Below are 72,089 nucleotides of genomic sequence, written 5' to 3'. Positions count from 1 at the left end.
ACACTACGGCATCATCGGTGCTCAGTGCTGATCAGAGCTCAGTGATTGAAGTCAGGGGTGTCTTGGTTTTGGCTTGGAGTCAGCTGAGGTTAAACAGCTTATATCCATTCAGTAGTTTAACTCCACTCCACAGCTTACTATCCATTCAGTAGTTTAACTCCACTCTGGCTGGAAGGTTTTTGGTGGCCAGATGTAGCATCATGGTGAGGAATTTTAAGAATAATGTTGGAGCAATGACACAGCCTTGCTTAACTCCCATTTTAACCTCAAAGGGATCTGTAATAGATCCATTACTGAGAAACACCACTTGCAAAGCATCATGAAGCAGGCAGAGAATGGTGACAAATTTCGGTGGGCATCCATACTTGGAAGGAGATGGTTTAGGAGGGTGCCCACAATGATCTTTCCTGTGGTGGAGAGCAATACAATCCCTCTGTAGTTTCCACAGTCAGATTTGTCTCCTTTCTTGAAGAGTTTCACAATCACGGCAAATTTGAGGTCATCCAGGATTTCTTCATCATTCCAGATCCTTAAGATGAGGGCATGGAGCTGTGATATGAGCTCCTCTCTCCCCTACTTGAAGATTTCTGCAGGAATTCCATTCACTCCAGATGCCTTGTCATTCTTCATCTGCTTGATGGCTTTCCTTACCTCATCAAGGGCTGGAAGCCTTCCAAGATCATCCCTGACTGGGTGTTGTGGGATGGAGTTGTGAACACTCATCAACAACAGAGTCTCTACTGAGAAGGTCTTCAAAATTCTCTTTCCAACAGACATTGAGGCTCCCTTTTCCTTCATCAGGCCTCCAACATCCTTAGGTCTCAAGGGAGTGGGTCCCTGAGCGCTCAGACCATAGATGGCTTTGATGGCACTGAAGAATCTGCACATATCATGGATGTCAGTGAGATGTTGAATCTCCTTAGCCTTTTCTTCTCATCATTTATTCTTCATATTGTGAGTCCTCCTTTGGGCCTCTGCTTTGACTTGTTGGAAATTCAATTTCTCTTGCTAGGAGTTGGTGTCATTTTGCCAAGCACAAAAGGCCTTGTATCAATCAACTTGTGATCAATCAACTCTTGGATTTCCCAGTCATTCTCATCAAACCAGTCTTGATATTTCCTGGTAGAGCATGCAAGTGATTCTTCAGGCAATAGCCAACTGGAGAATCCCCAGTCACTACTTCAAGCTCTCACCTGCAACTACAAGGATCTGTGTCCAAAACACCAAGAACATCCTATAAAACATATCACAGCTAACAGCAGGCCAATGCCCAGCCACTATGGCAATGAAGTAGTTGGTTAATAACTGCTTAGAATATCCTAGGGAAAGGACTATGCCTCACACTACAGAGACAGGCAAACTCTTATAGTCCATGCCAGTTTGACTAAGGGAAAAGTTCCTTCTTGATTCCAAATTTGGCATGGGTATGACACTGAGTAGAAGAGCAAGACCATCTAGCCATGAATTTCTGGGTTTCTATCTCCAGGAGGTTCACCAGTGCACTTCAGTCAAAAAAACTCCTGACACGAAGAATGATGAATAGATCCTTCGCTCTCTACCCTCCTCAGGATCTTTTTCTTTTCAGGTCCTTATTTCATATCCTGGATTATAGGAGCCCACCCAGCCTTTTGTTCTCTGGATTGGGCTAGTGAAAGATCTGTCAATTCTTTTTAATGTGGAGGCCTCAGCCTCACAGACCTGCATATCCCTGTGTGAAGAGGCTCCCTGCACCTCTTCAGAGAAGAAGAGGGAATCTGGGGAAAACTTACTGGCACGCGCCGAGGTGATGCTGTTGTGGGGAATGCCATAATGGCTGGAACCATCCTTTTCTAGCTGCCACATCTTCCATATTGGTGCCCTGAGCTGCTCCTTCTCTACTTCTGGGAAGGAATCTACCCCTGCAAATGGCCTGCCAGAGAGGAGGGAGGCAGAGCATGCCAGAGCCTCTCTCCAGAACCTTAGCAACCTAACCCTGGGAACAGGGTGAAGTCCAGATACTGTTCCAAGAGCTCAGAGGAGCTCTGACACTGTAGAAGAGTTTTGCAGAGTATGGCAACCTGAGAGCCTGAGACCAGGAAGCAAAGGAACATCAACTGAAGGATGCCGAATAGGCAGGAAAGTTTTTATTTGTTTTCATCCTTTTGGGGGACCTCAGCTTTATTTATTTGGGAATAGAAAAGTTTAAGGATAGGGTGAAAAGGGTGGGCTGGGCTTCTGAAGAAAATGGAGATAGACCCTGAGTAAAAGAACTGACTAAAAGTAGTGGCATGGACTACGCTGATTGACTCAGGTGTTGTTGTTGTTGTTTGATTGGAATCCCATGAAACATGGCAGGTAAATTAGGAAAACCAAGCAAAAGACTGGGGAAATAAAGAAATATACAAGGAAGTAAACTTCTGGGAAACAAATACAACTGAAAAACCCTAAAGGATAAATACTTACCTGACACTAGCCTCTTGAGGTGACTCAGCAGCCTATTTTTCAGTGAGGTGGATGGCTTCCTTACAGAAGTGGTGATGGGCAGGGTGGACTGAAGGTAACCTGTGGAAAATCCAGATACAGAAGCTGATTTTTGAGGAAGGAGAAATTAATTTGGCAGAAATATTAGACAAGTATCAATTGTGTGGTAACAACTGGTTGGTGTGTGGCTGGGGTGTAAGGGGAGGTTGGAGCCCCAGTAGGAGCAAGACAGATGTTCTAATAATTAACCTTAAGCAGAGCAACACCTCCTGAGTTATAAATTACATCAAAACATGATGGGAGAGAACTGAGCTGTGATTAGTTGTTGATTATTTAGGGCATTAGAGGCTTAGCATACCCACAAGAGTCCAGGATGTCAAGAGCCATGTCCATACATCATTCCTCTCTGACACCCTGATATTGGTATGGTTCTCTGATCATCTCCCTTCTTTTCTTCTTTCTGTCTAAAGATCATCCTTTCTTCCATTCCCTCTCTCTTTCCTCTGTAGGACTAATTGCTCTTCTCTTCTTCCTTACCACTTTGTCTTCTTTTTTTGCCAAATACTCTTCCTTGCTCTCCAGTGAGGTAAACTCATTCCTTAATGCTGTTCCTTTTCAATTAGCCAGTTTCCCTCATCCTTCTGATCATAGGTTTGGCCACAAATTCACAGATTCACAGAAGTTTAGGGCTGGAAGGGATCTTGTGAGATAATCAGTCCAGCCCCCCTGCTTTGGGCAGGAAAGACTGTGGGGTGAAATAACTCCAGGAAAGTGAGATTCCAGGGTCCTTTTGAAGATCTCCAGGGTAGGTGCCTGTGCCATCCCCGCTGGGAGTCTATTCCAGAGTCTGGTTGCATGAATAGTGAAGAAGTTTTTCCTTATAACCAGTCTGAAACCTCCTTCTAGGAGTTTATGACCGTTACTCCTGGTTTTTCCCAGGGGCGCTTCCAAGAATAGTTGTTCACCAAGCCCCTAATGCCCATCCCTGATACATTTGTATTCTGCCACCAAATCCCCCCGAAGCCTTCTCTTTTCTAGGCTGAACAGTCCCATATCTGTCAGCCTTTCTTCATATGGCTTGCACTTCAGACCTCTAATCATATGAGTGGCTCTTCTCTGGACTCTCTTAAGCTTTTCTACATCCTTCTTGAGTGTGGCACCCAGAACTGGATGCAGTCCTCCAGCTGCAGTCTCACCAATGCCAAGTAGAGCAGGAGAATAACTTCCTTAGTTTTGCTTGAGATGCATTGGTTGATGCATGCCAACATATTGTTTGCTATGTTAACTGTAGCATCACACTGGTGGCTCATATTCATTTTATGGTTTTATGACCCCCAGGTTCCTTTTGGATATGGTGCTAGCTAGCATAGCACCACTGATCCTGTAAATTTGTTGTGGATTTTTCCTCCCCAAATTGAGCACTTTACACTTCTCAGTGTTGAACAGCATCTGGACCGCCTATCTGACTAATCTGTTTAGGTCTGCCTGAATTGTCAGCCTACCCTGATGTGTGGCCTCAGTTTTCCATAGCTTGGTGTCATCAGTGAACTTTTCCAGTGTGCTTTTCACCCCCACATTCAGATCATTGATGAAGATGTTGAAAAGCACTGGTTCAAGTACCAAACCCTGGGAGACCCCATTGGCTACTTTCCGCCACGTCGACACAGGTCCATCTATTAGTACTCTCTGGATTCAACCCCACAGCTAGTTTCCCACCCATCTGACCTTGAATTCTTGAGCCCACAGTCCCCTAGTTTTACCTTGAGAGCTCATGGGACACCAAGTCAAAGGCCTTCCTAAAGTCCAAGTAAATGACATCAACCTCATCTCCCTTATCCAGGTAGCGAGTAACCTGGTCATAGAAGATGAGGTTAGTCAGACATGACCTACCCATAACAAAACTGTGCTGGCTGTCATTCAGAATTTTGCCTTCTAGCTTATCGCATATCAAGTCCTTGAGAATTTTTTTGAGGATTTTTCCTGGGATTGAGGTCCGGCTGATAGGCCTATAGTTCCCTGGGTCCTTTCTCCTCCCCTTCTTGAAGATGGGCACAACATTGGCCCTCTTCCAGTCTTCTGGGACCCTCCTGAGCACCATGAATTCTCAGAGAGATTCACCAGAGGTGCTGTGATGACTTTGGCTAGTTTGTTCAGCACTCTCAGATGGAATTCATCCAGTGCTGCTGACTTATAGATATCCAGCCTCTCTAGCTGTTCTTTCACCAGCTCTACATTGACTGTTGGTAGGTGATCATCCCTGCTGTGACTATTCGTTCATATTTGCATTCGGCATGCTATCACTCTTAGACTGGTGGAAAACAGATGCGAAGTACTTGCTCAGAAGTTCAGTTTTCTCCTTGGTGTCAGTGATCAGATGTCCAGATGCATTGAGCAGTGGTCCCACATTTCCACTGGCTTTCCTTCTGTTACCTACGTTCCTATAGAAGGACTTTTTATTGTCCTTGATTTTGGTTGCTAAACTGAATTCAGTCACCGCCTTTGCTTTTCTAATCTGCCCCCTACAGGTGTGGGCCAATCTTATGTAGTTCTCTTTGGGGCCTATTCCTAGCTTCCATTGTTGGTAAGCCTGCCTTTTCTTTTTCAGAAGATCTGCAACTTCCCTACTGAACCAAGATGGCCTCCCAGCCCCTGTGCCTCCTATTTTGCATACAGGTATGGACAACTTCTGTGCACTGATTGTGTCCTTGAGGAATGACCACTCTTCATCCACACTCTTTCCTTGCACTCCATGATCCTGTAGGGCATTACTCACTAAAGTCCTTAGCTTATTGAAGTCAACTTTTTTAAAGTCAACAATTTGTACCTTACTGACAGATTTCCCAGCCCTGTGACAGATAGTGAAAGTGATAGTGCCATGGTCACTGTCACCTAGGTTACCCTGTAACATCAGATCACTCACCAGGTCATCCCCCTTGGCCTAAATTAAATCTAGGAGCGCATTTCCTGTGGTTGGCGTGTATACTTCCTGAGACAGGTAGAGCTCATCAATACATGTCAGGAATCTATGAGACCGGTCAGATCTGGCCAAGTGTTCTTCTAAGGAGATGTCTGGGTAGTTAAAGTTGCCCATGATGACAATATCCCATGCTCTCACAGCCTCTTCCAGTTGTTTGGAGAATTTCAGACACCACTTAGGGCACACCTACATCTTGCCCTATGACAGCATTGTTACTGTGCCATGCTTTAGTACTTCCTTTAAGTACTGAAGCATGGCATAGTAACAACAACACTGTAGGGCAACGTGTAGATGCGCCCTAAGTGGTGTCTGATAAAACTCACGGAAGAGAAGATCCAAGGTCTAAAGATGAACCTGGAAACAAGGGTAGATGGGGAATTGAAGACAAGATAGAAATACTTTTGGAAGTACTAAAAGAGCGCAATAACCACCCATACTTCCCCGTACATGCAGCACACGGTTATTTTTAGCAGCTACTTTGCCATAGTGGCACACTATAACGGGAGCGCTCCACTACAGCAAAGTAGCTGCTGGTTATGTGTAGACACCCGTGGATGCTACATCACCATAGCACATTGCTACAGCGACATAGTGTCATGTATAGACACACCCTTAATGTATTTGCACTTCTGTCAGATTCCCAACTAAGAAAAATGCATTGTTTTCATTTTGCTGCCACCCCGTTGCCATCCTTTTTTTTCATGGTTACTGGCCTGTTTGCTGGCTCCTCTGATCACAGGCTGCTTGGCTTTTTAAGCCCTTTGCCTAGATCAGCCATGTCTCCTTGTTTGGGTTCAGCAGGTACCTGCCCATTGGCGGTGATCCAAAGCAGAGAGCCTTTCTTCCTCCCTCAGCTGCAAAGTCTCTTTCCTATTCCCAAACAGATTCTGCTAGGTACAATTTCCAACCAAGCCAACCACCAAAAAACCAGAGAAACAAATTCACCTCTCCCAGCAAAAAAGGACTTGCTCCCTTGTTAAAGTATTATGATTTCTGTCAGAGATACTGATAAGAAGGCATTATCAAGGCAGTTTAGATGTTAAGTCCCACTTCACGACCTTGGTCTGTACTAAGTTCAGAGCACTTTCAGTGCTGCTTGTCTGCATCCTTCTAATGGGAGTGGATTCACAATGGCAAGTGAGGGGTGGCAAAGACCTATCGATTGTAAACAAGCTTCTGCATCTGAGATTAGTGTCTTATTTCTTTTCACCCAAGATTTAGCCCACTCTGGGATTATGATGATAGAGAGCTTTTCATGGAAGAGAAACTCAAGGTCTGTGAGGTGCCAGGGTAGGACAAACTTTCCACAGTCTTCCTGTAGCGCAATAGACCTCTCCAGTTATTAATTGCTCTATGCAACGCCCATACCTGGGCTTGGCTAACCCACGGAAACTCTCCAGTGATTACATCCCCTGGGGGATCCAGTGTGTCAGCAAGCAAAGCCCAGTTGCTAAAAGCAGCTAGGAAATGTGTTGACAATCAATGCCTTTGCATGCAGAACTGTCAGTTTTCTTTCTAAAGTGGTCTGTCATTTGTTTATGATGATGATTAATGAGTTCTATTTGCAAATATTTAAGAGTGTTTAAAAAATATCCAAGCACCAATTATGTCTTAATGATTTCTTCATTTTGCTTTGGAAAGAAGCTGTTTATTTTTATTTGTAGATAAGAAGGGAAAAAAGTCTGTAAAACCACCAGTTATTTTTGGTTCTGTGCAATCCAGTGAATCACTAAGATTTTTTTAACTACTTTGTATGCAATTTTCAGCCTAAAGTCAATTCTCGTATATAGAATTCTGACACTTCTTAAAGGGGGTTCATAATGGAAACACTGATCCATCCTTAAATGACGCTAAAGGCACAGTGAAAAGGGAAAACTTTAAAGCACAGCTTCATTTAACTATCATACCAACCATTTGTTTGTTGCGTGGAAATTTTTTTGAAGATTTCTTAAAGGTTTATCTGGTTTCTGTGGCTAAATAAAGTCATCATTCTCTGACTACATATTTACTGCCATGTAGCCAGAGGCTCAGGAATGGGCATTAGTATAATCATTATACAAGTCAGTGCTTGTTGAATAAACAGGGATACTGGAAAGGTAAGTGCTGTGTTGCCATCTCCATATCTACCCATTAGCTGGCTCACCTGTTGCTTAGACCTGTTGGTTCTGTGGGATGTAATAGTCAAAGATGAGATAGCTATAATTGCAATCCTCCTGCAAGCTATTATTTAATTTACATTTTAATTAAGTTTTCTAAATCTTGCATTTACAGAATTTTGAAGCAATTATAAAAGGAGATGAGGGAAAGAACGTGTCAGTGACAATTAGCGATAACTAGGAGTAGGGGAGTGTTTGATTCAAGAAAGAGCTTATGTAAACAATAATGCTTCATTTCTAAATGTAAAGCTCTAAGTGCTTTGAAAACATGAATGAAGTCAGCTCTGCCACCCCTCCTGGAAGACACTGAAAGCTCTAGTTTTCAGAGGAAGAAACTGAGGTCCAGAGTGGTAAAGCAGGAATTGAACCCAAATCTCCTGCTCCCCTCAATTTAGTGCTGTAATCATAAAACCAGTCTTCGTCTGCAATGCTGACATGCAAATAGTCCATGCTGGAGATGTCTTGAAGTCAGTGGAGTTATTCCTTATTTACACTGGAGGAACTGAAATCAGAATCTGGCCCTTTGACTGACCAACTCTTTGTGGCATCTGTAAGCACTGCAGATTTGTAAGAACAGACTTGCCAGCTCTCAAGGTGTTACCCTCAGTCTTGTGATATTTACTGGTTTTTTCTTCAAGCCCTGGGCCCTGGAGCTGAAAATCTCAGCTTTCTTTTTTTTTTTTTCTCAAAGCAAATTTCTGTCCCTCATGGTTACAGAGAATATATGGTACTAAAACATGCATCCAATGTACCTTAATGCTCAGACATAAAAATAATGTCAATTTGTTTTTATAAATATCATGATATTTAGGCCAATCTCATGATTTTGAGTGGCTGGCTCATGATTTTGAAATGCTGGGCATTGGTAGTACAGTATGAGGTGCTGCACAGGAGCACAGATCTGCAAAGGAGCAGAGAGTAGCAACAGATGTTAAGTTGTCACCAACCAGCGTAATACTACCAAAGGGTCAGAAATTGAAAAAGGGTCCAGTGGTGAAGGCACAGATTGAAGCCAAATGGGGAAGCGGGGGGAGGGCGGGGGCACGGCAGCAGTAGTGGAAAGGTTGTCTACTTGGCATTCATTTTGCTATAGGTCATATTTAGGGCAAATTAAAATGAAAGGTCAAAGACAGATTCTTATTTAGAGAGCGAAGCCTTTGATCTCATAAAGTTCAAGAAGGGAAGTGGTTTGGACTGAGGAAAGGGTCCAGTGACAAGAAGGTATCAGGCTAGACCATCCCATGTGCAAAGACAAGTCTGGGCTGGAGGTGAATGACCTGGAGTCTCCCCGCAGGGTGGCCAGTGAGTACTCTCTGTGCGGCAGAGCAGTGGAGAGATACTTGACTTGGCTCTGAAAGCTAGCTTGGATACCTGTGGCAGTCTGGCTGGGGTTTCTTTACACTGCGTGCATGGAGACATATCTCCGAAGAGCTTCTCCTGGCAGAATTTCACCACAGGAGGTTTGCTGCCTGCTCCTTGTCCCCAACTGATAGCCCTTAATGTTGGTTGCTTCTCTTTCTGGGCTGGCAGCGGACCTTGAGGCTTCCTGCCCACTCTTAAGCATGCTCTAGCCAGGGTGCTGGCAACTAGCCATACTTTATGGCTCCGGCTGTTCCTTGCCCTTTCCTCCCTTGTGACGGGGGGTGTCGGTACTGCTGTTATTCGCAGGCGAGAGTCTAACTCAGCTCTAGCTGTAACTCCAAGGCTATGGCCAAACGTGAGCTTAGGGGCTCATGCCTTAGCCTGAATCTCTGTTGTGAGATGCAGCCTCAGGATTTTCCTCAGCTCCATGATGGTGCAGAGAGCTGATAACAGTAGAAGCCTCTTGGCTCCTCATAGATGGGAGACAGCACAGATGTTTCAATTTTCTCCCCAAAGTTGGACCATGCTCTGAAAACAGAGGCGGTTACTGTGAATGAAGGGTAGAGGCCCACAGGAATTAGCACATGGCAACAGGGGCCAGAGGCAGAGTGGGAAGAAGGGTAAAAAAAAGGGAGTGAAACAATTGGAGAGAAACTTATCTTGATCCTTAAGGGAGGAGACCAAGCAAAAGAAATAAGAGAGAGCCTGAAAATCATCCCCAAGAGAGCAAGTATCTCAGGCCAAATGCACCTTCTCTGACACCTCCTGGGTTGCCAGTGTAATCAATTTATAGGCAGTGCAGTGTAGGTGGATCCATCCTTTCTAAACACCGAGAAGTACATTGGATGCTCTCCCAGAACCATGAACTGAAACCCACCCAGACTATTTCAAACAGGGGTGAAATGAAATTTATTCTGTTGTCGGATGTTTGAAAAATCAGCAAGAGAAGACGTCGTCTTAGCATTCACTCCATGAAAAGGAGAAAAGGGAAATGGAAATGGGTGGCAACTTCGCTACACTGTGTGCTGAAGAAAAGGTTTGTGATGCTTCACTCGCTCCTAGTTACTCTACAACTTCTTACTTTTCAACTTTGGTCTTGTCTACACACAGCCTTACCTAGTTAGGACTGGAATAGAAATAACCACTATCGTACTTAATTTCTCTGCTTGGTTCAGTGAAGGCCCATGTGTGGATAGTCTTAGTTTGCAAGAGTGCTCTATTCACTATAAACTGAGGAACATTTTCATTTTTCATATAGACAGGCCTATAGTTTGCCCAGTAGCAAAGACAGACTCAACCGCTATAAGTCAGTTTTAAACCTGTCTGTGTACATAGTAGACCTGTGCCACATGAAGCCTTTAGTTAAACTGGTGAAACTCTGTTTTGCCCATGCAGTAAAGTACAGTAGATCCTTCCCAGCCCTTGTGCCTCCAAGGAGATACCTCTTCAGCTGCTTTCACATCACCTTACTTTCTAGTTTCCTCACCCCAAGTAAACCTACCTGCTTCCTCTGATCTCCAGACACAGCATAGATAATGATTGTTGCATTCTAATGCTAAAGATAATTCAAATGTGAACTGCTGTCTAGTGAGGGGGAAAGGAAGCTAATGAACATTCTTTTCATATTTAAATGATATTTCAATTGCACAGGGCAGGACATGAAAGAGAACAGCTGTGTCAATAGTCTATAAAGGCAAAAGGGTTGTTTACAGCCACGCTGGCTGGTAACAAAGGTTTGACGGGTTGTTTGAAGCCAGCAGGGCTCTAAGATTAAAGTGTGCCTCTTTTCCTGTAGCATGTGTATCAATGTGAGCTTCCCAAACCATTTGAGGCACCTGTAAAACTCAAAACTGCAAAAGTCTCCAGAGGAGACACAAAAAGTTTTGTACAAAGCGATGCTACGCCGTGGCTGAGTGCTACCTCAGGAACTAATGGGGTCACCAAGTCTGGGGCTGGTTACAGAATACTAGCCTCATTCATTCACTCCACTGATAAAAATCTGCCTTCAGTGGGGGAAAGGCAGATAAGTACCATTGCTCCTGCCAAGGAGAGAAGAAATCCAGATGGGGCCAAAGCCAGGTGGCTTTTCTTGCAGTAGCCAAGAACTAGTGGGGCATTGCAAGGGCAGAAGTATAGAAAAGTGGCACGGTGTATGCTTACCTGGCATCCAGAACTGAGAATGCAGCTTAGACGGGCATAACTGAGCAAGCTGTAGTCTCATCAGCTCAGGAAACAATAGACCTGAAGAAGTGGCGGCAGGGGATTGATTCTGCGTAAACTGTACAGATGCTCTGGGAGCCTGGACACTGATTTGGGTGGTCAGCCCATAATGAAGTTCAGACTGCTACCGCACGTTCTCTGCTCTCTGTACCTGAGCTGGCTGGATTAAAGCTTATTCAGGCAGGCCTATCCATGCTGCAATCCCACCTCTGATCGCAGGGCAGACCTTTCTGTTGAGGAATGGACTGTACGACAGGATACATCATGGTGGGATGAGAACGGTCCCAGCCACCGACACCTCTGAAACAGCTTCTTGCCATGCTTGATTTGGACCCGTGTAATGACCTGAGGTGGTTTCCAAGGAGAGTCAAGTCCTACTCCCACCTCCCTCAGCTTCATCCATGCCCTGTTTATCTGCGGTCCCTGAGAACGTAGTCGGCCACTAATAGTGCCTCGGTTTATTCACTCATCCAGGCATCCTCTGGTAATATGAGATTTGCTTACTCTAGCATGGAGGCTGTTGATTCACTAAGTTATTCAGGAGGGAAAGCTTTAAGAAAACACTTTGCTCTCTGAATTTTCCACGGCTGGCTTGGCTTATGCAGGCAGATAACACACAGCAATATTTTGAAATTTAAAAGGCTACTGATGACTTAAAAATTGCATTCCTCTGACATTTTTTTCACTTACTGTTGCTACAAGTAATGCCTAAGATGCCTACACCAGAGAGCTTAGAGAGCAGATATTTCTCCGCTGTTTCCGTTGTTTTGCTTTATGGATTTTGACAGCACTTTGTTTGCAGGCAGTTGTTCTGTTTATCCTGGATAGACAATTTCCCTTGTTGTTTGTGTGGATTTTTCACTTAGCAGCAGTAGATGAGATGGCTTAATAGGAAAGCGCAGTGTGTAGTACCACAAACATTGTCAGGAGGACTCGTTTTTCAAACTTGGCTGCTTAGTCAAACTCCCAGCTCTCACTTTAGGCACATAACTGAGGCACGTAACTACAGACATTGTTGTGCTGCAGTCACTACTCCATTTAAAGCTAGTTTGGGGTACAGATACGTAATACAGTACCAGTAGGGCTGCGGCAGAGAGCAGACGTACCCAAGATAGCTTTAAAGTAGTAGCTGGCCTGGGTACTGCTGGCAATCTAGCCATGGGGCTCAGTGTGAGCCGGCGTGAGAAACCAAGTACATATTCGAGTTGCTCCAAGTAGTGACACGGCAGTTCTGATTTCCAGATTTACTGAGACCTTGCAAACCACTCAGCTCATTGAAGATGGAGACACTCAGCAGCTCCTAAGACTGGGCCCTTTCGCGTTGCCTAACTACAAGGTCTACACCTGTTAATCTCCCCAAGTCACTTCCTCTCCCTCAGGGGCTGGCTTTGCAGCACTGAATGCTGGCAGATAGCTAGAACCACTTGAGCTAATCTCTCATACAAGGACCCTTTAAAAATGGTGACCTTTTTATAAGCAAGCTCCTTTTGGAGCCTTGAGGCATTCCCAAATGACTTGACCTGAGTGAGCTCCTCCTTGATTAGACTGCACACTCCTGGGGTAGGGGCTGGCTGCCTTTCTGGGGAAAGCACCCCATTTGGAAGCTGCTGCAAACCTGTAAGACCCCAGGCCTTGAGCAAACTATTTGTCTGCCCTTAATGCTTGCTAAAGCCCAATTTCAGTCTACTTGGTTCTTTTAAGCTTTTCATACGTGATGAATCATTCCCAGAGCAGAACATCCAGCAATACTCTCTCACCTGCCTGTGGTTTTGTGCAGCTCAGTCACTGCTGAGTACTAGTGGTTACAGATTACCTGCCGCCCTCCAGAACGCAGTGTACTGCCAAGCCTGTAACCCGAGTTTGATCCTCTTCTCCCAGGCTCGGATGAACTATATGCTCTATGGAAGTAAAGTTTTCAGAGGAAACATCCAGACTGCAGTTGTGTTTTTGTCCTGTTTGGCACAACTTTTATAACTCCTTTGTGGGACTGCAATACTTTTCTGGTCCTTCCTTCTCCACATAATTTTACATTGAGTCTCACTAAACTTAAGGAAAAGGCAAAAATCTCAGAGCAGAATGGCAGAGAAGAAGATTGGGACAGATGCCTCTTGATTAGCTATTTATTTCTTGCCATATCCCCTGCATTTGACACTGGCAATCACAAGAAGTTGTTGCCAAGGTTACAAGATCTTGTCAGTCTAGATTCCAGTTCCTCTGTGGCTTCCCTCTTCTCTCTCTAATTGTGCCTGGACTTTCTATTTAAATACCATCTGCTTCAGCTGCAGTTTGCACAAGCGTCCCAAAAGGCTTAGCTCTTGATTCGCCATAATCTGCCCTTTGTATGCTAACTCTCTGCAAGATTGTCCTGTTACACACAGAATGAAATTATTTTTAAATACACTCATGCTAAAATTGGGGCCCAAACGAACAAAAGTCAAGGCATTCCAATCTGAATGTGGTGCTGTTGGGGCCAACTTGTATTATAGGTAGCATCCAGGCGACCCTACTCAACTGGGATGTAAATCAAGACAGAAATAGTAAGGGTGTGCGAAGTGGGCCCTATTCGATTCTGATTTGGCCCAAATCAGGGACAGTGATTCGATTTGTTGATTCAGATCACTGTCCCTGATTCATTTTGGCCAAAACTGAAGATTCAGTGCTGATTCGGAAAATCAGTGATTTGGACACTGCTTTAAATGTTTTTTCTACATACCTCGAGTTACCAGCACAGCTCACGAATACTGCAATGCTGGGCACATGGAGTGTCCCATAGGAATGCGGAGGGGCCCTTCAACGAGGGACATGCTCAGCTGGGATGGGCTTCACCTGTCCCCCAAAGGTAAGCGTGTGTTTTCTTACAGGTTGGCGGATCTCCTCCGGCGGGCTTTAAACTAGGCTCGTCGGGGGGAGGGGAAGATGAGGGTGGGGGAAGCTGTGGACCACCAAACCAGGTGGCACCAACAAGGACAGCCCAGCCTGAAGAAAGAGAGCTTTGGGAACATGACAGACAGGGGGTGGACAGCAATACGACACAGGTAAGGAACGAGAAGGTAAGAGACAAGGAGCCCTTTGGGACTTGGAGCGGGGGGGCAGCAAAGGCACCAGTCGCAGGGCTCAAGTGCCTATATACTAATGCTAGGAGCATGGGGAACAAGCAGGATGAACTAGCGCTCCTGGTTGCACTAAACGACTACGACTTAGTGGGGCTGACGGAAACCTGGTGGGATTCATCCCACGACTGGGCGGTACATATTGAGGGCTATAGATTGTACAGAAAGGACAGGGTGGGGAAAAGGGGGGGAGGGGTTGCGCTCTATGTTAAGGAGCAATATACATCAACCCTCATCAAGACAGAATCAAAGGATGAGGAAGTAGAAGGACTGTGGGTTAGGCTACATGGGGGGCAAGGAGAAAAGGATTTGGTGGTAGGGGTCTGCTACAGACCCCCACATCAAGGGGAAGAAATAGATTTGGGGCTCCTGAGGCAACTCTCGGAGACCATAAAAGCTAAAGAGGCGGTGGTCATTGGGGACCTAAACTACCCGGACATCTGTTGGGAGACACAGACAGCAAAGTCCCACCGCTCACGCAGGTTTCTAACCTGTGTACAGGACCTCCACCTGACGCAGGAGGTACATGGTCCCACTAGGGGGAATGCCTTACTGGATCTGGTATTGGCAACGGGGGATGACATAGTAGGGGACCTACAGATCGGTAGCCATCTGGGGGACAGTGATCACCTAAAAATACAATTCAACATAAGGCATCGAGTGGGTAAGGTAACTAGTAGGGTGAACGTGCTGGACTTTAGGAAAGCTGATTTCAGTGAACTCAGGCGATTAGTGAAGGACACACTACAGAGTAGTAGTTTTGAAATGATGGGAGCCCAAGAAGGGTGGCTGTGCCTTAAGGAAACTATCCTTCGAGCACAAAGCGAGACGATCCCCGTGCGAGGTAAAAGAGGGAAAGGGGCCAGGAGGCTTCCCTGGCTGACCAGAGAAATCCAGGGCAGACTAAGGGCCAAAAGGGGAGCACATAAAAAGTGGAAACAGGGAGAGATCACCAAAGAGGAATATACCTCTTCTGCTCGTGCTTGTAGGGAGGCAGTTAGACAGGCCAAAGCTACCATGGAGCTGAGGATGGCAACCCAAGTAAAAGACAATAAGAAATTGTTTTTTAGATATATAGGGAGTAAAAGGAAGGCCCAGGGAGGAATAGGACCCCTGCTAAATGGGCAGAAACAACTGGTGACGGACAGAGGGGACAAGGCTGAACTCCTCAACGAGTTCTTCGCCTCAGTGTTCCTAAGCGAGAGGCACGACAAGTCTCTCCCTGGGAGTGTAGGGAGGCAGCAGCAAGGCACCAGACTTCAATGCGTGGACCCTGAGGTGGTGCAGGGTCACTTGAAAGAACTGGATGCCTTTAAGTCGGCAGGCCCGGATGAGCTCCATCCGAGGGTACTGAAGGCACTGGCTGACATCACTGCAGAGCCACTGGCGGGAATATTTGAACGCTCGTGGCGCACGGGTCAAGTCCCGGAGGACTGGAAAAGGGCCAATGTGGTTCCCATTTTCAAGAAGGGGAGGAAGGAGGACCCGGGCAACTATAGGCCAGTTAGTCTCACCTCCATCCTCGGCAAAGTCTTTGAAAAAATTATCAAGGCTCACATTTGTGAGAGCCCGGCAGGGCAAGTTATGCTGAGGGGAAACCAGCACGGGTTCGTGGCAGGCAGATCGTGCCTGACCAATCTAGTCTCTTTTTATGACCAGGTCACAAAACACCTCGACGCAGGAGGAGGGGTGGATGTCATATACTTGGACTTCAGGAAGGCCTTTGATACGGTATCCCACCCCATACTGGTGAACAAGTTAAGGGGCTGTGACTTGGATGACTGCACAGGCCGGTGGGTGGAGAATTGGCTGGAGGGTCACACCCAGAGAGTCGTGGTGGATGGGTCGGTTTCGACCTGGAAGGGTGTGGGCAGTGGGGTCCCACAGGGCTCGGTCCTTGGACCGATACTCTTTAATGTCTTCATCAGCGACTTGGACGAGGGGGTGAAATGTACTCTGTCCAAGTTTGCAGATGACACTAAGCTATGGGGCGAAGTGGACACGCCGGAGGGCAGGGAGCAGCTGCAAGCAGACCTGGACAGGTTACAAGTGGGCAGAAAACAACAGAATGCAGTTCAACAAGGAGAAATGCAAAGTGCTGCATCTAGGGAGGAAAAATGTCCAGCACACCTACAGCCACCATCTCCGGCCGAATCTCCACCGAATCCAATCAGGGGCCAAAGCTTTGCACAGCTCTAAGAAATAGGCCCTAATTGCTGAAAGGGTTAATGGAGAGCATGGGGAGACTTCATCTCTCCCATCTATAATGCACCAGTTCGTACATAATAATCTTGCTCAAGTTCTGCCAGCAGAATGCCCCTTGATATCCATCGGGTTTCCACACAGACAGTGAAGACTGAGCAACTGATAGACAGTACTGATCTCCGTCACTGGTGACTCAGACAAAATTCAGAACCAGCTGGATCTACTGAGATTACATACAATGAAAGAAAGCTGAGATGGGTTTGGGGCAGGTTGGCTGCTAGTAAGGGGCCTTATTGAAACAGTCTGTCCAATCCTGACGGTTGTGTTAGGTTCTAATTTGATTTCATGATTAGGCACTTCCTTGAGCAGTGGGCTGAGAGCGGGCAATTGTGCCTAGTATCTGATTGATATGCACACTTACAGAAACACAGTTGCAGCAGTAAGTGTAATCAAAGGTAGCTGAAGAACCTTATTGGATTTAATCAGTTTTGCACTTTTGGTTGCTACCCTTGGACCTTTTCAAATTTAGCAGTGTTCCTGTAGATAACATCTCTTTTGGAAAGCCCCATCACTGTTCTATTACAGGCAGCACTGCTAGCACTATCTATTATTAAGGTTGTTTTTGTCTGACACTTCTTGTAATGTGTTATAAGACCCTGTTTTTAGTTGCTTGTAACTTTGCAAAACTTAAACTGTCTAAACCAAAATTTTCCATGCTGGGGTCTTCCAAAGGGTTTCACTCTCTTGCTCTTTCTCTTTCTTTTAATCTCCTGAGTAAAGGCTAGGGAAAGTATAGTGTATTGGAGCAGGGAGTTGAACTTTGGCAGAGGTGATTGGTTTGTGTCAGGTCACCTGTTTTTGTTCTGTCCTTCTGAAAAGCCACTCCAAATAAGCTAAGTTAGAAACCTTTGAAAAAAAACAGTTTGCAGAATAGAGACTTCCAGGAGCTTTGCAGATTTCCTTAGAGAGTCCATCCTCACTAAGCATGCTCTAGGTCTTGAGGAGGAAACTGCATAATTCAATGTTCAGTTGGTTTTTACATGTAAAACCATCGCTGTGTGTTAGGACACCCCACAGGAACAAGGGGCAGTCAAATTGAGGGCTGGCTTGAGAGCTTTTCTATATTCTGGTGAAATTGCTGCCCTGATGCTCCATGAATCAATCATGTTGGGTCTACTGTTACAAATACTCAGCAGCTAGATGGTCCCAATCAGCCTCTGAGCCACTTACCTTCTGCCTCAGCCATGAGTAGTCACAGTAAACCTTTTTGGCTTGTCTCAGAAGTGAGTCATCATGCCCTGTGGCTGTTTGAGCATTGTTATAGCTGCAGGTCAAATTTGAAATGGCTGTAGTTTAAGTCTGGCAAAATAAGAGCTTCTTTCTCTGAATCTTCATTGGTTGATTAACTCACCCTCTGACTTGAAGTATTTCTTATATGATGGAAGGTAAGCTGAAATATTTACCTTCATAACTGCATTGGAAGGGTAGGTTGTGCATGTCTGGAATTATGAAAGAATCACCCTCGTACAAGTCTTAACACAAGCTTCACACCTGGGATGTGCTGGACATGCAGGGACAAAGTTCTGGGTTTAGTTGTTGTAAGATTCAAGAAAGAGAAGAGACATGGGGTCTGACCCCAGGTTGCTTCTTCTTAATAGAGAGGAATTGGTGACAAACCTGAAGGTGGAAGGCAACTTGGGAGAGAGTGATCATAAAATTAGGGAATGATCTTAAGGAAATGAAGGAAGGAGACAAACAGAAAAAAAAATTTTGGATTTAGGGAACCAGAATTTAACAAATACAGAGAATTAAGCAGGATCCCGTTATAGACAAGTCTACGAGGAGTGCAGACTTGGCTGTTCCTGAAAGAGACAAGATTAAAGGTAGAAGATCACATTGCCTGATGTGAAGAAAGATAGGAAGAGCAGCAAGAGACCAGCCTGGCTAAACCATGAACTCTTCAGTGACTTGAAACTTAAAAAAGGAATCGTACAGAAAATGGAAATTTGGCCAGATTACTAAGGATGAGTATAGTTTCCCTTCTGGCCCTACAGTTTATGAATCTGTACTCCACCTGTCTTTGCCTGACACAGGGGACTGGACCAAATGATCTTCCAAGGTCCCTTCCAACCTTACAATCTATGAATCCATAGGGTAGATACACAGGGCACTTTTCCACATACGCTGACACGTTCTGATTGAAATGCATCGGAGCAGATCGAGTCTGACTAGAACGCTCCAGCGTGCTGCAGCGTCTTGTGTAGTCAGCGTCCCTGCATTTTAAAATGGCGGTGAGGCACTTTAACTAAAACTTGTTGAATGAGCTTTAGTGAAAGTGCTGCTGCCGCCATTTTGAAACATGGGACACTGAATACACGAGACACTGAGGGTATTTTAATTAGAGTGCTCCCGAGAGCCACTCTAATTTAAATGCCCACCCCATCCCACCCCAGAATATGGTTATAGGTGGCTGGGACACAAGCAGAAAGGCCAAGACAACTGAAATACAGCTAGCAGTGCATGTAAAAGCAACAAAAATATGTTATAAATAAAAGGAAGGTCAAGGAAAGTGTAGGTCCATAACTGAATGGGGAAGGAAAGCTTATAATGGACAATGAAGAGAAGGCTGAAATGTTTAATGCCTTTTTCAATTCAGCCTTCACATAAAGATACACTGTCAGATGATGAGTACAGTGAGCAGCAAGAATGGGAAGCTTTATAATAATCAGCCTAGAGTAGAAAAAGAAGAAATTAGAGATCACTTTGATAACATGGGTATTTTCAAATCACCGGGGCTTGATGAGCTTCATCCTAGAGTACTCAAGGAACTGATTGAAGTAATTGCAGGACCATTGGCTATTATATTTGAGAACTCATGGAGTTTGGATGAGGTACTAGACAATTGGGAAAGGGCAATATAGTAGCCATCTTTAAAAAAAGGGAACAAGGAGGGCCCAAGGAATTACAGACCAGTCAGTCTAACTGTAATACTAGGAAAGATCCTGAGGCAAATCAAACAAACAATTTGTAAGCACTGAGATAATACAAAGTGATAAGGAATAATAGCCAGCATGGATTTACCAAGAGCTAATCATGTCTTAACAACCCAATTTCCCTCTGTGACAGGGTAATTGGCCTTGTGGATGGCGGGGCCATCAGCTTCAGCAAGTCTTTTGATGGGATTAGGATTCCAACTCACTTTAATCAATTGGAGAAATGGTGTGAAGTCAATAGGATGAAGGTCAATAGGAAGAAGTGCAAACTACTATACATAGGAAGGAACAGTCAAAGGTACTAGTACAAAACGGGAAATGAGTGGCTATGCTGCCGTATTGCAGAAAAGGACCTGAGGGTTACAGTGGACCCAAAGCTGAACATCAGTCAACAGTGCAGTGCAAAGAACAAATATTATTAAAGGTCTTGAAAACATGACTTTTGAGGAAAAGTTGGAAGAATTGGAATTATTTAGTCTAGAGAAGTGAAAACTCAGGGAGAATTTGATAGCAGTCTTCAAATACATAAAGGATGTAGTTAAAGATGGAAATCTATTGTTCTGGATAACCTCAGGGCAAGAAGTTAACATGTTTAAATTGCAAAGAAAGATTTAGATTATTAGGTAGAAGAAAGAGAATTATGTAACTGTGAGGGTGGTTAAGCCATCGAACAAGTTACATTGAGGGGTTTTGGAATCTCTACCACTGGCAGTTTTTAAATGTAGGTTAGACAAACATTCGTCTGGGGTTGCCTAGCCAGAGATGTCCCTTCCATGAACGTGGGGCTGGACAAGCTGACTTCCTGAACTCCCCTCCAGTACTATTTGTTTATGATTCTCCAGCTGAGGAAGAGGCTATACATGCTCACCTCATGAAAAGGAGCTGCTGAAAGTAGCAGAGCAAGCCTAAGGATTTGCTACTGGACAGAGGAAGTCTTTCTCCAAGAAGCTATACACTGCTGCCTGCAACAAGGCAGAAAGCTCCTGTGGCTCTTCCAAAAGAGGAGATAGTAGTTGAAGGTCCTGGAAAGGTCCAGCTATGGGAAGAGGGTTTTAGAACTGAGTTGGTTCGGTGATAGTAACTTACAGCAAAGTGTGACAAAGCAGCTGGGGTAAGGGGAAAAGAATCGCCGCGCCCCCCCCCCCCCCCCCCCCCACTTACGGGGCATCAGAATTCTTACCCAACCATTGCTTCTGCCGGGAGTGGAGCGTGTCAGGTGAAGTCACCCCCACATTTCCAGCCATGCAGATGGAGTCAGTCAGGCCGGCTGCAGAGGGCCCCAGGAGGGAAGCTGCTATCAGAGGAAGTAAATTTCCATGCTTGGGAGTGGGGTCTGAGAAAGACCCTGGCCCTGTGTCATAGGACACTAAGGTGTGTCTGCTCCTTTACAGGCAGAAGCAGCCTCGCTGGAGAGCCCTGCAGGCTAGGCAGAGCTCCACATCTGAAGGTTGCCTGAGCAGCAGGCTAATGAGGGAATTAGCGGGCACATGCATGTGGTCAGCTGAGCAAAGGGGGCAAGGCCCTGGGCACATATAAGCTCCAGGCCTGGGGCTGGCAGGGATTAGTTCTCTGGCACTTGCCAAGGGGAGGAGCTCCAGCACAAAAGAGCCACCCTGAGATGTCTGGTTTTCTGGTCTGTTGCCTGCAAGACTTCTATGGTTCACGGAGCTTAAAAGGTACTTTGGGCTGAGTGGCACCCTAGACTGGGGAAGAGGTCTGACTTCTTAAAGGGGCAGAGTGTGACTCCATCATTATTGTTATGTTATAGCCCAGGAGCTGATGTTTGTGTTGTCATTTGCACCGGTGGTTTGGGATGAGGCTAGAAGGGGAGGTGGAGACCTCATTAGTGCCCAGAGTGGGGCACATGATTGTGTAGTGCTAGTGCCTCAAAGCTGGACCCAACACAGTGGGCCTAGGCTTAAAGGCCTAGCTATATTAAAGGGGCAGAGGCCAAGTAGGCAGAGACCCCAAAAGACAGACCAATATTCAGGTAATGCTCACAGGGCATGGGGCATAGTAAAGGAGAGGTTTAGAGCCATGCAGTTAGCCCATAAGACTTAGGTGTCCCATGAGGCACCAACTTGGAAAGAGACCTGGCAAGGGTTCCAAGGACCCGTAGGGTCTAGTGAAGTTCAACAGGACTGCAGCCACACAGAAATTCATAGGCAGCCTCCCTACTTATTACCTGTACCAACAAGATGTGGCAGGTGAGAGTGGAAGGCTTTCTTGAGGTGGAGCTGGCACGGTCATGGAGCCCTAGAGACATTACAGCCATCCCTGAGGACCCCGCACCATGACACCCTGATTGAAAACAGCCAGCCGGTGATTCATGACCCAGCAACTTCTCCAGCGGGGATGACGCACTCCATCAGTTTAACAGACGCAAACACTGATTGGACCAGAGAGCCAGCCAGGAAATACAAGGAGACCCCGGTACTGAGGGACAGCGGGGAATGTAAGGTGGAGAGACTTGACCTTCCAACCGGTGAGAAGCAGCAGAGATGCTCCCCATTTCTTATACTTATACCAAATGGACTGTTAGGGATCCCGGGGCAAAGCCCAGTGCCTTCGGCTAGAACCCCAGTCATGGACAATACTGTGCACCCTGACAGCGTATGGATGAATACCCTTGCTGAGGTTTTACACTTTAGGTTTTAGACGGAGGTTTGAGGCAGGAGTGTAGCGGTTGGAAGAGCTCCCATTCCAGGCCCTTAAGGCCCAATATCCAAACCAGATTGCTGCACCCAAAAGAAGGGGTTGGCAGTATTAGCTGTGCTCCAACCCAAGGGTTCAGACTGTTCCCAGACTAAACAACTCCTCCTGTTATTTTCCAACTAAGTTGTGGTGGGCAAGATATAGCGAGAAGAGGAATACTCTAATCTTGGGGAAGAGCACACAGGGACCCATCCCTATTTGGGTTGCTGTTGGCACATGTCACCAAGATGTTCACACCCTTCCAGAAATGAGGCAGTAACTCAGTAACCTGAAGCTTTGGGAAAATATTGACCCCAGTGGTGCTTGTTACATGCAGTATCTGACAAGTTATCTCATTCCAGACCTCATCCATTAAGACTGAATTTATTTAGTAGTGCAGATTCTTGCCCAACTGTCCTCAGCCCTGACAAGCCCTCGAGGGATGTGCTGCATGATATCGTTTCTGTAGTGTGTTTTCTCTTTTTCTGCCAGCTACCTACTCTCCCCGTTTTTCCCAAGCTCTCCTTATGACCTTCTGGGTTCCTTAATTCTTCAGGAGCCAGGTGGCTTTCAGGCTTCCTCCCTGTACATGTCCAGTTGTCTCTCACCACCAGTTGACAGATAGGAAACTGGACATGTCCTTTTCCCTGTACATGTACCCCTCAATGCTAACTGCCCACTGGGATTGCAGCCACAGATTAGCTAAAATCCTCCGTAAGGAGATGGTAGGTGGCCATTTTATATTCCAGCTCTGTGGTCAATCCTGTATTTCTCCCGGGAAAAGCCTTCCCAGGTTCAGCTAATGTGACCCTTTTCCTCAGCACATTAGCTAATGTGACTAAAACTGACTTCAACTGAATGAAAAGATTAACAAGAGGTTTAGAGCTGAGCATTATTCATACTCCCTCTGGGCGACTGGGGAATACAGTGCGCACAGCACAACCTGCGTGAAAGGATTTCTGTGCTGGCAGTTTCCACTGGTGTAATTGAAAGGTCAGCACCACTTGAAGCCAGCCATCCCAGCGCTATTTCTGGCTCTTATTTTACAAATACCACATTCGAAACAAAGAACTATTTTTGTACCATCAGGACTTCTCTAGTAACTTCACTCAGCACAATATATAATCATCTACGCCCTGCATGAGAAACGAAGCTGCTGCTAAACCTCATGTATGTGGGGGGAACATGAAAAGTCTTTTAAGAAATGCAAAGGGATATTTATAAATGTTATTCCAAAAGGCCAAGATTGGTAAATTGCTGTAATCTGGTATGTTGGGTATGGGTTGGGAATGCTTAAGAATAAGGAAATCTTCCCTTAGAAGTCAGACAGGGTTATAGTAGGTTGTTCTGGGCATAAGTTTAAATGGCAGTTCTGCACACTGGGCAGCAGTTGCACGCGGGGTAATGCCAGCTACTGTGCTGCTGATGGTGACAGCAGCTTGGCCAGCTGCCAACTGCAGCAGTGACTGTTTTTGTGTCAGTCCCCCCAGAAGATGGCTCCTGGGGCTGATGCCTCAGTTGCCCAGCCTTCCTCCCCAGTTAAATTACTGGTTTTGTGAATCCTTAATGGAATTGCAGGAACAGTGGTTCTCAACCTTTATAGATTAAAGGCACCCCTGATTACACTCACGACCCCCCTCAAAAAATGTCAGCTCTTAGTTTTCACTGACATTTTGACTACAGAAAATATCTGAATAATTCTTCTGCTACAAATTGCTAAGAAAGACCACTGCAGGGCAGAATGGCTCTGACACTCTGGATTCCTACTTGGAAACTGATTTATTTTGTGAATCATGTGTAGGAGTTTGCAAACCCAGCAGTTGTAACATTGCACTGCACCCTGCAGCACCCTCACTGAGAACCACTATACTATAGCAATGACTGGGGAGGCAAATTCGATTCTTTTGTGATTTATATTCCATGGGCCCCAAGCAAGACCGGGGCTTCTTTGTGCTAAGCACTGCATAGACACATAGTAAAAGACAGGACGAATCCCAAAGAGCATATACTATAAATAGACAAGGCGGAAAAGAATAACCAAATGGCAATTGTATACCTATTTTATGGATGGACTGACAAATTAAGGAACAGGCCTTCGCAAGAGCTCAGCATCTAGCTGCAGGGCCAAATTGTCAAGAACATTCAGTTCCCATTTATGCTCCAAGGCAAGCGATCAGATCTTCCAAGGAATTTGGCATGGTGCATGCTGAGCTGTTGGAATATATGGCCACAGATATCATGGCAGCAGGCACTGGGAGCTGAGCTCTTTGGTGACAGACGCAGTCACCAAGCCCAGGTCTCCTAAATCTCTCACCTGTGTCTCATGCACAAGATGTGTTTCCTGTTTATTAGCCTGTGTTTTGTTTTTTCTGAATTGAGCATCATTTTTGGGCTGGTTTTTCTCCTGGCATTTCTCAGCCCAACAGGCAAGTGTCTTTATACAGGTTAGCCCTGACCAGTGTTCTGGGGTTGGGCTTGCTCTCAGCCACCTTTTTTTGAATCTTTCCACTCAGTGTACACACCCAAGTATCTACTGGGCCAGGGAAAGAGGGAGGGAGGGGAAGAAGAGAGTGGTTTTAGCATAGTGGTTTGAACATTTCTAGGGTCAAGGAGCTACCTGACTTTCAGCCCAAGTTCCAGAGAATATTTGTGCCAAAGTACACGGGCACCAAGACGGCGCCTTCATGAGAGTCCTTACTACAGGGCAGAAAGCTGCTTGTTTCTCTCTCTCTCAGCCTAGAAACCATGCATCCTTTAGACAACATGAATGAGTACTGACTGAGAGAGACCCAGCCCCAGAATAGCCCATCAGTTGCTGGTTGGGCCTTCTCCTCCTTGCTCTGTGAGAAAGGGCTAGCTTAGGAACCTGGCTAGCCCTTCATGGCTGTGAATCCTGAGCAGGGATAATTGTTTCTCTGTAGGGTAACTTAGTTTGCACTGAGCTGCTTGCATGCAAGCTGGCAAGTTACAGCTAGCTGAAGCACGTCTACCCTGCACTTATGTCATATAGATGCAGAGTCAGGCTTAGGGAAAATGGTGTCCTGGGTAAATTTGTATTTTGGTGTCCCCTGAGTCAACGGTGCTGCTGCTGGCAGAGGCATGTGGGCAGGGGCTTGGGGCACAGTCCGGCAGGGAGTGGCATGGTGCTCCGAGCAGGTGGGTGGGCAAGCATTGTTACTGCAAGGGCAGACTGGAGCAAGTGCCACCTCACCCACATATACTTGGCTTGGTTCCTCCTGAGCAGTGGCTGGAGGTGGTGGTTGGGCTGGGCTGGGCTGGGCACCACTTCTCCTGCCCGGGGCAGAGATCGGCTGGGGTCGGGGGAGAGTGCTGCTGTGAGCACAGGCTGCTCTCGTGTGTGTGTGTGTGTGTGTGCGCGTGTGTGTTTGGTGCCCTGTGACCACGGCACCCTGGGTGGTTGCCCATGTTGGCCACCCCTCAGGCTGGCACTGTATAGACTACCTTAGGTTCCTCTGGGGCTGGGACCTATGTCACACTCCTCCACTCAGCTTTTTCTGTTAGCTAGTTTAGGTGGCTTCCCAGTCCCCATGCTGGCTTTTCTGCATTTCATTATTAGGCACCTTACTGCCCCGATGCACTGTATAGGGCGCCCCGTTACCTAATTCCATTAAAAATTAGCCATCATGATGCCTAGGTCCTTTTGCAGCTGTCACCCAACAAGTGCAGAAGCTCATGGAGGATCATCTAGCAGGCCATAAGTGAAGCTGAGAAGAGCACTCCAGTCTGCCAAGATCCAAGTCCAACCTCAGCAACTTGCAATTTCACCTCATGACTTGAGATCCTTGGTGTTTTTAACTCTGCAGCACCCAGGTTCATGAAGCTCTAAGAGATTCTCAGCTTTTGATTTAAAAACAAAAAACAAAACAGTAAGGCTTTCGCCCTCTGGGCTTCAGGAAAAAAAGCTTGAAATTATTGACACTAACCCTCCCCCAGCCATCAGGGATTCAAAGCCAGAAGGCGAGTCAGGAGCTCAAATAATTTTTAAAAATCTTGTGAATTTTTTAAAGCCAGTCTCACGATTTTGGGGGAACTTGACTCATGATTTTTGGACACATGGACAAGACTTCAATCCATGATCCTCTCTGTTGGCTCACGCTGCCCCCAGCATCTGAATCTATACATCTATTAGCGAATGGCATTGAATTTAGCAAAACTTGACAACTTCTTTAAATAGGCATTTCATGCCTGGAACATGACTTGCATTTCTATGCATCTGCCTTCTTTTGGGTGATGTGTGTGTGTGATGCCACTTATGCAGAGAAAAAGTCATAACTGTAGTTACAAAAGCGAATCGCTTATCTGCTGGAAGGATGAGTACATCTCCTAAGGGATGCCTGCTATACATTTCCAAAGATTAGTGCTTTCAAATCTACTATCCCAACTGGGCCCGGATTTTCTGGCTCAGAAGAACTTGGGATATAGCAAGAGAGATTAATCAAAGAGTGGAATATAGACAACGCTCTACAAGCATAGTCAGAGTTATGTGGAATGACATGCATACTTAAAAACTCCTGGTAAGATGAGAAAACTGATGCCACTATTAAGTTTATTTAGTGATTTTCCCTCTTGTGAGATATGGAGTAGAAATAGGTCTAAATTAGTGCAATGCCTGATAAAGATCCTTCCTTTTAGACTCGATGATCTATATTTTAGTGTTAGCCTGAGCTGTTACTCCAGTGCTGACTCATCTCCATTCCCGTATACACCCAAAAACATCTCACTTGATTTTGATGATGCTTTCAGGGCAAGCTAGCTGGCATGCTGGGACTATGAGTTACAACTGAGGTGCCGCTAATACTCACCTGAGTGCTTTGTGGTCAGGATGAAAATTAAATCATTCAAGCACCTTTAGTCCCCCAGTGCCTCCCCATAACTTCTTGCAGAAAGACAGACAAGTCCTGCCACAATTCACTAGGAGAGGGTCCTAGAGCAGCTCAGCTTACTACAGCACAACGAACCTCCGGAAGTCCTAATAATAAACACCAAAAAGAGCAGCACTGAAGACGCAACAAATCAGATACGGCTTTGCAGCATGGCTACTCTACTCACATCTGTGGGCAGCTAACCCTAGTGCTTGCATTTGTGTGCTGATCCATCAGCATAACTCTGCAGGAGTGATGCACCAAACAAGGGATGAAATCAGATCTTTCTGCACCTTCCCAGCAGACCCGAGGAGATTATCACACAAGAGGATCAAAATATTAAACTAATGTTTAACCCCCACACTAACTGTGGTGCAATAAAGCATCATTATGGACAGTTTTCTTCTGTAAAGGCAAAATATCAACAGGTCCCTTATCCTGTAAGTGAGTGCACATGGATTGAGTCCTGTGGGCTTAACACAGATCAGCCTACACAAAACAAATTCCAGAATTAGGGTCAGACAGATCTTTTGCTAGCATAGCTGGTCCTGCCACAACAAGGAGGCTTTATGGCAATATAGTCAGCATTAGAGCTATTTTGGTTTCCAGTGTATAGGGTAGTATAGGGTGGCAGGACTAGGTATTTTTATTCCTGTGTTGTAGTGTGTTACTTGGAGAAAGATGGGGCCTCCTTGTAGCTCCTCCAAACAGTTTGGGGTAGATTGTTCTTGCAGCTCTTAACATTTTGAATGTTTTACAGCACAAAGCATTTGACTAACACTAAAGGACATGGCTTCAGTTGCCTTGCTAAGGGATTGTTCAGCACGATACAAGCTTCATTTCCAGAGAACCAGAGGGGTGGGCAGGTGGAGAGCTAAGGGTGAGTGTCCTAAATTAGTTTGCATCACAGCTTAACTGGGAACACTTTGTTTGCAAGTGAAATTTCACAAAGCAAACATCCTGTGAGACAAAGCTGGCATCATTACATAACACGATGAAGCTGTTCTCATGTTCAGCGTGACAGGAAGCAAACCTAGCGACTACAGCCAAGGACAGGGAGTTGAGATGTAGATTTCATTCCCAGCTATCACAAGTTTGCCATCTGTTTTTTGTGTCTTCTTTCATGATCTGGTAAAACAAGGGGAATGCCTACCTCACAGAGGTGCTATGAGGCTCAGTTCCCTGAGGTCAGCAAAGCACAGGGAGCACCTCAGCTGGATTGCGGTACAGAAAAGCAAACGACTGGTACTATGCAAGTACTGGTATCTGCCTGATGGACCACTGGGGAGGTCATGTAGAAGGAAAGGCAATAGGTTTAGGGGGTCCATTGTGAAGGGGACAAATGTAGACCTGAATGCAGCTCAACCCCTTTGTGGAGGTAGGAGTACAGCGCTATGGGCTCTTCTGCAGCCCAAATTGGCCCGTGCCAATGTTCTGGGTCCTGAGGTTGGGGAGCAGAGAATCAGAATCTGTGCAGAATTATTGTCTGGGTGGCTGTCCACAAGAGCTGGTGCGATTGCAAACCTGCCTCCCGTAAAGGCATCTGTGCATGGGGTTGAGGTAAGTGCGTTGCAGCACAACGCCTCTGCTCACACTGATTTGAGTTTGGAACGTTTCAAATGCTTCGGTATCAATGTTCAAATTGCCGCTCGGGCACCTCAAATGCAACACAAAAGCAAACATCAGATGAAGAGAAAAATCAATGCCTGCAAATCACTGCTTCTCCAAGCTGGGAAACTGTGCACAAGCCTGCATCCATTAATATGGAAATGCAAATCTTAAATCATCCCAGCCTCTCTAGTATGTTTTATTCAAACCTTTACTGTCTCCAGGAATCTCAGGTAATAATACTGTCATTATATCCATATTCTTACCTCACCTTTAATGCCTCTTGTCTAATTTGCTAAGTAGCAATGTTCCATGTCACATTATGTAGGCAATACATGGATTACTTTGTAGTCTTTTAATTTTGAACATTTATGAAATGCCAGGCATATAAATTGCTGCTTTTAAGCTGTGGGTAAAAAGGAGGAAAATGAAAGGACTGCCACTGCTATTAAAGGATAGAACATCTCAGATAGTAGCTTTCTAGTGGCAAACACTTAACAAGCACTTGTATAATTCCTTGCACCAGATAAGCAAGAACCAGACCAAGCCTCCTTGTGAAAGAAAGGAAGGGTTTGCCGCCGAGTCCCCACCTACATCTGTACAAAGCAGGAAACCATTCTAGGCCTGGCATGGCATGTGAATGAACAGGAATAGGAAGTGGTCTGTAGTTGTGTCGGTGCCGCAGCACTGGGGTAAAGGAAGTCCTGGAGTAATTGTCAGGAACAGGGCATTTGAAGTTTGTTACGTGAAGTTTTTAGGCTCATAAATAATACTCAGTGAGCAGAGATCAGAGCGATTCTTTTCTCAAGCCTCACCCGCTGTAACTGGAGAGCTGGTAATCTATCTTTTGATTATATCACTATGCGTTTACCTATATTAGCCCCACTGCTCCCTCTAAAGCAGTCGGAAGCCACAGCTAAAAGCATATAATCATCAAAAGTACCCAAAGCAGCTAAAAGGTGTCTGGAGAATGGACTTCAGGGAGTTGGGGTAGGAAGCATGGAGAACAGCAGTGGTGACTGATGCCTCCTGAGTCTGGGGGGCACAATTTGTGGGCAGACCCAGGGGCAGGCCAAAAGCCCCATATCTACTCCTATACTTCTGTGCCGCAGCTTAGCGCCACCCCTGCCCCCACATGCCCCCGACCCACATGGCAAAAAAACAGCCCCATTCTGAGTGGTGCCGAGTCAGGGGCCAATCTCAAGGGGGCACATGCCCCCCCACCACCCATGCCCCTCCTACCAGTTGCCTGTGGAGAACAGAGTAAAGTATCTGGTTCTTAACAACCACAGTGACCAAGTATGAAACTTTCAAAACACATCAAAGGCAAGGAGGTGCTTTGGCCAAGCCAGGCTCCCCTCAGAAGAGAACCTAAGGGGGAAGGAAAACCAGAGGCGTTGTATGACATATTTATGACCCTCACTCCCAGAGCTAGTTTGGCACAAGCTAAAGCAGCCTGGGGTTGCTCTAAATTGCATCCATAGACAAGTGGAGATTCCTGGAGCAGAAATACACTTTGGACACAATAGCTAGCCTATCACTTTCCTGCTGAAGCTGTTCTCTTCTGTATGGAATAGTTAAATATTCACTGGATCCAAGGGGTGGAATGGCTGGTAAGAATGACTCTCCCATGAGAGGGAGAGATCTGCGTTCTAGTGTCTTCTCCTGTGAACATATTCTGTTATATAAGGTGGTATAGCTTCAACAGGAAAGAACAGAAGAGCCCCATACCAGAATAGTCTCTACCTGGGTCTCCCACAGACTATGTGAGCTCTAAATCTGGGGCTGTTGGGTAAGAGAGAGAGGCACTACCATTGCCATCTCCTTCTGCTGGCTGAGCTTTGTGGAGAAGAAGTGTCCAAAGTATGTCCCATAGACAAAGTAGGTAGAGAAGTGCTGAGTATGTGAATCCTGATGGCTTAGATATGGACTAAGTCTGAAGTTATTCATTGCTGTCAAGACCTATGCCATTCAGCAGCTGCCCTATGGGAGAAGTTAATGGGACTTTGGTGGCAGAAATGTGGATGCTGTTGGGCCTACATGGGGTTTTAAGAAGTTTGGATATAGGTGACTAAGTCCCCTTTGTGAATCAAGCCCACAGAGGTTAAGTGCCTTGGTTGAGTCTGCACAACAAGTTTGTGCCAGAATCAAGAATAGCACGTGTGTGTATAGATGCTCAGACCTGTGGTGGAGCCATGAGGGTGCTTCTTCCCAGTGGTTAACAAGGCTTCTCTTGAAACATTGATGGACATTGTGCAATTGTTTACAAAGTTCACAGGAATTAGACAATGGAAATGCCAAAGGAAGTTGTGTTTGCAATTTGGTTCCCAGTGGCTTCTGTCTGCTCTCCTGTGCTAATGAAGCAGCATGAAGCATGCTGTGCAGTGCATTTCAGGAGGCCCATTGTTTAGGGCCTTGAGCATTAAACTTTAATGTGCCCTTTGTAGGCTTCTGTGAATTCATTGATTGAAAATGAGCTGTGCAGCAAGATGGTGCAAACTGGCTGATTTTTACTTCTGACTTCAGGACCAGCCCCCCAGGCGCTACTGAGCAAGTGGTGGGTAAGGCCAATGTACCCACAGGCAACAATCCCCTCTAGGAGAGCAGCCTCTGCTTGCCAAGAGGGCAAGTTACATTAGTATGTTATATCTCAGCTCTGCTCACAGATTAAACCCTGTCTCTCTAAGAGAAAGTCCTAATATGCAATGGGGTGCAAAGGGTTATTTCAATGGCTTTTGCAACTTTGAGATTCAAGGCTTAGATCCTAGGTACTCTCTAACTTGCAAGTGGTGCTGATCTCACTAATGTCTGGAAGTTTTGTTCTAGCAAAGTTCTAGGGGGGTTCTCAGAAATGAATGTCCCTGTTTTGTACTAAAACCCAAGAGTTTCAAACCCTGGTCAAAGGCGATCCTGGAGGCTTCTTCTCTTTTCTTTAGCGTAGGCAGAAACAACAGGTGTGCTTCCAGAAGCATGAGGGGAACTGGAAGAGCTTCTGGCCATCCTGCACCTGTTCCTTTATAACTCACCTCTTGCAACAATCCAAAGCTTTATAAACACTCTTGAAAGTGTCAACTGCTACCAATGTCTTTAGACCTAACTATTGAGACAGGATGAGCAGAGCTGGGAAATTAATTCCATGGCTTGTAAATGTCCTAGCTCTCAAAAATTAAAGCTGGTGCCCTAGGCAAGCTGTATAACCTGCTTATTCTGATGTCAGTGAGTGACCCAGCAAAATGAGCAATATAGAATATCGGCCACATATGGTGACACCCTTTTCAAGACTGAAAGTACAAATTGCACCTGAACTCAAGAGAGAGGTTTTCTCAGTTAGGACTATGAAATTAATGTGTGCATTTGGAAGACACAAAGAGGGGTGGACTCAGAGGGAGTGTTATGGCATGGTTGCACCCTGCTTTTGGATTGTACTGCACCATGGGAGCTTCCAGAGATTTTTTTACATCCCTAAAGCAGTGACAATTCTCTCTCCCTTCCCCTTCTTGTTCAAAGGCATGCTGCCTCCTTCCCCTACCTGCTTTTCCCCATTGTCTTGGAGGCAGGGAGGCACCAGTGCCCTTCCTGCCTGCAGTACAGGGGCTGGGCCTAGCTGGGGATGATGGCATTAGGGATGGATGGGGGTCCCGCTCCCTCTGCTGTGACCTGGCAGGGACTACTATCCTGCCATGCTGCTGTTGTCCCCTCCCCAGCTGAACTAAACCCCTGCTCAGCCTGGCTGACTGAAGCTTTCCCACCCCTGAGCAGTAGAAAAAGCAGCAGCAACAGGAAAGGCAGGAGAGTTGTGGGAGAGGGGGAAGAGGATAGTGGGGCCATGCCTCTGAGCAGTAACAGGAAGGGAGGCAGGATTTTCACCTGCTTTAGGGACTTTAAAAAGTCCCCAGAGGCTCCTGTGGTGAGAGAGACTGGGAGCAGGGCTGCAGTTTCCCCTGCAGTGCGAGTTGCTGCTCCCACACCCCGCTCTGGGAAGTCCTGGATCTGCTCCTGGATACAGATGCCCGATTAAATATGGACTCATAGAAAATAGGGCTGGACAGTACCTCAGGAGGCAATTCCAATCCAATCCCCTGCTCAACCCAGGAACAGCCCAGTCCAAACCATCTCAGCCACATATTTGTCTAACATGCACATAAAAACGTAGAGTAAAGAGACTCTGCATCATATGAGCAGAAACTGTGAGCAGAAGTATTCTGTGTGAACTGCACTGGGTGCACAAAATCATCAGGGGCTCCTCCTAATGAGCAACTGATATTAGGCCATTAAAGATGAGGCTGATAACAGGTATTGAGAATTCAGTTTGAAGTCCAGGGCTCTGCTTCCACTTTTTTTTATCCCAGTTAAACCTGGAGTGAGCCTGTTTGTATAAACCTGCTCTGAGAAATGTTTCCTCACATGGTCAGCATTGCTATAACTGCATAAACAAAGACATTGTCATGTTCTGCCTATGTTGTGGGTCTTGGAAATAAAATATGGAAAGAGCTGAGCTGATATTCCAGTTTCCTTATGAATTTGATGTCAGGAGAGCTCTTTGCTTTGAATTGGTAGTACAGCACGACTGGTGCATTACTCAGATGTTGGTGTCATCTTAGAAAAAAATAGATCTCCAAGGAACAGATCCAGCCTAATTACAGGATAAGTCGGTGTACAGAGAGCTCTATTTCCTTGGCAGCTTGTAGAAACACTGGCAGACACAGCTTTTCTTATTTAGGGCCAGCATGTGGAGTTCTGATGGAATTCAACTTTGGAATTTAATCATGGTCTTAAACTTTATTGAACTACACTAGAAGAACGGTGACATGATTAAACAAACAAACGGCAGCACAGTAAAAACTCCTAGATCCCAGCACGAGCGTCTAGGGTACCATGGCAATCCAAGGCAGCTTTGCGAGCAGAAGTTGTTTTCTCAGTTCCCTTTTGAATTCTTTCTTTTGAAGCAAAGTTAATAGTGAGTCTAGCAAGGCAGCGATCTGGATGTATATGTGCATATATAATATGCTTATATAAGTATTCCATATGGGTACAATGTATCTGTTTATCGTGAACATACTTTATCCAACACGATCATATTGTAGTAGTAATTATATCCTTTTCTGATGCAAACTCTGGCCTGCTCCTGCCATGCTCCTGCTGTCTATACTCATGTGCTTATTCCTGCTGAAATTCTATTAAAAAGAGAATCAGATACTTTCCTGTTTGAGAGTGTATGTAGTACTACTGAAGAACAAGTGTTGATGGTGAATATTGGCATATAAGAATATCTGCATGTGCATCATTTAAGCAACAAATGGAATAGTTACTTGGTCTCAGTAAGGACCTATGGTTTACTCAGCTGTACATGGTGTATGGCTGAAACACAAGCAGTCAAACCAGCAGCTTAGCGTAGATTAGAGCCCAACGGCCTCCTTGCTCTGAGTCCTTTCTTCAGCTGAGTCAAAATGTAGGCTACAGTATCAATCCAGCGCTGCCTTCTGGGTACATATATCCAATGTGCATCTAGGACTTAAGGTCCTTTATGATCACAATATGGTGTTTTCCCAGCTTGTATATGTTCCCTGCTTAGATGTGCATGCTGGATTGAGCTAAATCCCCATTTAAGTGCTGTGCTCTATGTATCTAGGTCATTTGCACAACAATTTTTATTGTAAAGCTGGAATAATAAGCACAGCTCTTGACAGAATTCTGTGTGGCAAAACATTTGTGTTTGAAGATAGACACACAAGCCTTTTGTGTAGGAAAGAGATCTGAATTTGTCCAGGGTTTTCCTACCAAACCTCTAAGGATGTGGATAGGAGGTTTGAGAGAGTCAGCCCTGCTGATTCTTATTTCCATTTAGGCAAATGTGTTCAGCAATTTGAAAGAGTTTCTATCTGCTCTCTGCAGTACCTGCCCAGTTAGAACTCAGTCCTGGCTGGATGGAGTAGAACGAGGAGCAAAAACACCCCTTGGAGGCCCAGGTTGGATACCATGGGAAGAGTGCAGGAAAACCCTATATTTTGTTCCTCCTCTTTGCAGCAGAAGACAAAGCAGAAGTGTACCCTGGCTTTGTGCTTACATAGCCATCTTGGGAAAAGGGAGGGGGATCCATGGCATCTGCTGTTAACCTGCAGACCACCCCATTAGTTGGCTCTCTCTCCTAGCTGGCTGCTGATCAGGGTTTCCCCAGGGAGCCCAGGCTCTAAACTAAGATTCTCCAGTAGGCTGAGCTGCTCTTGATCCGGCAGGTTTGCTCACAGGAAGAGATGAACCTGTCTGATACTGGGAAAGGGGAATTTCCTGAAATGAGTATTTTCCTCTGCAGGGCTGTGAATAGACTGTGGATTAGCACAGCTCAGGCCATACAGACCCGGCAGCTGTCAACAGGGACTGATCCCAGCACCAGATACTCACCCCTTTGCTGTTGGTTGTTGTTTGCATTATGGTAGCGTTGGGGACCCCACTCATAGACCAGGATGGCTTTGTGCTGACCGCAGCGCAAACACAGCAAAGAAAGAAAGGGAGAGTCCCCAACCTTGGGAGTTTAGATGCTCGAGCCAGTAGGTCTGAGGGCTCCATTGTGTTACCTTGTGCCGTCGTATGACCGAGTTCAGATGCGAGGGGATGACGTGATCACGTACACCTCAGACAAGTTTATAATTAAGCACGTGTGATGGGGTTAAATATTGGGTTCATCTGGAACTTTCCTATTCATTAAAATGAACTGCCTATGAAACGGGGGTTGCAGGAATATGGCACGCTTAAAACTTCCAGCTGGTGGAAATCCCTGCCAAATGCATTTCATGGCTGCGTGGAGAACACATGCAAGCTCTGCTTTTACAAACAGACAATGTTTTAAAGGATACAGAAAGGCCTATACTTAACGAGGGAGCTGGCCTTCCTTGGGACCCTGGCTTAGCTTGAAAGCCTTCATCTGCTATGCTTTTTTCCGATACATTACTGAGCATTTATGGAGAGCAAAGTTTAAAATAACTCGTATTATTCATTTTTTAATTTCCTCGGGACCCTGTGTCTTTCAGCTACACTGTAGTCTGTCCAAAGCCATTCCCCTGAAGTCAGGGGATTAATATAGGTGTGTGCAAGAGCAGAATTTGGTCCTGGCCATTGATGCTTCATATTATTTTAAGTACTTCCAGTCTCCTGATAAAAAATATGAAAATCATATAGATTATTGTCAGCAAAACAGTGGCTCATGCTGAGCTAGCAAATCATTTTCTGCTCTTATTTTGACTCACTCTTGGAACAAAGCAGGGAGGATTTAGCTCTGCATGTTTAAACTGGGCTGAAAAAAATGGGTGGGAGAGAAGACACAGGGCTCTTTGTCCTCTCTGGAATTCATTTAAAATCTCAGGGATGAATAAGCCACTTTATTTAACCCAGTCTTGCTAAAAATAGGTAGCAGCACCTTAGCTTTTATGTCAGCTCCAGGATTTGGATGTGTCACCTCAGTTCCAAGTGGACCTGAGATCCAGGCTTTAATTTTACATGTGTGCAGGGCACAAGCAAAGAGGGAGCTAGAAGTACGAGGGGAATTGAAATGTGATTCCAAAGAGTTAAGGAAAAAAAAGGGGGAAGACAAAAATGGTAACAAAACTGGTAATGTGTGAGCAAAGGGGAGGGAAGGGGAGGGCTGGAGGGCCCTAAATATGGTCTCTGCAAACAGCAGGGAAAAGTCAAGGCTTGGATTTTTCTCTCAGATTTACCAGTCGCTCTCTTGAAGTCAACAGTTCCTCTGGACTTATGCTAGGAAGGTGGATAGGCGAATTGGCCTTAAATCTCTCTCTGCCTGATTTTTTTTAAGTGTTTTTCTTTATTTTTTTTTCTTACTGTTTGCTACTTTTCTCTCCAGCACTGGACCCTTCCCAGCATGCTGTGCTGTGCCCCAGGCCTTTATTAAGGTGTTCCAGTTGGCCCTGGTCTTGCTCCCATTGAAGGCTTTGGCAAAATTCCCACTGGCTACAACGCAGGTCAGCTCAGGTCCATTATTTTCAGTGTCACGCTGGGATTCATGGCACAGGGTATGTCCAGTGTGCTGTTGGGAGTGGTACTCTCAGACAAACACTATGTGTGCTGCAATACAGAGGTGGGCAAGAATATGCATATCAGCAAAACTATTTCAGCACTTCCGCTTGGGAGAGACAATTTCCCTGCCAAAGTGCTGCAACAGAGGTAAGACCATCCTTATTGCAGGTTACAATGACAATGGTCTAAAACCAGGTCATATTTTATTCATATTTGACCTCCTGATAAATTGTATCTTTCTGGAGATTCCTACAGAAAGGGGTTTAGGGACCCTAGAAACTCACTTTTGCCTGATGATGTAATCTTGAAATTCTTGGCTGCAAGGAGTCAAGAGGTTTGGTCGCCTCACTGAAAGGATCCTATTTCCATGCAGAGGCTGCTACTATGTGGCTGCCCACAGCCAGCTTAAGCAACTTTGGGACCATCTTCAATGTTTTAGTTTTAGAGAGAAACTGTCCCTTTTACCTCCCCTGACAGTGCCCCCAAACTCTCAACCCCATGTGGCAAGGACATAAAATAGGTGTGTTCAGATCTGGGGAGTATGTGTTTGTGGTGGGAGTTAGAGGGCTACTGGATGAGTTGATAAGGAGCAGGGGAGACTAGTACTGTGCTGAAGGCTCAGTATGCTGCACTGCCCAGTGAGTCCTGGGCAAATTTTTCTGGCAAATTCACTGTATTCTGTAGCAGCACCAGAGAAATTTTATAAAATAGTTTGCAGGGAGTGTTCGTGAAATAAAGAACAGAATCAGTACAGCAACTGCTCTGTTATTAACTCTCGGGTTCGATTCAGTTTATTTTAGGCTCTCCCTGCACTTTCAGTGTTTAACATGGCACAGACTTCTCTCCTGACAACGTCTAGCTGCCTTGTAGAGCTCACCAGAGAGGTAGCTGGGGATCTGGGTAGGAGACAGTCGAAGTTTTTCAGTGCCTGAGACTGAAAGGATGTCTGGGACTGTCAGATAAAGAAACTAGGCTGGTTGTTTCTGCTCAAATCATCAGCAGAGAAATAATTCATTTAAATTATCCTTAGGTTTCAGAATTAAAATATCAGTTCCTGGGAGACTGAAACATCAACTGAAGGAAATGGGAGGCGTGGACTATCACACACCCAAAAACCAGGGAGGCTTCTACAAGAGAAGCACAACTCCCTCCTGCCATAGAAGACACAGACAAAAGGGACAATTTTTGCTCAGTCTGGCCCCTGAAAGCACATTGTGTGAGGGTTCAGATGGAAGACACTCCAAAATGAAGTGCTTTCATTAATGTCTGTCTGTGCACACCAGAAGCAGGGCTGGGCTGACGCAGCTGAGCCCTACTGCCTGTGCTGTCGTCACAATGGGAGGGGGGAAAAGGAGCAGAGGGAATTTAGTTTGGGGGTTTTGCAGCTTGCGCTAGAGGGTGGGGCGGGCAGCTTGGAGCCCTCCTGAGGTGGGGGTGGCTCCAAGCCACCTGCCCTATCCTCCAGTGCTGGCTGAAAAAAACCCAGACCAAACTCCACTGCTCCCTAGCCCCCACTCCCATTCTGAAGACAGAGCTGGGGCTGGATGGCGGCAGGCACGGGACTAGGGGAGAGCAGCTGCAGACTGGCAGCCTCTCCAAATTGCAGATGAATACCCCAACACTTGGGACCCAAGAGTGAACATCTATTGGGTCTGGGGGTCACTGTAACTCATAGTGCTTCCTGTGAAGTGCTATGAGTTACTGTGGGGAGCTGCACTTCTGTCTGCGACTCTTGCATTCCTTTCTCTACCTGCTCCCCGGCTGGGACTGGCTGAGTTCTGCTTTTCTCCACTCACAGAAGCCAAGAGCAGCATTTGGGCTTACACTGAATTTACCTCATTCAGCTGAATGTATGTGTTCCCACCTACTCTGCATATTACAAAACTAACACATGCACGTCCATATGTCATCTGGTATGTCTGGAAATATGAAAAGGCTGTTTGGTAGTTTAAGTTTCCATAATTTAAATGGCCAGGTACAAATAAGTTGTCACAATGTGTAAAAGCTAATGGTGAGGCTTGACTTCATTTCATAGTTTCATTTAGTTCTTGGAATAAATGTAGTTATGCGTGTTCTAAACAAATTCCCAGCCCAACATGTCGGAACTGTAAATGGGTGTGAAAATATCCATATCCCTTGTAATGGAACGTCTGGAACCTGAAAGAATACATGATGTTATGGGACAGAACAGAGGAAGAGAGATTAAGTCACTAATAATTCTGCTTCTCTGAAGATTTCTTTTAACTGGATTTCTATATATTAGTGCCAATTCTCTGGCTTGAGATAAGTCAAAGCCATCTCAAACAAGGTCAACTCAACTCAAATGTCAAAGATTTTTGCCAAAACTGTTTGAAAAAAAGAAAGAAAATTGTTTTTGACAAAATTTCCAGATGAAATTTTCAGATTTTTTTAAACTCTGTTTTTTTAAACAAAATGTTTGAGGTTACAGACACTTAGTTGAAATCCCAGTTTTCCACAGCTGACTGAAATAAAAGAACATGGAATATAGGAAATGAATTCATGCTCCCAAACTGTTCCTGGGGAGTTCTTCCAGTCTGGTCTATGCCAGAAAAACAGGGTCTGAGTACAAACTTCATAATCAAAGAGTGGACATGGTGTTTACATGCTGTCATGAGCTGAAATGTCTCACTGTGGATAATACAGGGTTCTCGCATACTTCCAATGTAGTGTTTTGTGACTGCTCTCTTCTACATCAGGTTTAATGAAGACTCAAAATGGGATGTGAATTAGGACAACAGGGATACTTTTTAGTGGAATGTACCACAAGAATCAGATTTTCCCATTCTGACACTGACTTTTTATTTGCCAGTTCAGTTGTAAAAGTGTCCAACAGCACATATCACAAAGGAAGCACCAATAAGCAGAAGGCTGAATATGCATGGCAATTATATGCGAATATGCAGATCAGTTCAGTGAAAATATCTGCACTTAACATTACATAAATTTGAGGCATTCTGCTGGATTTTAGCCAATTTAAAAAGATATATCTATCTGTAGCTTGACAGAAGGATAGCTCTTTCCTCTTTTCATCCTAATTAAAGGTAAACTGTCCATGTTCAGACCAAAGTAAATATAAAACTCATGGCTCAACACAAATCTGCTGTTATCTGAATAAAGTTAATGGTGTCTGTTGACACTGCATGCTGTAGGGTGATCAAGGGGGATTATAGTGTTTCCTCAGATATGGGAACATGCAACAATGGAAACCAATAATGCAAGACATGAGGGAGAATTTCCATATAGTGTCATTTTAGATATCAGTTTTTAAGGTTCTGCAGCAGGAAGGATGGTCCAGTGGACAGGATGTGAGACTGGAATTCAGGAAACGTAGGCTCGATTCTAGGCTCTGTCACAGGCATCCAGTGAAACTTTGGCAAAGTCATTTTCTATATGATGTACCTCTCTCTGTAAAATGGAGAGATTACTAATGTGACTAGGATGATAAATAAACTCAGGTTTATGAGGTTCTCACATGATGTGGGTGATAAATAAATAGTAGGAAGTGCCAACTGTGCCATGCTACAAGATACCCTAGACCAGGGATTCTCAATCCCCAGGCCAGGGCCCAGTGCCAGGCCGCAGTGGGTTGGCTGCTCGTGCACAGCACAGTCGGCTGCCAGACCAGAAGTGACCACGCACCGGCAAACCACAGCCCCCTCCCCCCAGAGCTAGGCGGAGAGGCCACGGATCGTTCTGCAGGGCCTGCAGCAGCGCAGGGTTTGGCCCACACCCCTGCCTGGGGGATGGGGGTATTCTTACCCAAATTCCAGCTGCGGTTGACTGTGACTGCTGGACCATGATTTGCTGGGCTGCAGCATAAAAAATTTGGGAACCCCTGGCCTAGACAATAGTGGGATACCACTAAAAGTAGATCCCACTCCTAACTGGGGAAACGTTCTTATTGTAGGAAATGGCTCTCACTATGTTTGATGTCTTTCACTACACTGACACACATGCACACCAAAGTGTTATGGTCCATTGCGAGTATAAAGTCTTAAGTGTCAGATTGATTGACAGAATGTCTAGTGCTTGAGTTACATGATCTTTCTCCTTTTGGTAACATGACATTTTGGGAAAAATGCTGTTTGTTCTATGACAGATTATCCTGGTCTTTCATCTTATCTACTAAATGACCTCACTCTTTCAGCATAAGCACACGATAGATGTGCTTCAAGTAATGCAAGTCCCCATTGGGCTTTACAATAACCTTTTGAGCAAATGTTTAAAATGTGCTTGGTATTAAAAGGTGAATGAAGATGAGTCAGTTGGCCCACTGCTAGTACGCCATGCTACCTTTGAGTTCCACACAGGGCAACAGAGCTCAGGAAGGTTGCTTGAACAAGAGAAGTTCAAATGTTTGCCATTTTTAAGACAACACATAAGGAATAAATTCCAAGCTCCCTTGTCTAGGAGCAGTCCTAGTAAAGAGAAGGGAAATGGCAAATAACACATCTGCAGAGCTTGATTGTCTTTAGAACAGTTTATACTATACCATTGGCTGCATAAAGAAAAAGGTGAGAACATTCATTTTGTAGTGTATCAGCATGCTCAACTAACTAAAAAAAACCTAGAAAATGGCTTCTCTGTATTATATGTGGAACAGGAAGAGCACAGATCCACAAATGTCTAATGTTTTTCAACCAAGAAGCCTTTGATTTACCAGTTCTTCAAATAGATCCATTATAGGCTTTTAATAGACTAAATTGTGTAATACATCTATAGGACATACAGTAGTTGAATAGTATATACAGATGGCATTTTACAAAATTAGAAAGAATTGAAATAGAGCAAAATCCAACAATGCCTTATCCCATAAAACTTTCTTTCTGCACTACATGAAATATTATCCTACAAGCTAAACTAGAAAAATATGACTGAATGTCTTTTTTTAGTTTCTACAAAGCTTTTTCATCCAGAAAAAAATTACAAAACAACCATTGAGTTATCAGATAGACAACACTGTTGCACACAGACAAAATAAATGGGCATATACAGACCTGCAATTTGAATAAATAGAGTTTGTTTTTATAAAGTATTTTTTCTCTCTCCACCTCACTGTCTTATTTTAGGGCCGCTGGCCTTTCTACAGCAAAATACAACCTTCTCCTTTTTTGGCTCTGTGTAATTGATAAACTGAGGCCATTTGGCTTTAGTATAACGCCTGAATTTTAAGAATCCATTGGTTTTATTACTTCAAATATTTAAAGGGCATAATATGAAAGACAAAATAGGAAAGCGAAAAATAATTAGTCTCAAAAGATGAAGTCTGGAGACTCATTATGGCTGTAGTTTTATGTAATATAATGAAGTAGGTATTCATGTGTCCTGTTAACAGAAGTGTTCCTAACCCACATGCAGAAGCTTTGGTGTTTCTGGGGAAACTTGCTGAAGAAAGGCCCACTAAACTTTGGGTGGAAGCAAGATACGGGCCACACTGGTTGGGAAGGGTATCCAAAAGCTGGCAAAGGATAAAACCTGGGGAAATGTTTTTAAATGACAATGATTTTCCCTTTTTGAAATTAAAAAAAACCAAGGAGATATGTTCAGAGTCACTCATGCAGAGTGGGGCAAAACTGTTGATTATTACTTGAGCGTTACATAGTTAAACCCAGCGTCTTTCCAGGGTTTGTTAAAAGTTCTGGACCACGAATACAAAAGCACAGGTTTTAAAGAGTGCCACATATCCACCCAGTTGCCTCACTGGTTCCTTAAAGTCTGATTACTTGTGTGTTTTTCTGTACTGGTGAAAATGATACACATCATGCCCAGTGCTGTGCTCCCCTTAGTGCCGTTTTCATTGTCCCAATGCCTGGCTGGCTGGCCCCTAAGTATATAATGTGTTACTCAAGCAAGAGTCTTGAGTTTGTTCTTGCCTTTCCAATTTTGTGAAAAACAGTTCTGCCACCACACAAAAGGGGATGACAAAGACCAGGAGCCAGAAAGAACTGTATGAAACTCTTGAAACTTGCAGTTACTCCCACAAATTTTGGACAGTTTTCAACCAGGATTTCATTCAAACAAGAATATTAATGGGACAGAAATAAGCAAAGAAGTCAAAGGCAAGCAGGCAAAACAAATTGTTATGAAGATTCAGAAAGCAAAGCTGAACCTAAAATTGCATCATAGTATACTAAACTGCTTATAAAAGGGTCGTTGATCCCAAGCACCCCAAATAATGAACTATATCTTTATAGATAAATTAATCTTGCTTTGAAGTAAAATAGTCTCTTTCCTATGTATTAATAAACATTCATTGCACAGAATTCTTTACGTAAATATATTAAATTTAGTAGCTAAGAATGTATAAAATTATCTTATTAATACACCTGGCCAGTAGCTATTAGTGATCATTGCACATTGAAAAGCTTCTTTCAGGGAAAATTATTACTGGACGCAGAGTACACCTGGAAGTAAATTTAGAGTGACTGCTGGAAGGAACGGTGTTATTCCCATCCATTTCCAGCAAGCTGCTCTTCCCAGCGGAAACACTGATTAGAAGTGCAGAACCTGTCCAGTCCTGAGAAGGAATGCGCCGTGGATGCGCCTGCCCTGTACCGTGATGGGCACTGATTGGTGGAATCCAGACAGCACTCCATTACGTTCTGGCCAATAGGAAGTCAGTCTGGCCCAAAACATCACCTGCCAGGGGCTAGGGCCCAGAGTGGGGCTTTCCCACTGGAGGAAAAGGCTACAAGGACCACAGCAGACACAGAGAATCCAGGCAAGCTTAGGGTCATCCATGGTGCTCTTGTTCTCAGTACCAGCTCTGGCCTCTAAGATGCATAATCCGTCTCTCTGGCTGTACCTGCTCCCAGGGCCTCAGCAGAAGAGATAAGAGCCCCAGGCCATATGTTCTTTAATAGTTAGTGTTAATATGGCAGGCGTGAGGATGAAATACATCTCCCTGAGCCCTACCCTGCCCATTCCTCCCACACACTGCCCCATTCTTCCCTCTTCCCCCAGAGCAGACCTTGAGCTGTGGAGGGAGGAAGGTCTGTGTGGGATGCAGAGGAAGGGCTGCCTCATGTTATTGCAGTGAGGTCACTGGGGACAATTTGGGCCTTATTTTATATACCAGACATAATAAAATAATAGTCACAATAGTTCCTATGAAAACTGTGAAACAAATTCAGCCCTGGTGGAAGCAGGGGCTGTCTCTAGTGGCTTCAATGGAGATGGTAATCCATCACACCAGGGCTGAATCAGGCCCTGAATTGTGTGTACAAACAACACAATCCACCCAATCAAATCTACAACAAACAGTCTCACTCGACAAACACCAGTGACTACGTATTCCAGTTCATCAATGCACATCGATAAAGCATTTCTAAAACTTCTGACTTCTTGTTTAAAATGCAATTAATAAGAGGCTGGTTCACTTCAATTTGCACAGATTGGTCAAAGGGTGAGTACTGCTCTAATCTGCACCTACAAAGGTAATCTTGAATTTCTACGTCACTATTTATGCAAATGTTACACTTGTGTCTCTATACAAAAAGTTACAAAGTCAAATGGTGACATTATATTACAGCTATTGTCCATAATATCACAGTGCTAGTTATAAATGGCTAAAAACAAGAAAGATTTTTAGATTTAAGAAGTTTCTTCTGTAGAATTATAACCCCCTTGTGCTGCTGTTGGTACCTGAAAGCAGCCTTGCTTTAAAATGTGAATCCACTAAAATATGCTAATTGAAATTGAGAGCATTTTCACTTTGTGATCACATTGTAACTGAAATGTGGTTGTTTTTTTTAATGCATCCCATTGGTTCTTCAGGAAAATTAAGCAAATAATATGAATCCCAGCCTGAAAAAATTTAAATGTTGAAATATAAACAGTTCTAAAGCCCATACATTTCTGACCATGTATTAACTAAATAAAAACCTTTGCAGATTTAAATACAGATTATTTTGACATGTCTTCAGAATGTGTTAGCTTTTCAACAATGCTCACAATGAAGTTTCACTTCTGAGACCTGGCAGTTCCTAGTCATCCTCTTCCGTTCTGTTTTCAATGGTATCTGTATTGTCTTCCGCTTCTTGAGCTGGATGTGCTAAAGTATCTGCAAAGAGGTAGTTCATCAGTATTTATTTCCTCATATGGCTATGACAACCCTGCTTGATTCACTGTGCTCACTGAAGTAGATAATACACATTTGTGTGTTCAGACTTACAATTAGTAATTAACTGTACTTTCAAACCAGCTGTGACATTCAGAGTAGGGAACACTAGCTGCACAGCAACTCAACTTTCCAGGTGACTACAGACACCGAAAATTGATATTACTGAAATGGAAAGGTGCTGATTACTCTTGTTTAAGATATAACAACTCCCACTGAAGTCTCTGGCAATGTAGCAGCTGAATAAAGACTGCAGGAACATGCCTTGTTAATGAAATCTGCTCGAGTTCCCAGTACCAAGGACCTCAGGTACTGGTCTTTGAACTATTGCTCAGCAAAAATTAATGGTCACGATACGCAAGCAAGGCTTGTAAATGTAGATCCTTTTAACATTTCCTCTTGAATTAGACAGAATGATTATACCCTGCTATCGCCACATGCCTAAAGCCCAAAAATACCAGCTGAAATGGCGTATCGTTTGACTGACTTCAAGAAAAGAGCTATTTGCTATTGCCTGATTCTGCCTCTTGAAGATAAGGGAAACTGCAAACAGCAGGGGAAGAATATAGCATCTGATTTTGCAACCACTATTCTCAAAGGCAGCCCTGCCGAAGCCAGTGGGAGTTAGGACTTCAAATGTTGATGCCTTTAAATGCAAACTACATAAAGGTTTGTAGAGATGGGGGAATATTGAAGCTAAACAAAAATGGAACAAATAGAACAGCCTACATAATGCAGATCTTAGTATAGGACATATACTCTGACACGTTCATATCTCTAGCTAGAAATTTACCACTACGTGACACCATTAGTGATTATGCCTGAGCATGTCTAAAATAACGAACATCTCAGTAACATTCTGAAAACGCACAGGTATTAGACATTTTGCTTCTAAGCTAATATATTTATGTATATATACAGAAGGTGATTATACAGCTTTTGAGACGCTTGTTTCTTGGGTCACAGCGAACTGCTAATATGTAACAAGCTGACTTTTGGTCATTTGAATAGACAGTGGCAAATTTGCTGGATTTTAAACTTTTCAGATACTCTAGTGCAGAGGTGGCCAACCTGCAGCACAAGTGCCATAAGTAGCACAGGCAGCCTCTGTGTGTGGCACTCAGCAGACTAGAGAGGGAACAGGGAGCATGGCCTCAGACACAGCAGGAAGCAGAAAGGAAAGCAGCAAATCAGGCAAAGAGCCCAGGGAAGAAAGCAGAGCAGTAGATCAGGCAGGGGAAGGGATGGGAGTGGCATTCAAGGAGGGCAGAGGGCTAATTTATAGCACCCCTGCCAAAAGGTTGGCCCCCACCGCTCTAAAGATCTAGAGTTGGAGGAATGAGTTGGAGGGCTAGATCTGGAGTGTGGGGCTTCTCACCACGGCTGCCAGAGCCACTGTATCAGCACTAGTAGCTAAGGATTTACTGTGACTCCACTCAACCTTGCAATGGCAGCTGCTGAACCTCTGCATCAGTGTGGCCAGCACCCAAGAAGGTAACAGTGCCACCCCTCAGCCCCCCCCCCAGCACCAACTGCCATGGGTTTTAGTTGCCAGCGGTGATTTAAAAAATTAAGTTCAGTGGTGCACTCACTCTCTGCTTGCTGCCTGCATCAGCTGTGACAACGGGGCTTGAGCAGCAGTGGCATTAACTCCTTTGTTGTTGGCAACTGTACTGTAAGCCTCCTGGGCCCAATGACCACCCTCCATGGGCAGATCCAGCCCACAGGCCATATGTTTGACACCCCTGCTCTAAAGCAAACAATGAGTTTTCAGTCCTTTCAACTATCTCAGATCAGCTCAGGTATTTCTAAGGCATCCATCAGTGTAGCATAGAAGTACCCATCGCATGCCTCTATATGTCTTCTATAAATTGCCATGCTCTGCACTGCCTCAATATCAGAGGGTAGAAATGATTAATTCATACCTTCCAGCCCCATTTGCTGCTGTTGAACACGGACTCTTTGGTCAGCAAGGGGATTCTTATCTTCCCCTGGTTTCAGGTCATCAGGTGGCCAGCGTAGCTCCCCACTTTCAACTTCCCCTGACTCAGTTGGTTCCACCACAATGGATGGCAGTCTTTTTGACAACTTGGGATACTTCTCACGCGAGTCTGGAAAAGCCTTGTAAGTTTTTTAGTGATATATATGTCAAAAAGCTGCACAAGGATTTTCATGGAGACTGTGATGGTGAGTGCTTAGGAAAGCTGTCCTGAGGAAGAGGGACTTCTCTTTCTTTACTGATTCCAATGTATTCTCTATATTTTCCCCTCTACCTTAACATTACCCATACCCCTTAAAAGCCCTGTGTCATATACTGCCAGTCAAGGAATACTGGAGAGGACACTATACCGAGCCCACTGACCCCATTCCCCCACCCCACTAGCTGATGTGCACACTATTAAGGGATACAAAGCTGCTCTTATGGCTGTGGATACTGTCTTTAATAATCTCCAGTTGTCTGAAGAACAAGAGATTGCCTTCTTTGGCCTAAAGCATATGGACAGCATGCAATCACTGAGATGACACAACATGCTTAATAAAAGTAATCAGAATGCTTTAGCAAAAATGTCATTGTATATAGCCTAATATGAATCTAACATTTGCATTTAATGTTTGCAAGAAGTTTAGGACAAAGTCATAATTATGTTACTAAAATCTAAGATGCATTTTTAAATCCTTTGTCCTTCCTTGCTATGACTCCAATGTGATTTATTCACATCATCTCGCCATGACAGTTTAATAAGAAGCTTCATTTCAGTGAATTATTATGTAGAATATAAAACTCAATATTTAGTAACACAATCATACAAAATGGGCAACCTGGAGATCATTTTCACCGAAAGACAAGCATCAATTATTATCAGTAGCTATTTTATGTTACATCTTCCAGTAACATACTGTATCAAAAACTTTGAATGGTACCTTAAATGAATATGGACAAGGGGGCTAAATTAAGGTTTCACAAACCACCTAAATTCGGGCATTTCCTAACTTTTGAGAGCCTGACTTAGGAACTGTAACTGTTTTCTTCTAACATTGCTTTTTTTGTGGGCAGTATCAACTTCACTTGCATCAGTGACTTTCATGTTGAAAAGTAAACTTGACATCAAGCAGGACCATCCCAAGGGAATTACTTCCCTGGTAGTGACATCACAGCAAACAGTCAACTAAAACAAAATGGGAATTTTAGCTGCTGTTTATGTAGTTCAACTTGAGAGCCTGTTGGCAAGTGCATTGCGATTGTATGAGTTATCCTGAGAAAATCTGTTTGCAGCTTGAAATCAACAGACACGGGTAGTGTTGCTGGCAACTACATAACATTCATCTTTGTTCAAGGCTGAAACAAGGACTATAAACAGTACATGAAAAAGTGGACAAGTATAATCTTAGTTCTGTTTTGTATCATTTAACCTCTTCCTTTAAATTAAAACTCACTTTGAAGTTACCTGGCTATCCTGGCAGTAGTTAGAGGAGGTGTGGTAAGATATTTGCTGTATATGTCCTTCTGTAGCGATGTCTAAGCCCCCCTCCCATGCTCAAAATATTCTACATGTTTACCATTATCTTATTTTTTGCAATAACACAGTATGAGTTACTGATAGGCCTCAGTCTTTGCCTGAACTGTTCCACTTTCAATATCCAGATAACTTTACAATTACATGAAATAGCACTTCCTTCTATTCAACTCACTAGCAACTTTGCCATTGGCTTCACTAAAAGAATGATCCTTCATCTTTAAATAGGATTAAACGTAAAGTTCAGAGAGTGTTTTACCGGGTCTCTCACTGTCGGTTTTGCTACTTGGCTTAATATTTACTGCTAGTTATTATGAAGCAATAAAAATACTCTGTTTATATTTACCTGGGTAGAAGGGCCTCCTTCTTCCTCAGGGGATTGGCTTAATGTAAATTCTTCCATAACAGGTTCCCGTGTGTTCATCACCTCTGTCATGCTGCAGACATTAAAATTGAGTTGGACAAATTCAACTTTGTTCCTGAGCCCCAAAGCATTTACATGAAAAGACAGAGCCACGGTATTTTTTTACATATTTGTTAAACTAATTTTGTTGCAAACTGCCCCTTATAATAACCCTTTGAAATGTGCTTCCTTATCAACATTGTTTTGCCCATAGCAACAGAATCAGGACACATGCTACACTTTGCTAAATAGCACATAATATTGCTAAATTTCCTAAGCTGGGTGTCAAATCCATGTTAGAAGAAGAGAAATGGCTCCAGTGTAATATGCCGTCTTCTTCCCAGACTCCATGGAGGTCCCTCCGTTGGGCTGGACAGTATGGGTTTAGGAGTGCAGCCAGAAGGTAGAGAAGAGTCTTGTATCAGATTTAGAGTGGTACAGAGGGAAAAAGTTGGCAGAGCAACCTCTCAAAATGACATGGTTTTCCCCCCAGAGTGCAGCAGAAATCTGCAGGCAGTTTTCACTTAGTTTGGGACATGTCTTGACATCTAAAGATTTAAATAGCCAACCCTCATGCCACTGAATGGGAGGTAGAACAGAAACTCTGAATTTCAATGCGCCCTGATAGGAGCACTCATAGTAGGTCAGCATTTTTGGAAGCAGAAACACCAAAGAATTTATTTTGGGGGAAAACCAGTGGAGGAGGAGAAATATAACTTAAGGCTATCTACCAAGCTAGACTGTGACCTGCTCTTTGTTTAACTTGTGGTCATACCAATTGTACCTACAGGGAAAGAAAAAAATGTTAAAGAAACGCTAGCGAAATATTTAAAATATTTTCATTATTTTTATTCTACCTAACACCTCCAATATTTACAATGCTAAGGGGATGCAGTAATTTCTACTAAGCCATTGACTGCATACCTACAACTTGTACTGGTATCAAGAGACCAGATTTTCAAAAGTATTTCAGTGCCTAAAGCTACAGGGATTTTCAAAAGTACTTAAGCAGGTTAGACACTTAGGACCAGAGCCAAATCTTTCTTGTTAGTGCCTAAACAGGACTTAGGTAGAGTTTTAGATGCATAAGACACAGAAAGCAGTCCATGCTGACCCCAGTCCAACAACCACAAAACCACACAAGCACCCAGAATCAATTTTGATCCGGAAAATTCTGTAGGAGCACAGACTTAAGCTTCAGAGCATGCTCAGAAGCAAGCCAGATCAAGCACCTAAGACCCTAATTCTTGACTAAGCACTTATGCAATCCCATTCTGGGCTGAGAGGTTCCAACAGTCCACTGAAATCCTTGTTACATTCCTGTCAGTTACCTTATTTACTTGCACACAAGATGAGGTTTTTCCCCCAATTGGCATGGGGTAAAAAAAGCCCCTTCTCTTATAATCACATACAAAGAAATCTCATTAAATACATTGCCTATCATTAAACTGCAGCCAAAAGCAGCATGTGCTGAGCAATGGAAACCAACTGGGAAGCTGGCTAAATGCAGCCAGCACTGAGTATAGCTATAAAACACATGGCCCACATTGGGCAAACATGCTGATTGGAACCTACCACTTTTTTTTTTTTTTTAATTTCATATCTTGGGCCAAATCAGTCAACTCAGTTCTGAATTCTATCAACAGAGCAGAGCTCAATCATTCAGGATAAATTAGTACAGCCCATTTGAATAAGACATATGTTAGTGCCCATTAAGTGCAATCCCTCTTACCACCCACTCTTTTTCAAGTCATGGTGAGCCACAACATTGCATACAGTTCACCTGGAATCCCTCTGTTGTGCCCTCCTGCAGTGTGGTCCCGCCTTCCATGAGATGAAGCTGGACCAAGTTGTCCTGCATTTCATCTGAATATACATTTTTGGAGCATCCCAGGACTTGCGACAAGAATATCCAGTTCCAGTCATGGGTGGGGACTCATTAGCACATGAATCCTTTGTGGCGAGTATCTGGAGCAGAGCTGAGCTGTGAGGTCAACAGGCCTTGAAATGCTGTTGGCTATGGTGGAGCACAGCCCAGTGAAATATGTGGCCTTTTGGCTTTGGATTAATACCATGCATAGTTTATACAAAACATAAGTAAATGCAAAGTGCTGCTCAACAGTGTATTTATGAAATGCCTATGCTAAAACTTGCAACAGTTTAAAAAAAAGTAACATTCATCAATTCTGGATGAACTAAGTCTATGGGGACTATATGCAAATTACTACAGCCATGTTTAATTTCAAGGTTCTTGTTTTAAAATTTGCTCCTCACTTTGCCATGCTCAGGTAGAGCAGCATCTAACAGTAAAGAGAAAGAGAAGGGGAAAAGGTAGGGGGAACCAGAGAGCAAATCTGATCTTCATATTTATTTTCTCTGCTGTAGTAGTGGAAGGAGAACAAATTCAAGGCACACCGCTGATCATTAGATTCTATATTTGGAAAATATGACAAATATATACATTTTCCATATATAGTATCTAAATTGTCTTATAATCAGGGTCATCTTCTAATTGAATATGGTATTTCCAGGGTTTTTTAAACTAAGACAGTCTAAATGAAGAATGCACAGGCTTGTTCTTAGGAGCAGGAACTGGAACTCAGGTTTTCTCCCATCAAAGTGCCCTCCTCATTGGACAAGAGTCACAATTCCCCTTGTTTGCTTTCCTTTTCACCCCAGAACTCTTCCTCTTCACTGTCCAGGGGTCTAGCTTCAGCAGGAGTGGAGTGTGCCTCCACCTGAAATGTGCTGTACTCTGGTAGTATAGTGTAGTGCAGTGTCCTGGGAAGCAGGAGATATGAGTTTGAGTCCCCTCCGGCTGAGGAAAGCCTAGAACTCAGGTTGCCTGTATCCCAGGGTATTTTTCTAACCACTATTGTCCAAAAGGCAGCTCCATCATTTTCTTTGTTTCTGTGAGTGACCACAGTTGCTGTACTTTGTACTGAATTCAATGCACTTGGCATTGGCAAGGCATCTTGTTTAAGTAGGCATCTCTCCTTTGGGAGTTTTGGATCTGAATGAACCTACCCCTATCCCTTTTGACAGAGGCACCTCAAGGACAGCCCTGAGTCAGTCTGTGAGTATAAGCAGGAGTTCAGACTGGCTTTTCCTGTTACCTCGCTATAGGCTCCTTCCTGCTCAGAGCCTGGGCACGTTAGATTGGCTTTTGGAGGCCAACAACTCCAAACTCCAAACTGCCAACAACTGTGGATCTGGACTGCCCTCCTGGAGCAAGGCACCTTACCTTTAGGTGCTGCAACACTCAAGTGAGGTTACCAATGGGAATGATTTGGATCAAGCCCCTAAACACCACTGAAATGAATAAGACTAGGCACCTCATGCAGTTGGGTGCACAGTAGGATTGACAGAAGTGCCCGTTTGCATCATTAGGCACCTCGATACCCTTATAAATCTGACCTTAGTTTTCTGTTGATTCTGTTTGTGGACCATATACAGCTGAAACAGGGGGATCGGAATGGGTGAACACTAGCAAGGAGGCAATCGCACAACGCTCTGCATTGCAGCATGTTATTTAGTCTATCGTTTATATTCACTTCCGTAAAATTAGGATTTTCCCCTATACTTGAGCATTAGAAATAAAATACTTTTGTCCACCACTGTAAAAAAAAATTATGAGAGTGTGTGCGAAAACGGCACAAATTACTGTTGGGAAAACTGCAGCCATCAACAGATAAACCCATTTCACAATGAATAAACAAGATGTGTGACCCACGGACAAAGGGACCAGACTCATCTTGGGTGTAACCCCATTGTCTTCACTGGAGTTCTGCCCTGTAGGGAATTTGTCCAGTTCTGCCTCATAAGAATTCATAACGTGAGCCACCTTTACCGCACGTAACACAGGCCCCTTCAATTATACAGTTTTACGATAAGCCAAGGTAAGCATAGCTTATGTACCCCCAAATGCTATCGCCACTACTGGTCCCAGCTCACAAACAGAAGATTACATCATAAAGACTATTTCCACCATGAGCAACAAACTAAACCACACTGAAGAAAAACATTTCAGGCCCACATTAGCAATTACACCACAGATCAAAAATTTATAATATCTGCAATTACTTTAAAATCCTTCACAATGACTTTAATTAGCAGCTGCACAGAGCAGTGTGATATCACGGGGACTTTAACTCCTACAGCACTGCATTTAAAAAATAAAATAAAACTGGAAACCAACTGGAACTCGAGGTGAGCAATGAGCCGGCCCCAAACCTCAAATGCTTCCCCAGATCCAAAACAAATTCTCAAGCCAATTTCTAAACTACATCATGCACCACACAAAATTCAAGGGATAAGTGTGACAGACTGAAGAATGAAGGTGGAACCAGAACCCGTATTTCAACAACCAGCAGAACCAACACCCCTGAGCTTGTGAAGGAGGGATCAGGTTGTTCCTCTTAAACACGGAGGTTCAGGCTGAGGGCCCTCATTTGGGACTTGGACTTATCTCTGAAGAGGGGAGGATTGGCAGCTTTAATACCTGCAGATAAAGTAGACATTTCTGTACGTGAGGTATACCCTCCCATTCATAAGAGTACCCAGTAATCCATATGATTTCTCACCCTGTGGATTTTTTGAACTCACGGTAGTAAGAAATTCGAACTCAGGAAACAGAGGAAAGATCTTCACACTATTTACTTGGGATCCAGCAGTGACTGATGGGCGGTGGTATCTTATTGGCACAAGAGGCAAGATTAGCAAGAACTGAGTCATGTGCCACCATGAGTCTCTGTGCAGTTCAGAACCACTCTTCTTCCTGCCTTTCTGATTCTGCATGATTGCCTCCCCGTCCGCTCTGAGCTAGGCTGCATGCACCTCACCTGTTCTAAGTCTCCTTGTATGTTATTTGCTGATTCACTGGAAACAAGAAGCATAGCTTTGACTAGACCCCACATGGGGTCGTTCCTTGCACTTTTCAGGTTGCAGAGCTCTTTGCAATGGTGCCACATTGCATGGGCAAGGGGCAGGACTACAGTGGACTTGCACTGAAAAATGTGTTTATCGGGCTGGAAGTGGTCTCTGAGGTTTGGTGCTGGTTTCTAGTTCTGTACTCTTGAGATTGGCAATACAGCCCTTCGTTAAAGGCGAAATTAAGTCCATCTGCTCTGCCAAAGGGGTTGATCCCCTGCTATCCTAGAGGCCACTTGCTGCCCTCCCAAGCTGCTCCCCAATTGGCAAATTCTGCCCATTTCATCTCACTTTCACTCTGCTCCTGCTACCAAGTATTTAAAACACTTCCCTAGCTTTATACATATATTTAAACAAGCTGTCTAAGCTGAAAAATGTTGTTAGACCTAATGAAATTCTATTATTGGGCAATAGCAGACCTGGTACATCCCTGAGATCAAGTTAAGCCCTACAGATTGTTTCTAAATGACAAAGACAAATAATTCTGGCTCAGCAAGTGGTGGCTGGCGGGCTAGTGTCACAGCAGATGCCTTAGTGAATCAGCTCCCAAGCTGCTGAAGCCCAGGCCATTTCAAAAATCTATGCGACTTAAGTGCTTGATTGAATAGAATGGCAGAAGTGATTGTACTTCATGCATTTCAGAAAAGAATGCCAGCCATATAATTGGGGAAAAATAGACTTTAACTGAAACAGATTAATTGTTTGCAAGCTCCAGTTAGAAATGCTAAAGGAGTGCAAGAGAAATCTATACAGTCTTTAGTGCAGTGATGCTTATAACAACTTTAAATATCAAACATTAAAAATAACTAGAAATTAAATAATTGAAAATACAGCTTTGAAGAGAGAAATCACTTACAGGACACTGTCAAATTGTTTATAACATTGACACAGTGGAGGTGACATGATCTACATGGAGAAGAATTTTCTGTTTTTGAGGCAATGTTTGATGGGTTTCATTGCAGCTTTTATGTAAGAAAAGCTAAAGCCCCATGGCAGGTAGCTAATGTGGATGATTTATCATTATCATAAGTACTATATTATCTTTCAATCTGGGTCTAGCTCTCAGTTTATGTACTGTATGTGCTGATATCACCAATGACATACAGTAGCCATAGCAATGCACAGCACAGCAATAAATAGCGTTTTACAAACAAAGGGAATAAATTCTGTTCTAGTGGATGAGTCACCTACTCTGAGCCTTAAATTTTTTCTAGCAGTGAATTAAGAGATACATTTACTTTCTCCTCAGTCTAATTAAACTCAAATGTTCCAATTAAAAAAAAGTAGCAGAATCTATTCTTGCTTTTCCATGAAAAATCTATATGGAGAAGACTGGTTAAAAAAACACAACTTGATACATGTAATCCAAATTATGATAAAAAAACAGCCACAATGGCTGAATGGACCTATCCCAATCCCTTTTGGAGGCACTGAGCAAATAAACAGGATTTGAATTTCTGGTGGTGATGTTGTTTAAAACAACCATTGGAACACCGAGCAGCAAACTGTTTGACAAACGCTAACCCACCTACCACACAGTGGAAAAAAGCAAAAGAGAATGTCATATTAAGCTGAAAAAATACAAGTATTTTTCTGTTTTGTTTTTGCTTTAAACAGGGCATAATTAACCTACAGAGCTCCCAGCTGCAAGATAGCACTTAAGCCAGTGATTCTCAACCAGGATACCACAGCACCCTCTTAGGCTTACAAACATGATTCACAAGATAAACCCAGAGTTTTCAAATAGAAATCCATAGTTGCAGTCTTTCTTAGTTCTTTGTAGCAGAAACACTGTTCTACTACTCTTCTTTAGTCAAAAAAGAGTGAAAACTAAGAGCCGGCATTTTCCAAGGGGTGCTGTGACTCTAAAAAGGTTGAGGGCCACTGACTTAAGCCAACAGCAGCCTAGGTTTCCAATAGATTAGCCACTGAATTTGAATAATGACAACATTCACAGTTGTATAAGATAGGCTATTTAATCAAAGCATGCGTGTGTGTGCGTGCGTGCATGTGCGCGCGCGCACCATGAGTTAGGAAAAAACTTCACCGTGAGCCCAATGTCTGTTGTGGGCTTTCTTGTATCTGACTCTGAAGCATCTTGTACTAGTCATAAGCCCACTAGCATCACTAGTGGGCTTATGATTCCAGCTAGATAAACTGGTGATCTGATCTAATCTAAACCCCTCTGAACTGCCTGTCTCCATTTGGTTTAATGCAGGATAAAATTTACTCAGTACCAGTGGCACAATGGCAATACACCAAGACCCTGAAAGCTGTACTTGGCTATAAGTGGGTTTTAAAGGCACCTCTACATGTGCAACAAGGCTGCTCCAATATGCTATAATTACAACACTTTGAGCAGACTTGATTAATCCAGTCTGCTGAAGTGTAGTAATTACTGCACTCCAGCAGATTCTAGCATTACATGTATCAGCATCCCCATGCCGAAAAATGGTGGCGGGGCCTCTTTAACTGAAGCTCATTCGACAATTTTTAGTTAAAGCACCCCCACTGCCATTTTTCAGCATGGGTTAGAGCAGCTCTCTGATCCGCTCTAATTAAAGCACTCCCCCCCACACACACACACGCACATCACACACACTCCCTGAAGCACATGTTTAAATGCCCTAAGTTTCTATAAAAAATTGTATGCAAGCAGCTCTTGTACTTCTATGTTTCTTGAAATAGGTCATTTCAGTTCACAGGTAATAAAACTGAAGTCAATCAGTTTAGTCTCACCCTGCAGTTGACACCTGAATTTCAGGACTCTCTGGCATCACTTAAAATGACCCAGTCTAGCAAATGCTCAAATCTAGGTAGAGTTCTCAGGCTCAGTTCTGCTCTCATTAGCATCAATGCTATACCACTGGTTTCAAATAACTTATTTCAGATTATAAGTGGGCATGAGAGTAGATATAGGCCTGTTACATTTTATTAAATCACCACTACCTTAATGCATTTCAACAAAGAGATTACAGCATGGCACAACTATTCTGGAACGCTCAAGTTCCAACATGCATTGTTTTGCAGTGTGGACAAGGTACATGGCACATTCTTGGCTGTTTCAGATATTTCTCTTCAGCTTTAGGAAATGATACTGCATGAGTTTGCCAAAATTGTGCACATCAATAGAAAAATCCATGTTGTTCACTCCATAGCTCTGGTTTTCAAACAAAAAGCTGGGACTGCGTTTGACTTGCTTTAGTGTGTCAGGATGGCAGAAAGCATGCTCTTTAGATAAAAGATAGGCAGGTCTTTGGATGCTTAGTCAAAAACAGAAAAGGAAGGGAGCACTAACCTCCCAGCAGTAACAGTAGTAGCTTCTGCACTGGGACAATAATGTCTTGTTTTGATTTCGGATTCAGCCATTTGGGAGGACAGCGATTCATTTTGGTGTTTTGGATCACTGCTCTGTTTTGATTCAGCCAAATCTGTTGCAGAGTTTTGATGCTGTTTTGGAGATACGGATCGGCTGGGGAGAGGCAAGCACAGCCAAGCGGCTGCAGATTCTCCTGTGGCTCCTCTGGCTGCGCCTGCCTCTCCCTGGGTGAGGGGAGCCACTGGAGAAGCCCCCATGGCTGGCCTGCCTGGCCCATCCCCCACACAACCCCAGCCTAGTCTTGGCACTTAAAAAAAACAAACAAAGCCCTGCAATCACCGGCTGCAGAATCGGCAACTGGGGCCTCAGAGCACTTGTGGCAGAGCCCCCACACGCAACACGGGGCAGTGGGGATCGCCCCCCCACTGCCTGTCACCCATGTGGCAGCTGCCCTATGGCACGGCTGCAGCATGGCCTGGCAGGGTACCGAGCACTGCCTGGGAGCTGGGGCCACTGGGGCTGAGAGCTCCCAGGCTTCAAGTGACTGTTGGAGCCGCCCCGGCTCCCAGACAGCATGCAGCGATGTGACAGGTGCTGTGTGGGTGCCAGGTGGAGGGGGGCAATCCCTGCTGCCCTCTACTGCCCCACACTGTGTGGAGGGGCTCTGCCATGAGTATCCGGAGGCCAATCACCCTTGCTGCAGCTGGTGAGTTAGCTTTTTTTTTTTTTTTTTAACATACTAAAAAAAATGCTGGGGCCAAGCAGGGGGGGCATCAGTCAGGGGCAGGGACACCAGGGAGCGGGGAATGCATGTGGGGGGCTCTGCCAGGAGGCCTCAGAGCCTCCATAGGCCCAGCTACAGCTGGTGAGTGCAGGACTTCTTTTTTTTTTTTTTTTTTTTTTTTTTTTTTTTTTTTTTTTTAAGTGCCAGGTGGTGGGGCTGGGCAGGGCAGCCATGGGGGCTTCTCCCACAGCTCCCCAGCTGTACTCAGCGTGGGCTGTGCCAGGCAAACTCAGGTGCTGGCAGTGGCCCCAGCCCCAGCTGGCAGCGGTAGCATGCTGTCATCACACACACAGATCCGGGGGCCTGCGCCCCCTAGGAGGGCTATGGGGCTGTGCCAGACTCCTGGGGGGCGCAGGCCTCCGGATCTGCAAGCAGGATGACAGCAGGCTGCCCTCCCCCCCAGAGTGCTGGGATGGGAAGGGACCTTGGAGACAGCTCGCAGACACTGGACTGCTACAGATGTCAGTATCAGAGCGGTTCTTCCGCCCCGCTTCCCCCTCCCTCTTCTTAGTTTCTGTTTCCCTTCAAGCCTGGCTCTGAAACATTTCTAAAACATTTTGGATGGTTTTGTTTCATTTTGGAAATGTTTCAGAGCCTTCTGTTTCATTTTGGATTCAGTGTTTCGGGCACCGAAACTCCTCTGAAATGAAAAGGCTACTGAAATTTTACACAGCCCTAATAATAAAGCAATGAAATGATTAGCATATTACCTTTAATCACATGGATGTTTTGCCAAAAGTTGTCCTTGTTGCAAATGTTCACTTTGATAATGGAGTTGAACAAACTGTTTCAAATCCTAAATGGATCTGAAAGAGACAAGGTTAAAGACGATCAGAGAATACAAAGAAAAGGACAGAGCTTTCAGAGACCAATATGAAAGATTACTTCTGTAAACTTCTCCTTTGGAGGCTTGTTTAATTTTCTATGCCAAATGGAAACTGATCTTACTTAGAAACTAGCTGTTAATGTACTTACTAAATGACTGAGGTGACTGATATTCTAAAGCCGCCCAAAGGTTCTCAGTCAAAATAGCTTGGACTTTGATTCTTCATGGTTAGACAACTTTACACACCACTGGGTGCATCTACATGTTCAACTAATTCACAGGGATAAACTCCGGTGCAGTTCGCACCAGAGTCAGCTGCTCCCGGATGCAGCATCTTCATGTGCGAGGCCCAGTCCTGGCCTCCAGGTGCTGGTGTTGGGCAGCGGAGGGACTGGCTGGGGCACGAGGGTGTCAAAGCGCAGGTCTGGGCGGCAGACCGTCTACAAAAGCATTTCAGCAGAGTTAACTACTTTGCCATAAGATAGTACTGTCAGGGATAGTACTTATGGCAGAGTTAATTAATCGACTGCAACCTAATACTGACACTTGTGTAGACAGTGATACTTTACTGCGGAGCTAGTCAACTGCAGTAAAGCGCACTTGTAGTTGCACCCACTGTGAAGCAAAACTACATTCAACAAAACTATGCTGAATTTCATAAGTGTAGGAATGTTGTTAGAATTAGCAAAAATAGACAAGCAATAACCACAGCCTATATCCTTTATTTGTTTAGTGTTGGCAGTCTGCTTGGTGAAGCACAAAACGTTACAAAAAGATGTTCCTTACCCAAAGAGTTATCAGCCAAAAGGCAAAGACAGCAGGACATGCGAGAAAGAGGATACTTTATGTTTGAGTGGGAATTCAACATCACTACAGCTTTCTTGTGGGCATCACAGAAGAAGAGCTTTTCAGGAAGGATTTCAATAAGGACAGGGATAACTTGGTAAAGAGAAGCAAGTTTCCTACTCCTGGAACACGGTTCATCCTTTTTTTTCCCCACTGGTTGGTTCTAAATTTTCTGTCACATAACTTGAAAAATTAGTTCTGAAAGCCTGCAAATACCCAGACCATACAGAGATTTTGTGAAACAGAGCTGCAGCCTACCAAAGGTATATTTATGCCCACCCTAGCTATTTCCTTGGACATGAAAGAGGCATTTTTACTGAGATGAATGGTGATAGTGTGTGGATTTTATACTCTTCAGTGGGTTGGATTCTGGCCCAAGTGATTAAACAAATCTACCTTCTCTAGAAGACTTTCTGCCAAGATTTTTAATGCTGGATTAACTGTAAAGTGATTTTATTCAATAAGAATAAGTAGAAAAAGTCAGTCCTTGTGTTCTAAAGTTTCCTCTCAAGCTAGGGCCCTGGACAGACCATACATAGGCCATTCTGGTATTCAGTTAGCATTTCTCTGAGAGTCAACATATTCCTCACACATCCCTAGGATTCAATTCATAACTTATTAATTTTTGTCAGGCAATTTCCACTCTTCTCCCATTATCAAATCAATCTGAGTTTGGTATTTTGTCCCTTTAAAAAAATCATGACCATCTCAATATTTTATCCTTATTTGGAAACTGCACAGAATTCAAAACCTAGTGATCCAGTACATCAGCAGGAAGATTTTCATCCCACTGCCCGCTACAATATTGCTGTTAATAAAACCTGTGAAAATGCAGTAAGAGCTCGCCTACCTTAAATCTCTCTGTTAGAAAAGATTAGATGTTGTAAGAACAGCTATTACACTCTGAGTCAGCTTCCAGTGACAGACTAAATTGTGTAGGGGAGTATTAGATGGTTATAGAATTGTTTCCCTCTAGGTCACTGGTTTGAATCCAAGCCAGGACAGCAGCTATCTGGAGGTATCATTTGATAACTGTTTCATTAGTATATAGGAATACATCATTCCTTCTCTGCTGCATGTCTTATAAAAATCATTGCTGGTGCCACTTGTCCAGTCTCAGCAGAAAAGGCCTCAATTAAACTGACATAAAACAGATGTCTCCACAGAGCAAGACTAAGGCTGGGTGGCTAGACAGTGACTATCCATGCTGTGCCTTGTCTCTGAGTAGAGGGCTTCAAGCCTTAAGTCACTGAAAATCATCATCAACAACCTAAGCAAAAAAATAACCTTATTTTTCTTTGCAGAAGTGTTACAGAGAGAAACTTTCCCAGTTTACAAAACTAACAGTATGCATTTATCCTTTGCATGGGAATATGATCAGGTCAGATCATGGCTTGATCTCGTTACTGCACAGGTGTTAACCGCTGATCTTCCTCTCATAAAGCTAGCCTCTCTACAAGTACCTCGTCCATTATTGACTCCTACTAATGTTTCTCTGCTTACCCCCCAACACATCCAGTAAAGGTGTGCTGCTATCTAAGAACACATAGAAGGTGGTTTTGTTCACAGGGGATTCAAACCCGTAACTCCGAGACAGGGCAGGGAAGGCCAGGCTAAAAGCCTGAGCTCTGCAGTGATACAGCAGTCAGAGGCAGGAGGGAGTTGCAAAAATGAGTCGAAGAGGTGAGTGAGAGCAGTCCCCTTTTCCTTGGTTATTTATTGCAGCAGATGACACCAACTGTAAGCAGCAGCATAACCAGGGAAGCATGAAGCTGAGCATGGGCAGATGAGATGGGTTGGTCTCCCTGGGTAGGGGGCACTGCCGGCAGCCAAAACAAGTCCTCCCCCAACTCCAACTGTTTGCTTCTGTGCATCGAGGCTGAAGGGCAGTGGAGGCCAGCTACGGACATCCTGGAGGGGTGGGGAGGGGAACGGTTACAGACCTTCCCCCCCATCTACGCCATGGCCAGGGGCTGTAAGGAACAAGGGGAACTGTTTGGGAGAGGTTTGGAGGGGAAAGGGCTCCTGGGGGCCATGAGGGACTGGACAAGAGGTCATGGGTACTAAGGTGCTTTTGCGAAGTGAGGCACAGGGTAAAGGCAGCCTGGGGCATTGTGGGGCAGGGAGGTGTGAGGGGCAGATGGGGTTTGTGGCTGAAGGGGACAGGGTGGTCTGTGGGGGTGCAATGTGGTGTGAGGGGGGGTTGGGAGCAAGATGAATAGTAGGTAAGGGAGATGCAGGGGTGTGAGGGGCTGTAGTGAAGGCTGATGGCTCACGGGGCAGGGGAGAGCTCAGTGAGGTGGGAAGGGAATGGCGAAAGGTCAGGGGGTGTGATGTGGACGAGTCTGCGCAGGGTGCAGCGGATTCACAGGGGCAATGAGGAAGCAGGATAAGACTCAGTGGGGCAAGGGAAGGACACTGGACTTTGATGAGTTTGGGGCACAATGGTACGGGGCTGACCATGGAGGATATGTGGGAAAATGGGGGACAAAGTAGAACAAGTGAGCATTTGAGGTGGTAGGGGCAATGCAGAATGCCCTGGTGAAGGTCAGTGAGGGACACTTGAAGACCACGGTGAAGTGTCTGGGGGACCCACATATGTGGGTGCAAGGAGCAGTTCTGTGTGTGGCCAGGCTGGGAGATAACAGCTGTCTCCCCAGGCACCAAACGTCTGCCCCTCACAGACTCCATTGCATTTGTTTTTGCTTGGATCATAAACTGCATAATATAGACCTAAGCCCGAAGCATATTAGTAAAGCTTCCCACTTCTTTTTAATGAGAAAAATGCGTGTTGTGTTATGGGCTGATGCCCCACACTACCTGCACACCTCCCTTTTCAAAATCCTAGATCCACCCCTGGATATGCTTACTTTATCCAGCTAACAGACATGATTATCTTCTTTGGTTGACATTAGAGGAAATATTAACTAATACCTCATCTTCTAAAATATTGTTTAATCATTTAAAACAAGGCACAGCTAGTGCAGCCACAGGGTGAGCCTTTACTGAAATACTACTGGGAAATTACTCTGTCCACTATATAGCTGCTCATCTCTTATTATATTAACTCCCCTCCTTTGTTTTACCAGTGATGCCATCCTTACCCCATGGTACATCTTCCTTGAATTAATCTGCAAACCTATTCCTCCATGACATCCCTCCTCCAGAACAACTTCTGAGGACAAATGACTAAGCTGTCTCCAGGATAACTACCTTTATATTAAAAGTTAGCAAAAACTAGAGATGATCTGAAACCACTGAACTGTGTCTCAATTGAGCCATATATACCCATGTGATCTCATGACCATTACCATGCCTCTTTCCTTTTTGTCTGTTGTTTGTCACACTCCCAAGCTGGACTTGAGAAGGGACTGTACATTGTACTGTGCCGAGTAGAAATTGTTTTAGTCGCAATGGCAATATAAATCATTCAAATACTGAAGTTATAGCAATGCCAACACAGACAATTTAATGGTATGTATACATGAGTGATTGAGGATAGGGAGGCAAGCTCCCCTCTCAAAGATGTTATTCCAAACTTCTACCTCTTGTGATCTGAGATCCCACATCTCACATCTTTTGGGGTGGCAAGTACTATTAACCTAACACCTTTATTAACATGCTCAAATGAACCACAGTGCCAAAAAGCAGTCCTGCTAATAAGAACATAAGCATCTTTTATTCATTTAATTAATAGAAGCATTCTGACTCTGTCAATAACAATGCGACCAAGTAGATTCTCTAGTGTTGAATCCCTTAGTGAAGATTAGGACACCACCTTCCCTTTGGGCAGTGCTGTGCTCTGAAAGTGCCTAGTGGCCATGTACTAGATCTGCTTCTTGACCTGTATACCAATACAAAACCTCAAGCCTCTGGGTCTGGTACACCTACTTGATCTCTTCTCATGTGACACTCTCATCCTGCAATGGAAACAGGGAAAGCAGCAGGAGGTAGGAGAGCGGTTTCCTACCCACTTTGTAACAGCCAGAGTGGGTGGAGATGCCTGTTGCTCCTCACTGCTCCTTCCCTGACTAGTCAGAGCTCAATGAGAAAGGGTTGAGTTCATGTGGAGTGGATGCTCCACGGTGATCAGACACAGCAAACTGGGAAAAGTGCAGAACTGAAATCGCTAGCAGATATGCTTTCTCAGTATACAACTGAAACCCAGAGTCAACATTTTCAGAGCTGCGTGCCTCAAGTAAAGACCCTAAAATTGAAGTACCCTGGTTTTCAAAAATGCTAAGCACATACAACTCCCCCTGACTTTAATCAGTCATGGATGCCCAGCACTGATAAAATCAGGTCATTTTATGTCAGTGTGTGTGGATATAAATATAGATATAGATATTGATCAGCCTCACTTCCAGAATCTGGTTTGAAAACACTGACCTGTCTCCCCAAAATGTCCCATGTCTCATAGACAACAGAAAAATTCTGAGCATAGCAGAGGTCTGCAGGATCGATCATCCAGTGAGATCAATACAAGTAAACAAGGTTCTATCTGATGAATAGCTATTTTACAGGACAGATACTTTCTTTCCCCCTCTTTTTCATAGTGCTCAAGTTAATTATTCTCTCATACAGCAGTAATGGAAATGTTATGATAACAGTCTAACAATACTGCATTGAAGGTTCATCTTGTATAAATAACTTCAGAAAGACTGCATAAATTGGCCTTGTAGAATTTTTTTTTTTAACATGTAAATTTGTCATTTTATAATTTGAAAAAGAGATTTTTTTATTGGACCAACTATGTAGCTGGGATAAAGTTTAGACAAGCTTTCAAATACAAGGCATTCTTTGTCAGGTCTCCCAGAATGTCTTGCATTTGCAAGGCCCAGTAAAAGATATCACTCTAAGAAATCCTTGCCTCTCGCATAATTTCTGGCCCACCACAATTACATTATTACTTTCATGCTACCATCATTTTAAAAAGTCGCTCGTGGAACGTGCGCTTTCCCACTGGATTTTACAGACTTCCTGACTCAACGTTTATATTGTACTGAGAGGTTCCACACTCTCGTCTTCTTGTACGGGGGCCCAGGAGGGCCACAGGCTCCACCAGGTGTTTGATTTAATTGTAATCAACGTAGCCCCAGAGCTCAGTCTGGCCATTGGTGTATATGTAGGTTCCCTCTCACTTCGGGTGGTCATTCAAAACTGACCCATGGCATGTCTTACCCCATAAAGGCTCCATATAAAGGCAGGCTTTTCTCTGGCAAAGATGGTGATCTCAGCATACGTATTTCAAAAATCTATTGACTGAGAAAAAAATGGAAATGAAGATAATATTTAATCTTCAAAACTACAAAGTCACGATTTGTTGCCAAGTACCTCTACTCTGGAAATCCTCAATAAGCCACAGTGAATTCAGTCTGCGACTGAAAATGAATAGTAGGCATTGGAAGCTTTACTAAATGTGAGGAAGGGGATGCCGTATTTATTTATTTTATTCAGCATAACAGTCTTTCCATTTAGCAAAGTCTGATGCGTGGGTGGCCCAGGACAGAGTTACAGTTGTGGAAGATGGAGAGAGAGTTAAATTAAAAAAAACAGAAGGTGCTTTTCCACCTAAATAAGAGACCCTTCAAAGCTGTTTTGCACTGAGTGTTTCTGCAAATCCTATTCTTTTGTGCCTTTTGTAAGAGTGATTCTTATGTTATTATCCAAGGTGGATCTTCAATTGTCTGACCTTTCCATATTAGGGAATATTTCCATTATCAATTATAAAAGCAGTTTCTGTAAAGTACTGCCCCCCCCCCAAAATACTCATTATAAATCTTAACAAAACTGAACACAAAAGGACCGTGTTGTATCAGACAACCTCTGATGTCAAAAGAGATCAGTTGATACATTATCAAGAGCAGAATTTGAATTTAGGCAAAGCATAATGAAAGATCCCTTTTAACTTCCATTCACTCTTGTTTTCCTAACAATTGCTCTTCTTACCTAATTGCTCTTAAATGTTTGGTCCTTCACTACATCTCATCAAACCAGAAGTTATGCAAAAATCACAGCTTTGAAAAGGAGAAAAAATACAGAACTTGGTACCATAGCATCAGAGAAAAAACAAGTGATCATTCCCCACTGCCAAGCTCTGAGAAGGTTAACTATTTTGTCCCTGGGGTAGTTTTGATCTGAAACCTCATTAGTCTTTGTGGTTTTGTGCTTTCAGAGTAATTTCTATATTTCCAGGTATTTGCACTTTATTCCCCCTCACCTTGCCTTTGTTTAAAACCTCCCCTTTTCCTTAGTATTCACTGTAAGTATGTACAGTAATCACTGAACAGTTCATTAACTCAGCCTACTCAACTGTTCAGTTTTAGCAGATGGGAGAAATTCTGCATTTGCAACTTACTTCCTTCTTTTAATTTGAAATTGTTTGAGCAGTACAAGCAGGAACTCCCACCTGTCTTGTGGCCTGCTGGGGAGAAGTACTCCCCACCCTTATCTCTGGACACCATTTCAGAGCTTCGGGTTGTTTGTTTAAAGTGTTGCTCCTAGATTAATGCCGCACTTGATTACAAGACCTTTTGGGACTCTTACAATGAGGTTATTCAAGAAAGGCACAAGCGCCAAGAGTCAGATGGCTGTTTGCAGTTGCTTGCGACTATACTGGTTTGTGCCGGACCATGTCAGCAAAGCTGTGCCGGGGCTGGACAACAGTATTTGGATGAAATGTCTCCATGATGTTCTGCCGGAAATGGTGTTGAGTGATCTAGTCCAGATGTAATATTTCTTTTCTAAGTAGTGGACACCCATTTGCAGAAACATCTGTTAAGAGCAACAGCCATTTATCATCAACGTTTTGCCTCAGAATATTTTCCCTGCTATATACTTAAACAACAGCAACAGCTGCAGAGAGCAACATAGCACCAGGGCACTAACATGCTGCTACTAATAAGCATTGACTGTAATAAGCAACTGCTATGAACAGCATCTTGTGCACCTAATGCTTAAGATGTCATCTTGTAAGACCACACTTCTGACCACTTGTGGTCATTACACCTCCCTGACGCTGGCAGTAGTTGGAATATTAGCTCCCCTGTTCTGAAAATATTCCAGCTTGAATAATTGCCTAGATTTTACACTGCAGCCTGCAGTTTGAACTGGGGACCCATTTTTTCACCACCAATCCTAACTGTTGAAGTGTGGGTGGGAACTGTTAAGAAGCTTCCTTATTTCCTCTAAGCATACCCTTATGATGAATAGATGTGACTTTTATTAAAGTGCTATGAGATCCAAGGGGCTATATAAATGTAAATTATAACATGGACCACTGAACAGAAATTTACATGTGTGTGAGATCCTGTTTAAACCTCCCACTTCTTTTTGGATGCGAAGCTTTTTTTCCTAAGCAACTGAGAAAAGTGAGATATGTGTCAGAGTCTAGAGATTAGAGATCTGTTCTGTTCTTTCATTTCAGAAGCTCTTGTCTTTTCCCTCCCACACTGTACTTGAATTCTCCTCTCCACAGGGCCAGAGCTGCCTTCCTCTTCATGGCTGCGTGTTACATACAAGATGTCAATTTCTCTCGGAAAGCAGCAAGATAAAACAACTCTTGAAGTGGAGGAAAAGACGTTTCAGAATGAGACACAGCATGTAGTTCTGGAAAGTGAAAAGGGGTAGGAAGCCTCTATTTCTGGAGTGTGCTGTTCTCTCCTTCCTAACTTCATGGGGAGGTGCAGTTTTTACTTTTTCTGTACCAGCCTCCAGATCAACTAGTGGGATGCTATCATCTTGGTCAGGATTTTTCCAACAAGGATGCAGAACAGTCATTTGGGACATACAAGAATGAACTGGCAGATTGCTTTGAGTCACCTTTGACAACTTTTGTGGTTTTATTATGAATCTCTGGGTACCTGTTGTTGTCAAAGCCTGAGTTTCTCGTGAAATTACAGTATATAAGAATTTCAACTTTCATTTTTTTTCAAGAAAAGTAACTTCTAGCTCTCCTAGTTGAGAAGAAAAGCTGGAAAAATGGATCTCAAAGGCTTAAAAAAAAAGAAGAAAAGATTTTTGAGGGGGCTTCACTTCTATGAGCATGAGGTTCTGGCAGATACTAGCTCAATACTTGCCCTTCCTTCCCTCTTTCTAGTCATTTCATAGGTACTTAAGCTTCTGAATTCTTGATCTCAACAATTACTTGCAGGGACCTTCTTGAGAAAGACCTCCACAGGGAAAAGATATATGGGAGAGGGAGGCTATGGCAGCCAGCCAGTGCAAGCTGAGGCAGGGGGAGGACAAGGCAACCAGGAAGTATGTGCAAGGGAGCAGAGGAAGAGAGGATTGGAGCAGATGGGAAGAGTGACTAAATGAGTCCCTCTGAATGTTAGGAGACCTCCATAGACTCCTCATGGAACTGTGGATCTCTGCCATGAGAAGGTTTTTGGCCACGAGATGCAGGAATTCGGTGATGTGAGAGGACCTCATTAAGAAATCAGTCCCACTGAAATGAAAGATAAGCCTCAACAAGCTGTTATATATTTTTAGAAGTATATGTTCTGTTACTTGCTGTACAAATGCTGGCTTTGAAGAGAACTTCCTTTTGGAATCTAAAAACGCCCTTAATGTGCAGCATGTTCCTGTGTTGTTTGTTCACTGCAGAGAACACCAAATGGGCTTCGTCATTCATTAGGTCTTACAAACCAAATGCCTTACAATCAAGGATTTAATCACTCGTATTTCAGAACATAGGTCAATAGCAATTAAATAGGGTCAAGAAGTTTTTTTCCACCTTCCATGGAAGAAGTTGATTCTTTAATCTGACATGTTTGAGACATGACATCACCCTTGTATGAAAGCTGTCCTCTATCTTACAGACGAAGTTCTGTCCCACCCATCTCTTCTTGATAATTACCTAATTTCATACTCTTGATTACAGCAGAGGTCACCATGTGCTCTGATCCCCCTGTTCTTTATGGTTTAAAAATTGGCTTCCTGTTCTTGACTGCTTACAAATACTGCTGGGTTGCCTTGGAATAAGGCATACAAACACAGGACGGGACCACTGAGTTCTCCTGTTTGGTCCCCTACAACCACAGGCAATGATGTAGTAATTACAGTCAAAAGACAGTAGTTACACTGCTAGAAGCATGTGTGGATGAAAGCAGCAGCGCAGACTAGGCAACTGTTAGAAGGGAAGGTATTATAAGATGGATTCCTAAACATCTATTCTCTTTCTGAAAGACGTGACAAAAAATGTCCATCACACACACTTCTCGTTTATATCGGTAGCAAAATTAGAACAAGAGGAGCATTAGAGGTAAAACATAACATTGTAACTACTATAAAGATACAAAGTAGGTATTTGCTTGCTTATAACCTTCTACAAAATCTTTGATAACATATGCAATAAAGTACTTAAACACTGCAGTACAATCATGTAATTCTGAGCCTTTTAATTCTGTGCTTAGTCCAGCAAAAGTAACAGAAATATAAGAAATTGGTCTTTAAAAAAAAGAGACAGAATAGATTTTAATGTTCAGCATCAGTAATTAACAGAAAACTGGTAAGTGTCACGATACCATCACTTACCACTCAAGATGTGGGAGTTTTTCTACATGATTTAAAAACCAAGAGCTCAGCCATAAATATTAAACTGAATTTCCAAATTATGAAAAGGTGGCACAGTCTGAGACAGCTCACGTCGGAATGCAATGTGCTGTCCCAGAAAGGACAGTCAAGCTACACAGAGCAAGCAACATCTGGAAAAAAATACTGTTGGAAAATTATTGCATAAAGAAAACACTGCAAAAACCCTTTTGAAGCAAGCCGTTTGAGCTCAAAACATGCATGCCTCAACAAAGCTAAGAGTCATCCTGCAAACCAGATTCCAAATGTGCTTCAGGTCTGCTAAACTCACAGAATTTGTCCAAATGCTTGTGCCCACTCAGTTGTTGGCTACATTAATAGATATTAATTGAAAGGTCAAGCGCATTTTTACAAATATTACAGAGGTTTGAACGAAATATGCTGTACTTCCCAAGCTTTACTGAGTTCTATTGGAATCCAGTTGCTGACGTTAACAGGTCAAACTCCATTTCTGCACACCCATACAACTCAACTGACAATAGTGGGCGCTTGCAAGGATGAAACGCAACAAAATGTGGCCCACACCGCAAACAAGCAGTTCCCCAAATTAGAATTGGATCAGTGAGGGACAACCTTTTGGGCTGATGTGCCGCAAGTTAGCTTTGCACACTCTCCAGTTGCTCCGAACCTCTTCCCTTGCCTAATCTGCTTTTTGCTTCCTGCCCTGTGCTCCCTGCCTAATCTTCTGTCTGCTCCCTGTCCTATGCTCCAATGCCTGCTCCTTGCCATATGTGCCCCCGCACTGCCTTTCTCCTTCCCGATCTGCTGCATGCCACACACAAAGGCTGCCTGTGCCACCTGTGGCATGTGTACTGCAGGTTGACCACCCCTGATTTGGATGATGACACCATATGCAATACCAAAGGCACTTTCAAAACACAAAGTAAGAGGCAATTCTCCCAAATGTCCACAATCAAAGATCAAACACGAGGCAGAGGAAGAGGGATTAGACATCCTTTTTAAAAATGTGGTTGTATCCACTTATCCCACTTTCCTCCTGGCTTGTCACCAGTTTCTATAAACTTCACAATGAAAAGCAACCTTGAGAGGCAGTCTGAAGAAGGAAAGAAGCGGAGCTTCATCTGCAGAGCAATCCACGGGGGCGTTCCATGTACAGGGAGCAAAAGGAACCCTTGTTGAGGGTCACATCCTGTGCCTGCTCAAGTCCATGGCAAAACCCATACAAGGTGCAGGATAAAACCCTGGCAGAAGGATTCCTTGAGTGACCCTTCAAAAAGCTATGTATTTTGTTGTATGGACAGACCTGGGCATATATCTGCATACTTTTTGAAAGGAAAGAAAAGTCATAATTTTGCTGGGTGAGCCAGTATAGATTTGATACCTGATCTATGCAAAATCATGTTACTCAATATAAAGATATCATTGTGAGGAGAGCGAGAAGGTAGTGACTGTATTTGCACATTCGTTCTCCCATTACAGTAATTTACCCGAGAAGGTAGAGGAAATACTACATAATTGACATATTGTCAGACCGTATCAGGAAAGCAAGGGAACCAGGTCAAATAGTTCCTTGTTTTTCTTCTCTGTAATAATAATATTGACTCTTAAAAAACCAACGGTTTTAAATGGAATAACAGTTATCAAAATATTGAGCTGAATGTCACTTTAGTTTCTGCGGACCAAATGTACTGCTCATTAAAACCAGGGGATGTAAAGCATTGGGTTTGGTCAGCATGTGGGGAAGCAGGCAGCCAGCAGCTTTCCCTGCTCCACTCCTTGCTTACACACTTCAGTCCAGAAAAGTGCTATTTCATTTGCAGGCTTCTCACAAGGAAAGACTGATAATAGTGCCAAACTATGAGATGGGTTTGTAAGGCAGACAAACAGGGGCTTGAATCATGCCAGTACACCACTGTGTCTTGTGCGAAGATCTGAGTCCTGATCCAGAGAGCCAATTCCACAACACCACCAAGTATGTGATTTTAATAAAAGTGGCAGCCAGCAAAGCCTACTGAAAAGAGAGCAATGCCATAATGCTCTAGGTCCAGCACAACGTGCTTGTTTCAGGCTGAGCAGTAGATTCTACCCCTCCTACCCTAACTCTCCTAGCCGCTGAAAAATACAAGCGGAGCTTTGTACCAAACGAAACAAAAATTTTTGCGGTACTTTTGGCCGGCCGTCGCCAGGGCCATAGGAAAACATTCACGACCCGTGCTCCAAGAGTCCGTGTTATCCCTGGTTAAGAGATACAGTAGAGCCATTATTTCCACCGCTCTTACGTGCAGGTGTGATATTTGCCAGCCTGCTGGAAAGAATCTGAGCTCAGCGGACTTCTAACCAGCCGCCAAACTGCAGGAAAAAGCTGCGCCGGGTTAAAGTTACCGCTTGTTACCTAGTTCTGCTCCCCCCCCCCCCCCCAATTTCAAAAGTCACCTGGAAAGAAGGGAAATCGATGGACAGCCAGGAGAATCACACACCCTCCACCAAGACACCTCGCCCGCTCCTGCCAGAGGCGAGAGCTCAGCGCCGTCCTGCCCCTGCCCCTGCCCCTCCAGCCGCCCGGCCCGCCCGGCGCCGGCTGCCGTCCTGCTCGCACCTGCCCCGGCCGCGCGACCGGGCACCGCCGCCCGGTCTCCGGCAGCGAGGAGCCGCTGCAGCCCCGCGAGCGCCCCGGGCCCCGGCCGCCTCACCTGCTGCGGGGCTCCGCGCGGCCCGGGCTGGCTGCGGCAGGCGCCGGCTCCCGCCCATGCACGGGGCAGCGGAGCTGGCTCCGGAGCGCGCAGGGACCCGGGCTGCGCCGCCGCCGCTGTGCGAAGCAGCTCGGCTCCCGCCCGGCCTCGCAGACCACTCCCCCCGCGGGGCAGGGCCGCGGGGCGGGGCGGGGCGGGGGGACGCAGCGGAGCCGGCTGGGGCGATGCTCGCGGGCGGGCTGGCCCTTCAGCGAAGCGCGCCCAACTCCGCGGGCCGAGCTGAAAGCCACGTGCGGGCGGCGGCCCGGGGCCTGGCACGAACTGTACTGCGCCGTAAGCGAGCACGGCGCGGCCACGGGTGCAGGCGTTCAGGCGCACTAAGGCCG

General features: G+C 44.4%; 1 protein-coding gene across 3 annotated transcripts; it reads right to left on the bottom strand.

Moving 5' to 3' along the window:
• Positions 1 to 39,264: 39,264 nt before the first annotated feature.
• On the bottom strand, positions 39,265 to 71,862 carry LBHD2 (LBH domain containing 2). Of its 3 annotated transcripts, XM_090034083.1 has the most exons (6): positions 71,704 to 71,862; positions 58,497 to 58,592; positions 48,698 to 48,788; positions 46,762 to 46,957; positions 44,671 to 44,779; positions 39,265 to 40,122 (listed from the first exon to the last, which is right to left on the bottom strand). In XM_090034083.1, the coding sequence occupies exons 3-5, from the start codon at positions 48,785 to 48,787 to the stop codon at positions 44,703 to 44,705; spliced, it is 363 nt and encodes a 120-aa protein (XP_089890209.1). In that variant the 5' UTR covers position 48,788; positions 58,497 to 58,592; positions 71,704 to 71,862; the 3' UTR covers positions 39,265 to 40,122; positions 44,671 to 44,702. The 3 variants fall into 3 exon arrangements, with proteins under 3 accessions (XP_089890209.1, XP_089890208.1, XP_089890210.1); XM_090034082.1 differs by lacking the exon at positions 39,265 to 40,122 and having other exon boundaries at positions 41,394 to 44,779; XM_090034084.1 differs by lacking the exons at positions 39,265 to 40,122; positions 71,704 to 71,862 and adding an exon at positions 71,610 to 71,672 and having other exon boundaries at positions 41,394 to 44,779.
• Positions 71,863 to 72,089: the final 227 nt, after the last annotated feature.

Source organism: Crocodylus siamensis, chromosome 2 (assembly GCF_052110815.1).
Source record: "Crocodylus siamensis isolate JL-2025a chromosome 2, ASM5211081v1, whole genome shotgun sequence".
In the NCBI taxonomy this organism is placed as follows: Eukaryota; Metazoa; Chordata; order Crocodylia; family Crocodylidae; genus Crocodylus; species Crocodylus siamensis.
This window is presented reverse-complemented; position numbering and strand designations above follow the sequence as displayed.

Bases quoted from the DNA above. Each gene is read 5' to 3' on its own strand.
- LBHD2 (XM_090034083.1), bottom strand. From the start codon at position 48,787: ATGACAGAGGTGATGAACACACGGGAACCTGTTATGGAAGAATTTACA. The intron at 46,958-48,697 runs GTAAATATAAAC...AAAACTTACAAG, and splicing joins AAGGAGGCCCTTCTACCCAG to GCTTTTCCAGACTCGCGTGA. The intron at 44,780-46,761 runs GTATGAATTAAT...ACCTCTTTGCAG, and splicing joins GCAGCAAATGGGGCTGGAAG to ATACTTTAGCACATCCAGCT.